The following is a 72089-nucleotide window of genomic DNA, read 5'->3' as shown; positions in this document are numbered from 1 at the left end:
AGCGCTAACCCTAACCCTAACCCTAAACCTAACTATAGCCTTAACCCTAACCCTAGGCCTAGACCTAACCCTACCCCTACCCCTAAACCAAACTGTAACCCTAAACTGAAACTGAACCCTAACCCTAACCCTAGCCCTAGCTCTAGTTCTAAACCTAGCCCTAAACCTTACCCTAGCCCTAGCCCTAACCCTAGACCTTACCCTAACCCAAAGCCTACCACTAACCCTAATACAAACCCTCGCCCTAACCGTAGCCCTCACCCTATACCTAACCCTAACCCTAACCCTAACCCTTGCCCTAGCCCAAGCCCTAGCCATAGCCCTAACCCTAACACTAGCCCTAGCCTTAGCCCTAACCCTTGTCCGAGCCCTAACCCTAACCATAGCCGTAACCCTAACCCTACCCTAATCCTACCCCTACCCCTTCCCATAACCCTAACCGTAGCCCTGACCCTAATGCTAACCCTGGCCCTAACACTAACCCTAACCCTCACCCTAACCCTAGTCCTGACCCTCACCCTAACCCCAACCGTAACCCTAACACGATCTCTAACCCTAACCATAGCCCTTGCCCTAACCCTTGCCCTAGCCCTAGCCCTAGCCCGAGCCCTAACCCTCACCCTAACCCTAACCCTAACCCTAACCCTAACCATAGCCCTTGCCCTAACCCTTGCCCTAGCCCTAGCCCTAGCCCGAGCCCTAACCCTCACCCTAACCCTAACCCTAACCCTAACCCTAACCCTAACCCTAACCCTAACCCTAACCCTAACCATAGCCCTTGCCCTAACCCTTGCCCTAGCCCTAGCCCTAACCCTAACCCTAACCCAAGCCCTACCCCTAGCCCTAACCCTAGCCCTTACCGTAGCCCTAGCAGTAACCCTAGCCCTAGCCTGAACACTAACCCTAACCCAAACCCTAACCCTAACCCTAAACCTAACTCTAACCCTAACCCTAACCCTAACCCTAACCCTAACCCTAACCCTCGACCTAACCCTAGCCCTAATCCTAATCCTAACGCTAACCATAACCCTAACCCTAACAAAAAACCATATCCCTAAACCTAACTCTCACCCTAACACTAGCCTTAGCCCTAACCCTCTCACTAACTGTAACCCTAACCCTAATCCTAGCGTAAACTCTATCCCTAGCCCTAACCCTAACCCAACACCTACCACTAACCCTAACGCTAACCCAAACCCTAACCAGAACCAGAACCGTAACCCTAACCCGAGCCCTAAACCTAACCCTAGCCCTAACCCTAACCCTAAGCCTAACCCTAGCGCTAACCCTAACCCTAACCCTAAACCTAACTATAGCCTTAACCCAAACCCTAGGCCTAGACCTAACCCTACCCCTACCCCTACCCCTAAACCAAACTGTAACCCTAAACTAAAACTGAACCCTAACCCTAACCCTAGCCCTAGCTCTAGTTCTAAACCTAGCCCTAACCCTGACCCTAGCCCTAGCCCTAACCCTAGACCTTACCCTAACTCAAAGCCTACCACTAACCCTAACACAAACCCTAACCATAACTGTAGACCTAACCCTAATGCTAACCCTAACCCTAGCCCTAACACTAACCAGAACCCTCACCCTAACCCTAGCCCTCACCCTATACCTAACCCGAACCCTAAACCTTAACCCTAACCCTAACCCTAACCTAAGCCCTAACCCTAGCCCTAACGCTAGCCCTATACGTAGCCCTAGCCCTAGCCCTAGCCCTAACCCTAGCCCTAGCCTGAACCCGAACCCGAACCCTAACCCTAACCCTAACCCTAACCCTAACCCTAGCCCAAAGCGTCACCCTAACGATAACCCTAACCCTAGACCTAACCCTAACCCTAACCATAAACCTCACCCTAGCCCTAACCCTAACCCTAACCCTAACCCTAACTCTAACCCTAAGCATAGCCCTTGCCCTAACCCTTGCCCTAGCCCTAGCCCTAACCCTCACCCTAACCCTAACCCTAACCCTAACCCTAACCCTAACCATAGCCCTTGCCTAACCCTTGCCCTAGCCCTAGCCCTAGCCCTAACCCTAACCCAAGCCCTAACCCTAGCCCTAACCCTAGCCCTAACCTTAGCCCTAACTGTAGCCCTAGCAGTAACCCTAGCCCTAGCCCGAACACTAACCCTAACCCTAACACAAACCCTAACCCTAACCCTAACTCTAACCTTAACCCTAACCCTAACCTTAACCCTAACCCTAACCCTAACCCTCGACCTAACCCTAGCCCTAACCCTAATCCTAACGCTAACCATAACCCTAACCCTAACAAAAAACCGTATCCCTAAACCTAAATCTCACCCTAACACTAGCCTTAGCCCTAACCCTCTCACTAACTGTAACCTAACCCTAATCCTAGCCTAAACTCTATCCCTAGCCCTAACCCTAACCCAACACCTACCACTAACCGTAACGCTAACCCAAACCCTAAGCAGAACCAGAACCGTAACCCTAAACCTAACCCGAGCCCTAAACCTAACCCTAGCCCTAACCCTAACCCTAAGCCTAACCCTAGCGCTAACCCTAACCCTAACCCTAAACCTAACTATAGCCTTAACCCTAACCCTAGGCCTAGACCTAACCCTACCCCTACCCCTAAACCAAACTGTAACCCTAAACTGAAACTGAACCCTAACCCTAACCCTAGCCCTAGCTCTAGTTCTAAACCTAGCCCTAACCCTGACCCTAGCCCTAGCCCTAACCCTAGACCTTACCCTAACCCAAAGCCTACCACTAACCCTAATACAAACCCTCGCCCTAACCGTAGCCCTCACCCTATACCTAACCCTAACCCTAACCCTAACCCTTGCCCTAGCCCAAGCCCTAGCCATAGCCCTAACCCTAACACTAGCCCTAGCCTTAACCCTAACCCTTATCCGAGCCCTAACCCTAACCATAGCCATAACCCTAACCCTACCCTAATCCTACCCCGACCCCTTCCCATAACCCTAACCGTAGCCCTGACCCTAATGCTAACCCTGCCCCTAACACTAACCCTAACCCTCACCCTAACCCTAGTCCTGACCCTCACCCTAACCCCAACCGTAACCCTAACCCGATCTCTAACCCTAATCATAGCCCTAGCCCTAGCCCTAGCCCTAACCCTCACCCTAACCCTAACCCTAACCCTAACCCTAACCATAGCCCTTGCCCTAACCCTTGCCCTAGCCCTAGCCCTAGCCCTAAAACTAACCCTAACCCAAGCCCTAACCCTAGCCCTAACCCTAGCCCTAACCGTAGCCCTAGCAGTAACCCTAGCCCTAGCCCGAACACTAACCCTAACCCTAACCCAAACCCTAACGCTAACCCTAACTCTAACCTTAACCCTAACCCTAACCCTAACCCTAACCCTAACCCTAACCCTCGACCTAACCCTAGCCCTAACCCTAATCCTAACGCTAACCATAACCCTAACCCTAACAAAAAAACATATCCCTAAACCTAAATCTCACCCTAACACTAGGCTTAGCCCTAACCCTCTCACTAACTGTAACCCTAACCCTAATCCTAGCCTAAACTCTATCCCTAGCCCTAACCCTAACCCAACACCTACCACTAACCCTAACGCTAACCCAAACCCTAACCAGAACCGTAACCCTAACCCTAACCCGAGCCCTAAACCTAACCCTAGCCCTAACCCTAACCCTAAGCCTAACCCTAGCGCTAACCATAACCCTAACCCTAAACCTAACTTTAGCCTTAACCCTAACCCTAGGCCTAGACCGACCCCTACCCCTACCCCTACCCCTACCCCTACCCCTAAACCAAACTGTAACCCTAAACTAAAACTGAACCCTAACCCTAACCCTAGCCCTAGCTCTAGTTCTACCCCTAGCCCTAACCCTTACCTTAGCCCTAGCCCTAACCCTAGACCTTACCCTAACTCAAAGCCTACCACTAACCCTAACACAAATCCTAACCATAACCGTAGCCCTAACCTTAATGCTAACCCTAGCCCTAACACTAACCAGAACCCTCAACCTAACCCTAGCACTCACCCTATACCTAACCCGAACCCTAACCCTAACCCTAACCCTAACCTAAGCCGTAACCCTAGCCCTAACCCTAGCCCTATCCGTAGCCCTAGCCCTAGCCCTAACCCTAGCCCTAGCCCTAACCCTAGACCTTACCCTAACTCAAAGCCTACCACTAACCCTAACACAAACCCTAACCATAACCGTAGCCCTAACCCTAATGCTAACCCTAGCCCTAACACTAACCAGAACCCTCACCCTAGCCCTAGCCCTAGCCCTAACCCTAGCCCTAGCCCGAACCCTAAGCCTAAGCCTAACCCTAACCCTAACCCTAACCCTAACCCTAGCCCAAAGCGTCACCCTAACGATAACCCTAACCCTAGAGCTAACCCTAACCCTAACCCTAAACATCACCCTAGCCCTAACCCTAACCCTAACCCTTACCCTAACCCTAACCCTAACCCAAACAGTATCCCTAACCCTAAGCATAACCCTAGGCTTAGCCCTAACCCTCTCACTTACAATAACCCTAACCCTAACCCTAGCCCCAACCCTGACCCTAGCCCTAACCCTAACCCAACCCCTACCACTAACCCTAACCCTAACCCAAACCCTAACCCTAACCGTAACCCTAACCATAACCCGAGCCCTAAACCTAACCCTATCCCTAACCCTAAACGTAACCCTAGCGCTAACCCTAACGCTAACCCTAACCCTAAACCTAACCTTAGCCCTAATTCTAACCCTAGGCCTAGCCCTAACCCTAGCCCTAGCCCTACCCTAGCCCTACCCCTAACTCAAACTGTAACCCTAAACTGAACCTGAACCCTAACGCTAGCCCTAACTCTAGCTCTAACGCATGTCCTAACCGTTACCCTAGCCCTAGCCCTAGCGCTAACACGAGCCCTAGCCCTAATCCTAACCCTAACCCTAACCCAAACCCTAACCCAAACCCTAGCCCTAACCCTAACCCAAAGCCTACCACTAAACCTAACCAAAACCCTAACCATAATCATAAACCTAACCCTAACCCTAGCCCTCACCCTAATGATAACCCTAGCCCTAACCCTAACCCTAAAACTAACCCTCACCCCTAACCTAGCCCTCACCCTCACCCTAACTCTACTCCTAACCCTAAACCTCACCGAACCCTAACCCTAGCCATAACGCTAGCCCTAACCGTAGCCCTAGCCCTAGCCCTAACCCTAACCCTAACCCTAAACCTAAACCTAACTCTAACGCTAACGCTAACGCCAGCCCTAACCCTAATGCTAACCCTAGCCGTAACCCTCACCCTCACCCTCACCCTAACCATAGCCCTCACACTGACCCTAACCCTAACCGTAACAATAGCCCTTGACCTAACCCTTGCCCTAGCCCTATCCCTATCCCTAGTCCTAGCCCTAGCCCTATCCCTATCCCTGTCCCTATCCCTAGTCCTAGCCCTAGCCCTAGCCCTAACCCTAGCCCTAGCCCTAACCCTAACCCTAACCCTAACCCTAAACATAACCCAAGCCCTAACCCTAGCCGTAGCCCTAACCCCACCCTAACCCTAACCCGAACTCTAGCCCTAACCCGAACCATAGCCCTAACCCTAACCCTAACCCTAGCCCTAGCCCTAGCCCTAGCCCTAGCCCTATACCTAGCCCTAGCCCGAGCCTTAACCCTAAACCTAACCCTAGCCCAGACCCTATCCCTAAACCTATCCCTAACCCTAACCCAAACCCTAACCCAAACCCTAGCCCTAACCCTAACCCAAAGCCTACCACTAAACCTAACCAAAACCCTAACCATAATCATAAACCTAACCCTAACCCTAGCCGTAACCCTAATGATAACCCTAGCCGTAACCCTCACCCTCACCCTAACCATAGCCCTCACACTGACCCTAAACTTAACCGTAACAATAGCCCTTGACCTAACCCTTGCCCTAGCCCTATCCCTATCCCTAGCCCTAGTCCTATCCCTATCCCTATCCCTATCCCTAGTCCTATCCCTAGCCCTAACCCTAACCCAAGCCCAAACCCTAGCCGTAGCCCTAACCCCACCCTAACCCTAACCCGAACCCTAGCCCTAACCCTAACACTAACCCTAGCCCTAGCCCTAGCCCTAGCCCTATCCCTATCCCTATCCCTATCCCTAGCCCTAGCCCTAGCCCGAGCCTTAACCCTAAACCTAACCCTAGCCCAGACCCTATCCCTAAACCTATCCCTACCCCTAAACCTAACCCTAGCCCTAGCCCTAACCCCAACCCTAACCCTAGTCCTAGCGCTAACCCTAACGCTAACCCTAACCCTAGCCCTAGCCCTAGCTTTAACCCTAGCCCTAGCCCTAAACCTAACCCCAACCCCAACCCTAACCCTAACCCAAACCATAAACCTACCCCAAACCCTAACCCTAACCCTAACCCGAACCGAACCCGAACTCAAACCCTAACCCCAACCCCAACCACAACACAACACCAACCGCAACCACAACCGTAAACCTAATCCTAACCCTAACCCTAACCCTAACCTCTACCCCAACCCTAGCCCTAACTCTAACCCTAACCCTAACCCTAACCGTAACCCTAACCGTAACCCCAAACCTAACCCTAGCCCTAGCCCTAACATTAACCCTAACCCTAGCCCTAACCCTAGACCTTACCCTAACCCAAAGCCTACCACTAACACTAATACAAACCCTAACCATAACCGTTGCCCTAACCCTAATGCTTACCCTAGCCCTAACACTAACCAGAACCCTCACCCTAACCCTAGCCCTCACCCTATACCTAACCTTAACCCTAACCCTTGCCCTAGCCCAAGACCTAGCCATAGCCCTAACCCTAACACTAGCCCTAGCCTTAGACCTAACCCTTGTCCGAACTCTAACCCTAACCATAGCCCTTGCCCTAACCCTTGCCCTAGCCCTAGCCCTAGCCCTAACCCTAACCCTAACCCTAACCCAAGCCCTACCCCTAGCCCTAACCCTAGCCCTAACCGTAGCCCTAGCAGTAACCCTAGCCCTAGCCCGAACACTAACCCTAACCCAAACCCTAACCCTAACCCTAACTCTAACCTTAACCCTAACCCTAACCCTAACCCTAACCCTCGACCTCACCCTAGCCCTAACCCTAATCCTAACGCTAACCATAACCCTAACCCTAACAAAAAAACATATCCCTAAACCTAAATCTCACCCTAACACTAGCCTTAGCCCTAACCCTCTCACTAACTGTAACCCTAACCCTAATCCTAGCCTAAACTCTATACCTAGCACTAACCCTAACCCAACACCTACCACTAACCCTAACCCTAACGCTAACCCAAACCCTAACCAGAACCAGAACCGTAACCCTAACCCTAACCCGAGCCCTAAACCTAACCCTACCCCTAACCCTAACCCTAAGGCTAACCCTAGCGCTAACCCTAACCCTAACCCTAAACCTAACTATAGCCTTAACCCAAACCCTAGGCCTAGACCTACCCCTACCCCTACCCCTACCCCTAAACCAAACTGTAACCCAAAACTAAAACTGAACCCTAACCCTGACCCTAGCCCTAGCCCTAACCCTAGACCTTACCCTAACTCAAAGCCTACCACTAACCCTAACACAAACCCTAACCATAACCGTAGCCCTAACCCTAATGCTAACCCTAGCCCTAACACTAACCAGAACCCTCACCCTAACCCTAGCCCTCAACCTATACCTAACCCGAACCCTAACCCTAACCCTAACCCTAACCCTAACCTAAGCCCTAACCCTAGCCCTAACCCTAGCCCTATCCGTAGCCCTAGCCCTAGCCCTAACCCTAACCCTAGCCCTAGCCCTAACCCTAACCCTAACACTAATTCTAACCCTATCCGGAACCCGAACCCAAACTCAAACCCTAACCCCAACCCCAACCACAACACGACACCAACCACAACCCCAACCGTAACCCTCACCCTAAACTCAACCCCAACCCCAGCCCTAACCCTAACCCTAACCCTAAACCTAACCCTAGCCCTAACCCTAACTCTAACCCAAATCCTAAACCTAACCCAAACCCTAACCCTAGCCATAACCCTAACCCTAACCTTAGCCCAAACCCTAACCCTAGACCTAACCCTAACCCAAACCCTACCACAAACCCTAACCCAAACCCTAACCATAACCATAGCCCTAACCCTGACCCTAACCGTAGCCCTAACCCTAATGCTAACCCTAGCCCTAACACTAACCCTAACCCTCACCCTAACCCTAGCCCTCACCCTAACCCTGACCCTAACCCTAACCCTAACCATAACCCTAACCATAGCCCTTGCAGTAACCCTTGCCGTAGCCCTAACCCTAGCCCTAACCCTAGTCGTAACCATAGCCCTAGCCCTAACCCTAGCCCTAGCCCGAACCCTAACCCTAACCCTAACACTAACCCTAACCCTAACCCTAACCCTAACCTCTACCCCAACCCTAGCCCTAACTCTAACCCTAACCCTAACCCTAACCGTAACCCTAACCGTAACCCCAAACCTAACCCTAGCCCTAGCCCTAACATTAACCCTAACCCTAGCCCTAACCCTAGACCTTACCCTAACCCAAAGCCTACCACTAACACTAATACAAACCCTAACCATAACCGTTGCCCTAACCCTAATGCTTACCCTAGCCCTAACACTAACCAGAACCCTCACCCTAACCCTAGCCCTCACCCTATACCTAACCTTAACCCTAACCCTTGCCCTAGCCCAAGACCTAGCCATAGCCCTAACCCTAACACTAGCCCTAGCCTTAGACCTAACCCTTGTCCGAACTCTAACCCTAACCATAGCCCTTGCCCTAACCCTTGCCCTAGCCCTAGCCCTAGCCCTAACCCTAACCCTAACCCTAACCCAAGCCCTACCCCTAGCCCTAACCCTAGCCCTAACCGTAGCCCTAGCAGTAACCCTAGCCCTAGCCCGAACACTAACCCTAACCCAAACCCTAACCCTAACCCTAACTCTAACCTTAACCCTAACCCTAACCCTAACCCTAACCCTCGACCTCACCCTAGCCCTAACCCTAATCCTAACGCTAACCATAACCCTAACCCTAACAAAAAAACATATCCCTAAACCTAAATCTCACCCTAACACTAGCCTTAGCCCTAACCCTCTCACTAACTGTAACCCTAACCCTAATCCTAGCCTAAACTCTATACCTAGCACTAACCCTAACCCAACACCTACCACTAACCCTAACCCTAACGCTAACCCAAACCCTAACCAGAACCAGAACCGTAACCCTAACCCTAACCCGAGCCCTAAACCTAACCCTACCCCTAACCCTAACCCTAAGGCTAACCCTAGCGCTAACCCTAACCCTAACCCTAAACCTAACTATAGCCTTAACCCAAACCCTAGGCCTAGACCTACCCCTACCCCTACCCCTACCCCTAAACCAAACTGTAACCCAAAACTAAAACTGAACCCTAACCCTGACCCTAGCCCTAGCCCTAACCCTAGACCTTACCCTAACTCAAAGCCTACCACTAACCCTAACACAAACCCTAACCATAACCGTAGCCCTAACCCTAATGCTAACCCTAGCCCTAACACTAACCAGAACCCTCACCCTAACCCTAGCCCTCAACCTATACCTAACCCGAACCCTAACCCTAACCCTAACCCTAACCCTAACCTAAGCCCTAACCCTAGCCCTAACCCTAGCCCTATCCGTAGCCCTAGCCCTAGCCCTAACCCTAACCCTAGCCCTAGCCCTAGCCCTAACCCTAACCCTAACACTAATTCTAACCCTATCCGGAACCCGAACCCAAACTCAAACCCTAACCCCAACCCCAACCACAACACGACACCAACCACAACCCCAACCGTAACCCTCACCCTAAACTCAACCCCAACCCCAGCCCTAACCCTAACCCTAACCCTAAACCTAACCCTAGCCCTAACCCTAACTCTAACCCAAATCCTAAACCTAACCCAAACCCTAACCCTAGCCATAACCCTAACCCTAACCTTAGCCCAAACCCTAACCCTAGACCTAACCCTAACCCAAACCCTACCACAAACCCTAACCCAAACCCTAACCATAACCATAGCCCTAACCCTGACCCTAACCGTAGCCCTAACCCTAATGCTAACCCTAGCCCTAACACTAACCCTAACCCTCACCCTAACCCTAGCCCTCACCCTAACCCTAACCCTGACCCTAACCCTAACCCTAACCATAACCCTAACCATAGCCCTTGCAGTAACCCTTGCCGTAGCCCTAACCCTAGCCCTAACCCTAGTCGTAACCATAGCCCTAGCCCTAACCCTAGCCCTAGCCCGAACCCTAACCCTAACCCTAACACTAACCCTAACCCTAACCCTAACCCTAACCCTAACCATAACCCTAACCCTAACCCTAGACCTAACCCTAACCCTAACCCTAACCCTAACCCTAGCCCTAACCCTAAGCCTAACCCAAACCATATCCCTAAACCTAAGCCTAACCCTAACACTAGCCTTAGCCCTAACCCTCTCACTAACTGTAACCTAACCCTAATCATAGCCTAAACTCTATCCCTATCCCTAACCCTAACCCAACACCTACCACTAACCGTAACGCTAACCCAAACCCTAACCAGAACCAGAACCGTAACCCAAAACCTAACCCGAGCCCTAAACCTAACCCTAGCCCTAACCCTAACCCTAAGCCTAACCCTAGCGCTAACCCTAACCCTAACCCTAAACCTAACTATAGCCTTAACCCTAACCCTAGGCCTAGACCTAACCCTACCCCTATGCCTACCCCTAAACCAAACTGTAACCCTAAACTGAAACTGAACCCTAACCCTAACCCTAGCCCTAGCTCAAGTTCTAAACCTAGCCCTAACCCTTACCCTAGCCCTAGCCCTAACCCTAGACCTTACCCTAACCCAAAGCCTACCACTAACCCTAATACCAACCCTAACCATAACCGTAGCCCTAACCCTAATGCTTACCCTAGCCCTAACACTAACCAGAACCCTCACCCTAACCCTAGCCCTCACCCTATACCTAACCCTAACCCTAACCTTAACCCTTGCCCTAGCCATAGCCCTAACCCTAACACTAGCCCTAGCCTTAGCCCTAACCCTTGTCCGAGCCCTAACCCTAACCATAGCCGTAACCCTAACACTACCCTAATCCTACCCCTACCCCTACCCCTACCCCTAACCGTAGCCCTGACCCTAATGCTAACCCTGGCCCTAACACTAACCCTAACCCTCACGCTAACCCTAGTCCTGACCCTCACCCTAACCCCAACCATAACCCTAACCCGAACTCTAACCCTAATCATAGTCCTTGCCCTAACCCTTGCCCTAGCCCTAGCCCTAGCCCTAGCCCTAACCCTCACCCTAACCCTAACCCTAACCCTAACCCTAACCCTAAACCTAAACATAGCCCTTGCCCTAACCCTTGCCCTAGCCCTAGCCCTAGCCCTAACCCTAACCCCAACCCAAGCCCTAACCCTAGCCCTAACCCTAGCCCTAACCGTAGCCCTAGCATTAACCCTAGCCCTAGCCCGAACACTAACCCTAACCCTAACCCAAACCCTAACCCCAACCCTAACCCTAACCTTAACCCTAACCCTAACCCTAACCCTAACCCTAACCCTCGACCTAACCCTAGCCCTAACCCTAATCCTAACGCTAACCATAACCCTAACCCTAACAAAAAACCATATTCCTAAACCTAAATCTCACCCTAACACTAGCCTTAGCCCTAACCCTCTCACTAACTGTAACCCTAACCCTAATCCTAGCCCTAGCTCTAGTTCTAACCCTAGCCCTAACCCTTTCCCTAGCCCTAGCCCTAACCCTAGACCTTACCCTAGCCCTATCCGTAGCCCTAGCCCTAGCCCTAACCCTAGCCCTAGCCCGAACCCTAACCCTAACCCTAAACCTAACCCTAACCCTAGCCCAAAGCGTCACCCTAACGATAACCCTAACCCTAGACCTAACCCTAACCCTAACCCTAACCCTAAACCTCACCCTAGCCCTAACCCTAACCCAAACCCTTACCCTAACCCTAACCCTAACCCAAACAGTATCCCTAACCCTAAGCATAACCCTAGGCTTAGCCCTAACCCTCTCACTTACAATAACCCTAACCCTAACCCTAGCCCCAACCCTGACCCTAGCCCTAACCCTAACCCAACCCCTACCACTAACCCTAACCCTAACCCTAACCATAACCGTAACCCTAACCCTAACCCGAGCCCTAAACTTAACCCTATCCCTAACCCTAAACGTAACCCTAGCGCTAACCCTAACGCTAAGCCTAAGCCTAAACCTAACCTTAGCCCTAATTCTAACCCTAGGCCTAGCCCTAACCCTAGCCCTAGCCCTACCCTACCCCTACCCCTAACTCAAACTGTAACCCTAAACTGAACCTGAACCCTAACGCTAGCCCTAAATCTAGCTCTAACGCATGTCCTAACCATTAACCTAGCCCTAGCCCTAGCCCTAACACTAGCCCTAGCCCTAATCCTAACCCTAACCCTAACCCAAACCCTAACCCAAACCCTAGCCCTAACCCTAACCCAAAGCCTACCACTAAACCTAACCAAAACCCTAACCATAATCATAAACCTAACCCTAACCCTAGCCCTAACCCTAATGATAACCCTAGCCCTAACCCAAACCCTAAAACTAACCCTCACCCTAAACCTAGCCCTCACCCTAACCCTAACTCTACTCCTAACCCTAAACCTCACCGAACCCTAACCCTAGCCATAACGCTAGCCCTAACCGTAGCTCTAGCCCTAGCCCTAACCCTAACCCTAACCCTAACCCTAACCCTAAACCTAAACCTAACTCTAACGCTAACGCCAGCCCTAACCCTAATGCTAACCCTAGCCGTAACCCTCATCCTCACCCTCACCCTAACCATAGCCCTCACACTGACCCTAACCCTAACTGTAACAATAGCCCTCGACCTAACCCTAGCCCTAACCCTAATCCTAACGCTAACCATAACCCTAACCCTAACAAAAAAACATATCCCTAAACCTAAATCTCACCCTAACACTAGCCTTAGCCCTAACCCTCTCACTAACTGTAACCCTAACCCTAATCCTAGCCTAAACTCTATCCCTAGCCCTAACCCTAACCCAACACCTACCACTAACCCTAACCCTAACGCTAACCCAAACCCTAACCAGAACCAGAACCGTAACCCTAACCCTAACCCGAGTCCTAAACTTAACCCTAGCCCTAACCCTAACCCTAAGCCTAACCCTAGCGCTAACCCTAACCCTAACCCTAAACCTAACTATAGCCTTAACCCAAACCCTAGGCCTAGACCTACCCCTACCCCTACCCCTACTCCTAAACCAAACTGTAACCCGAAACTAAAACTGAACCCTAACCCTAACCCTAAACCTAACTCTAACGCTAACGCTAACGCCAGCCCTAACCCTAATGCTAACCCTAGCCGTAACCCTCACCCTCACCCACACCCTAACCATAGCCCTCACACTGACCCTAACCCTAACCGTAACAATAGCCCTTGACCTAACCCTTGCCCTAGCCCTATCCCTATCCCTAGTCCTAGCCCTAGCCCTATCCCTATCCCTGTCCCTATCCCTAGTCCTAGCCCTAGCCCTAACCCTAGCCCTAGCCCTAACCCTAACCCTAACCCTAACCCTAAACATAACCCAAGCCCTAACCCTAGCCGTAGCCCTAACCCCACCCTAACCCTAACCCGAACTCTAGCCCTAACCCGAACCATAGCCCTAACCCTAAACCTAACTATAGCCTTAACCCAAGCCCTAGCCCTAGCCCTAGCCCTAGCCCCATACCTAGCCCTAGCCCGAGCCTTAACCCTAAACCTAACCCTAGCCCAGACCCTATCCCTAAACCTATCCCTACCCCTACACCTAACCCTATCCCTAACCCTAAACGTAACCCTAGCGCTAACCCTAGCGCTAACCCTAACCCTAAACCTAACCTTAGCCCTAATTGTAACCCTAGGCCTAGCCCTAACCCTAGCCCTAGCCCTACCCTACCCCTACCCCTAACTCAAACTGTAACCCTAAACTGAACCTAAACCCTAACGCTAGCCCTAACTCTAGCTCTAACGCATGTCCTAACCGTTACCCTAGCCCTAGTCCTAACACTAGCCCTAGCCCTAATCCTAACCCTAACCCTAACCCAAACCCTAACCCAAACCCTAGCCCTAACCCTAACCCAAAGCCTACCACTAAACCTAACCAAAACCCTAACCATAATCATAAACCTAACCCTAACCCTAGCCCTAACCCTAATGATAACCCTAGCCCTAACCCTAACCCTAAAACTAACCCTCACCCTAAACCTAGCCCTCACCCTAACCCTAACTCTACTCCTAACCCTAAACCTCACCAAACCCTAACCCTAGCCATAACGCAAGCCCTAACCGTAGGCCTAGCCCTAGCCCTAACCCTAACCCTAACCCTAACCCTAAACCTAAACCTAACTCTAATGCTAACGCTAACGCCAGCCCTATCCCTAATGCTAACCCTAGCCGTAACCCTCACCCTCACCCTAACCATAGCCCTCACACTGACCCTAAACTTAACCGTAACAATAGACCTTGACCTAACCCTTGCCCTAGCCCTAGCCCTATCCCTAGCCCTAGCCCTAGTCCTATCCCTATCCCTATCCCTATCCCTATCCCTATCCCTATCCCTATCCCTATCCCTAGTCCTATCCCTAGCCCTAACCCTAACCCAAGCCCAAACCCTAGCCGTAGCCCTAACCCCACCCTAACCCTAACCCGAACTCTAGCCCTAACCCGAACCCTAGCCCTAACCCTAACACTAACCCTAGCCCTATCCCTATCCCTATCCCTATCCCTATCCCTATCCCTATCCCTAGCCCTAGCCCTAGCCCTAGCCCGAGCCTTAACCCTAAACCTAACCCTAGCCCAGACCCTATCCCTAAACCTATCCCTACCCCTAAACCTAACCCTAGCCCTAGCCCTAACCCCAACCCTAACCCTAGTCCTAGCGCTAACCCTAACGCTAACCCTAACCCTAGCCCTAGCCCTAGCTTTAACCCTAGCCCTAGCCCTAAACCTAACCCCAACCCCAACCCTAACCCTAACCCAAACCATAAACCTACCCCAAACCCTAACCCTAACCCTAACCCGAACCGAACCCGAACTCAAACCCTAACCCCAACCCCAACCACAACACAACACCAACCGCAACCACAACCGTAAACCTAATCCTAACCCTAACCCTAACCCTAACCTCTACCCCAACCCTAGCCCTAACTCTAACCCTAACCCTAACCCTAACCGTAACTCTAACCGTAACCCCAAACCTAACCCTAGCCCTAGCCCTAACATTAACCCTAACCCTAGCCCTAACCCTAGACCTTACCCTAACCCAAAGCCTACCACTAACACTAATACAAACCCTAACCATAACCGTTGCCCTAACCCTAATGCTTACCCTAGCCCTAACACTAACCAGAACCCTCACCCTAACCCTAGCCCTCACCCTATACCTAACCTTAACCCTAACCCTTGCCCTAGCCCAAGACCTAGCCATAGCCCTAACCCTAAAACTAGCCCTAGCCTTAGACCTAACCCTTGTCCGAACTCTAACCCTAACCATAGCCCTTGCCCTAACCCTTGCCCTAGCCCTAGCCCTAGCCCTAGCCCTAACCCTAACCCTAACCCAAGCCCTACCCCTAGCCCTAACCCTAGCCCTAACCGTAGCCCTAGCAGTAACCCTAGCCCTAGCCCGAACACTAACCCTAACCCAAACCCTAACCCTAACCCTAACTCTAACCTTAACCCTAACCCTAACCCTAACCCTAACCCTAACCCTAACCCTCGACCTAACCCTAGCCCTAACCCTAATCCTAACGCTAACCATAACCCTAACCCTAACAAAAAAACATATCCCTAAACCTAAATCTCACCCTAACACTAGCCTTAGCCCTAACCCTCTCACTAACTGTAACCCTAACCCTAATCCGAGCCTAAACTCTATACCTAGCACTAACCCTAACCCAACACCTACCACTAACCCTAACCCTAACGCTAACCCAAACCCTAACCAGAACCAGAACCGTAACCCTAACCCTAACCCGAGCCCTAAACCTAACCCTAGCCCTAACCCTAACCCTAAGCCTAACCCTAGCGCTAACCCTAACCCTAACCCTAAACCTAACTATAGCCTTAACCCAAACCCTAGGCCTAGACCTAACCCTACCCCTACCCCTACCCCTAAACCAAACTGTAACCCTAAACTAAAACTGAACCCTAACCCTAACCCTAGCCCTAGCTCTAGTTCTAAACCTAGCCCTAACCCTGACCCTAGCCCTAGCCCTAACCCTAGACCTTACCCTAACTCAAAGCCTACCACTAACCCTAACACAAACCCTAACCATAACCGTAGCCCTAACCCTAATGCTAACCCTAGCCCTAACACTAACCAGAACCCTCACCCTAACCCTAGCCCTCAACCTATACCTAACCCGAACCTTAACCCTAGCCCTAACCCTAGCCCTATCCGTAGCCCTAGCCCTAGCCCTAACCCTAACCCTAGCCCTAGCCCTAACCCTAACCCTAACACTAATTCTAACCCTATCCGGAACCCGAACCCAAACTCAAACCCTAACCCCAACCCCAACCACAACACGACACCAACCACAACCCCAACCGTAACCCTCACCCTAACCTCAACCCCAACCCCAGCCCTAACCCTAACCCTAACCCTAAACCTAACCCTAGCCCTAACCCTAACTCTAACCCAAATCCTAAACCTAACCCAAACCCTAACCCTAGCCATAACCCTAACCCTAACCTTAGCCCAAACCCTAACCCTAGACCTAACCCTAACCCAAAGCCTACCACAAACCCTAACCCAAACCCTAACCATAACCATAGCCCTAACCCTGACCCTAACCGTAGCCCTAACCCTAATGCTAACCCTAGCCCTAACACTAACCCTAACCCTCACCCTAACCCTAGCCCTCACCCTAACCCTGACCCTAACCCTAACCCTAACCATAACCCTAACCATAGCCCTTGCCGTAACCCTTGCCGTAGCCCTAACCCTAGCCCTAACCCTAGTCGTAACCATAGCCCTAGCCCTAACCCTAGCCCTAGCCCGAACCCTAACCCTAACCCTAACACTAACCCTAACCCTAACCCTAACCCTAACCCTAAACCTAACCATAACCCTAACCCTAACCCTAGACCTAACCCTAACCCTAACCCTAACCCTAACCCTAGCCCTAACCCTAAGCCTAACCCAAACCATATCCCTAAACCTAAGCCTAACCCTAACACTAGCCTTAGCCCTAACCCTCTCACTAACTGTAACCTAACCCTAATCATAGCCTAAACTCTATCCCTATCCCTAACCCTAACCCAACACCTACCACTAACCGTAACGCTAACCCAAACCCTAACCAGAAACAGAACCGTAACCCAAAACCTAACCCGAGCCCTAAACCTAACCTTAGCCCTAACCCTAACCCTAAGCCTAACCCTAGCGCTAACCCTAACCCTAACCCTAAACCTAACTATAGCCTTAACCCTAACCCTAGGCCTAGACCTAACCCTACCCCTATGCCTACCCCTAAACCAAACTGTAACCCTAAACTGAAACTGAACCCTAACCCTAACCCTAGCCCTAGCTCTAGTTCTAAACCTAGCCCTAACCCTTACCCTAGCCCTAGCCCTAACCCTAGACCTTACCCTAACCCAAAGCCTACCACTAACCCTAATACCAACCCTAACCATAACCGTAGCCCTAACCCTAATGCTTACCCTAGCCCTAACACTAACCAGAACCCTCACCCTAACCCTAGCCCTCACCCTATACCTAACCCTAACCTTAACCCTTGCCCTAGCCATAGCCCTAACCCTAACACTAGCCCTAGCCTTAGCCCTAACCCTTGTCCGAGCCCTAACCCTAACCATAGCCGTAACCCTAACCCTACCCTAATCCTACCCCTACCCCTACCCCTAACTCTAACCGTAGCCCTGACCCTAATGCTAACCCTGGCCCTAACACTAACCCTAACCCTCACGCTAACCCTAGTCCTGACCCTCACCCTAACCCCAACCATAACCCTAACCCGAACTCTAACCCTAATCATAGCCCTTGCCCTAACCCTTGCCCTAGCCCTAGCCCTAGCCCGAGCCCTAACCCTCACCCTAACCCTAACCCTAACCCTAACCCTAACCATAGCCCTTGCCCTAACCCTTGCCCTAGCCCTAGCCCTAGCCCTAACCCTAACCCTAACCCAAGCCCTACCTCTAGCCCTAACCCTAGCCCTTACCGTAGCCCTAGCAGTAACCCTAGCCCTAGCCTGAACACTAACCCTAACCCAAACCCTAACCCTAACCCTAAACCTAACTCTAACCCTAACCCTAACCCTAACCCTAACCCTAACCCTCGACCTAACCCTAGCCCTAATCCTAATCCTAACGCTAACCATAACCCTAACCCTAACAAAAAACCATATCCCTAAACCTAACTCTCACCCTAACACTAGCCTTAGCCCTAACCCTCTCACTAACTGTAACCCTAACCCTAATCCTAGCGTAAACTCTATCCCTAGCCCTAACCCTAACCCAACACCTACCACTAACCCTAACGCTAACCCAAACCCTAACCAGAACCAGAACCGTAACCCTAACCCGAGCCCTAAACCTAACCCTAGCCCTAACCCTAACCCTAAGCCTAACCCTAGCGCTAACCCTAACCCTAACCCTAAACCTAACTATAGCCTTAACCCAAACCCTAGGCCTAGACCTAACCCTACCCCTACCCCTACCCCTAAACCAAACTGTAACCCTAAACTAAAACTGAACCCTAACCCTAACCCTAGCCCTAGCTCTAGTTCTAAACCTAGCCCTAACCCTGACCCTAGCCCTAGCCCTAACCCTAGACCTTACCCTAACTCAAAGCCTACCACTAACCCTAACACAAACCCTAACCATAACTGTAGACCTAACCCTAATGCTAACCCTAACCCTAGCCCTAACACTAACCAGAACCCTCACCCTAACCCTAGCCCTCACCCTATACCTAACCCGAACCCTAAACCTTAACCCTAACCCTAACCCTAACCTAAGCCCTAACCCTAGCCCTAACGCTAGCCCTATACGTAGCCCTAGCCCTAGCCCTAGCCCTAGCCCTAACCCTAGCCCTAGCCCGAACCCGAACCCGAACCCTAACCCTAACCCTAACCCTAACCCTAGCCCAAAGCGTCACCCTAACGATAACCCTAACCCTAGACCTAACCCTAACCCTAACCCTAAACCTCACCCTAGCCCTAACCCTAACCCTAACCCTAACCCTAACTCTAACCCTAAGCATAGCCCTTGCCCTAACCCTTGCCCTAGCCCTAGCCCTAACCCTCACCCTAACCCTAACCCTAACCCTAACCCTAACCCTAACCATAGCCCTTGCCTAACCCTTGCCCTAGCCCTAGCCCTAGCCCTAACCCTAACCCAAGCCCTAACCCTAGCCCTAACCCTAGCCCTAACCTTAGCCCTAACTGTAGCCCTAGCAGTAACCCTAGCCCTAGCCCGAACACTAACCCTAACCCTAACACAAACCCTAACCCTAACCCTAACTCTAACCTTAACCCTAACCCTAACCTTAACCCTAACCCTAACCCTCGACCTAACCCTAGCCCTAACCCTAATCCTAACGCTAACCATAACCCTAACCCTAACAAAAAACCGTATCCCTAAACCTAAATCTCACCCTAACACTAGCCTTAGCCCTAACCCTCTCACTAACTGTAACCTAACCCTAATCCTAGCCTAAACTCTATCCCTAGCCCTAACCCTAACCCAACACCTACCACTAACCGTAACGCTAACCCAAACCCTAACCAGAACCAGAACCGTAACCCTAAACCTAACCCGAGCCCTAAACCTAACCCTAGCCCTAACCCTAACCCTAAGCCTAACCCTAGCGCTAACCCTAACCCTAACCCTAAACCTAACTATAGCCTTAACCCTAACCCTAGGCCTAGACCTAACCCTACCCCTACCCCTAAACCAAACTGTAACCCTAAACTGAAACTGAACCCTAACCCTAACCCTAGCCCTAGCTCTAGTTCTAAACCTAGCCCTAAACCTTACCCTAGCCCTAGCCCTAACCCTAGACCTTACCCTAACCCAAAGCCTACCACTAACCCTAATACAAACCCTCGCCCTAACCGTAGCCCTCACCCTATACCTAACCCTAACCCTAACCCTAACCCTTGCCCTAGCCCAAGCCCTAGCCATAGCCCTAACCCTAACACTAGCCCTAGCCTTAGCCCTAACCCTTGTCCGAGCCCTAATCCTAACCATAGCCGTAACCCTAACCCTACCCTAATCCTACCCCTACCCCTTCCCATAACCCTAACCGTAGCCCTGACCCTAATGCTAACCCTGCCCCTAACACTAACCCTAACCCTCACCCTTAACCCTAGTCCTGACCCTCACCCTAACCCCAACCGTAACCCTAACCCGATCTCTAACCCTAATCATAGCCCTTGCCCTAACCCTTGCCCTAACCCGTGCCCTAGCCCTAGCCCTAGCCCTAGCCCTAACCCTCACCCTAACCCTAACCCTAACCCTAACCCTAACCATAGCCCTTGCCCTAACCCTTGCCCTAGCCCTAGCCCTAGCCCTAAAACTAACCCTAACCCAAGCCCTAACCCTAGCCCTAACCCTAGCCCTAACCGTAGCCCTAGCAGTAACCCTAGCCCTAGCCCGAACACTAACCCTAACCCTAACCCAAAACCTAACGCTAACCCTAACTCTAACCTTAACCCTAACCCTAACCCTAACCCTAACCCTAACCCTAACCCTAACCCTCGACCTAACCCTAGCCCTAACCCTAATCCTAACGCTAACCATAACCCTAACCCTAACAAAAAAACATATCCCTAAACCTAAATCTCACCCTAACACTAGGCTTAGCCCTAACCCTCTCACTAACTGTAACCCTAACCCTAATCCTAGCCTAAACTCTATCCCTAGCCCTAACCCTAACCCAACACCTACCACTAACCCAAACGCTAACCCAAACCCTAACCAGAACCGTAACCCTAACCCTAACCCGAGCCCTAAACCTAACCCTAGCCCTAACCCTAACCCTAAGCCTAACCCTAGCGCTAACCCTAACCCTAACCCTAAACCTAACTTTAGCCTTAACCCTAACCCTAGGCCTAGACCGACCCCTACCCCTACCCCTACCCCTACCCCTAAACCAAACTGTAACCCTAAACTAAAACTGAACCCTAACCCTAACCCTAGCCCTAGCTCTAGTTCTACCCCTAGCCCTAACCCTTACCTTAGCCCTAGCCCTAACCCTAGACCTTACCCTAACTCAAAGCCTACCACTAACCCTAACACAAATCCTAACCATAACCGTAGCCCTAACCTTAATGCTAACCCTAGCCCTAACACTAACCAGAACCCTCAACCTAACCCTAGCACTCACCCTATACCTAACCCGAACCCTAACCCTAACCCTAACCCTAACCTAAGCCGTAACCCTAGCCCTAACCCTAGCCCTATCCGTAGCCCTAGCCCTAGCCCTAACCCTAGCCCTAGCCCTAACCCTAGACCTTACCCTAACTCAAAGCCTACCACTAACCCTAACACAAACCCTAACCATAACCGTAGCCCTAACCCTAATGCTAACCCTAGCCCTAACACTAACCAGAACCCTCACCCTAGCCCTAGCCCTAGCCCTAACCCTAGCCCTAGCCCGAACCCTAAGCCTAAGCCTAACCCTAACCCTAACCCTAACCCTAACCCTAGCCCAAAGCGTCACCCTAACGATAACCCTAACCCTAGAGCTAACCCTAACCCTAACCCTAACCCTAAACATCACCCTAGCCCTAACCCTAACCCTAACCCTTACCCTAACCCTAACCCTAACCCAAACAGTATCCCTAACCCTAAGCATAACCCTAGGCTTAGCCCTAACCCTCTCACTTACAATAACCCTAACCCTAACCCTAGCCCCAACCCTGACCCTAGCCCTAACCCTAACCCAACCCCTACCACTAACCCTAACCCTAACCCAAACCCTAACCCTAACCGTAACCCTAACCATAACCCGAGCCCTAAACTTAACCCTATCCCTAACCCTAAACGTAACCCTAGCGCTAACCCTAACGCTAACCCTAACCCTAAACCTAACCTTAGCCCTAATTCTAACCCTAGGCCTAGCCCTAACCCTAGCCCTAGCCCTACCCTAGCCCTACCCCTAACTCAAACTGTAACCCTAAACTGAACCTGAACCCTAACGCTAGCCCTAACTCTAGCTCTAACGCATGTCCTAACCGTTACCCTAGCCCTAGCCCTAGCGCTAACACGAGCCCTAGCCCTAATCCTAACCCTAACCCTAACCCAAACCCTAACCCAAACCCTAGCCCTAACCCTAACCCAAAGCCTACCACTAAACCTAACCAAAACCCTAACCATAATCATAAACCTAACCCTAACCCTAGCCCACCCTAATGATAACCCTAGCCCTAACCCTAACCCTAAAACTAACCCTCAACCCTAACCTAGCCCTCACCCTCACCCTAACTCTACTCCTAACCCTAAACCTCACCGAACCCTAACCCTAGCCATAACGCTAGCCCTAACCGTAGCCCTAGCCCTAGCCCTAGCCCTAACCCTAACCCTAAACCTAAACCTAACTCTAACGCTAATGCTAACGCTAACGCCAGCCCTAACCCTAGCCGTAACCCTAATGATAACCCTAGCCGTAACCCTCACCCTCACCCTAACCATAGCCCTCACACTGACCCTAAACTTAACCGTAACAATAGCCCTTGACCTAACCCTTGCCCTAGCCCTATCCCTATCCCTAGCCCTAGTCCTATCCCTATCCCTATCCCTATCCCTAGTCCTATCCCTAGCCCTAACCCTAACCCAAGCCCAAACCCTAGCCGTAGCCCTAACCCCACCCTAACCCTAACCCGAACCCTAGCCCTAACCCTAACACTAACCCTAGCCCTAGCCCTAGCCCTATCCCTATCCCTATCCCTATCCCTATCCCTAGCCCTAGCCCTAGCCCGAGCCTTAACCCTAAACCTAACCCTAGCCCAGACCCTATCCCTAAACCTATCCCTACCCCTAAACCTAACCCTAGCCCTAGCCCTAACCCCAACCCTAACCCTAGTCCTAGCGCTAACCCTAACGCTAACCCTAACCCTAGCCCTAGCCCTAGCTTTAACCCTAGCCCTAGCCCTAAACCTAACCCCAACCCCAACCCTAACCCTAACCCAAACCATAAACCTACCCCAAACCCTAACCCTAACCCTAACCCGAACCGAACCCGAACTCAAACCCTAACCCCAACCCCAACCACAACACAACACCAACCGCAACCACAACCGTAAACCTAATCCTAACCCTAACCCTAACCCTAACCTCTACCCCAACCCTAGCCCTAACTCTAACCCTAACCCTAACCCTAACCGTAACCCTAACCGTAACCCCAAACCTAACCCTAGCCCTAGCCCTAACATTAACCCTAACCCTAGCCCTAACCCTAGACCTTACCCTAACCCAAAGCCTACCACTAACACTAATACAAACCCTAACCATAACCGTTGCCCTAACCCTAATGCTTACCCTAGCCCTAACACTAACCAGAACCCTCACCCTAACCCTAGCCCTCACCCTATACCTAACCTTAACCCTAACCCTTGCCCTAGCCCAAGACCTAGCCATAGCCCTAACCCTAACACTAGCCCTAGCCTTAGACCTAACCCTTGTCCGAACTCTAACCCTAACCATAGCCCTTGCCCTAACCCTTGCCCTAGCCCTAGCCCTAGCCCTAACCCTAACCCTAACCCAAGCCCTACCCCTAGCCCTAACCCTAGCCCTAACCGTAGCCCTAGCAGTAACCCTAGCCCTAGCCCGAACACTAACCCTAACCCAAACCCTAACCCTAACCCTAACTCTAACCTTAACCCTAACCCTAACCCTAACCCTAACCCTAACCCTCGACCTCACCCTAGCCCTAACCCTAATCCTAACGCTAACCATAACCCTAACCCTAACAAAAAAACATATCCCTAAACCTAAATCTCACCCTAACACTAGCCTTAGCCCTAACCCTCTCACTAACTGTAACCCTAACCCTAATCCTAGCCTAAACTCTATACCTAGCACTAACCCTAACCCAACACCTACCACTAACCCTAACCCTAACGCTAACCCAAACCCTAACCAGAACCAGAACCGTAACCCTAACCCTAACCCGAGCCCTAAACCTAACCCTACCCCTAACCCTAACCCTAAGGCTAACCCTAGCGCTAACCCTAACCCTAACCCTAAACCTAACTATAGCCTTAACCCAAACCCTAGGCCTAGACCTACCCCTACCCCTACCCCTACCCCTAAACCAAACTGTAACCCTAAACTAAAACTGAACCCTAACCCTAACCCTAGCCCTAGCTCTAGTTCTAAACCTAGCCCTAACCCTGACCCTAGCCCTAGCCCTAACCCTAGACCTTACCCTAACTCAAAGCCTACCACTAACCCTAACACAAACCCTAACCATAACCGTAGCCCTAACCCTAATGCTAACCCTAGCCCTAACACTAACCAGAACCCTCACCCTAACCCTAGCCCTCAACCTATACCTAACCCGAACCCTAACCCTAACCCTAACCCTAACCCTAACCTAAGCCCTAACCCTAGCCCTAACCCTAGCCCTATCCGTAGCCCTAGCCCTAGCCCTAACCCTAACCCTAGCCCTAGCCCTAACCCTAACCCTAACACTAATTCTAACCCTATCCGGAACCCGAACCCAAACTCAAACCCTAACCCCAACCCCAACCACAACACGACACCAACCACAACCCCAACCGTAACCCTCACCCTAAACTCAACCCCAACCCCAGCCCTAACCCTAACCCTAACCCTAAACCTAACCCTAGCCCTAACCCTAACTCTAACCCAAATCCTAAACCTAACCCAAACCCTAACCCTAGCCATAACCCTAACCCTAACCTTAGCCCAAACCCTAACCCTAGACCTAACCCTAACCCAAACCCTACCACAAACCCTAACCCAAACCCTAACCATAACCATAGCCCTAACCCTGACCCTAACCGTAGCCCTAACCCTAATGCTAACCCTAGCCCTAACACTAACCCTAACCCTCACCCTAACCCTAGCCCTCACCCTAACCCTGACCCTAACCCTAACCCTAACCATAACCCTAACCATAGCCCTTGCAGTAACCCTTGCCGTAGCCCTAACCCTAGCCCTAACCCTAGTCGTAACCATAGCCCTAGCCCTAACCCTAGCCCTAGCCCGAACCCTAACCCTAACCCTAACACTAACCCTAACCCTAACCCTAACCCTAACCTCTACCCCAACCCTAGCCCTAACTCTAACCCTAACCCTAACCCTAACCGTAACCCTAACCGTAACCCCAAACCTAACCCTAGCCCTAGCCCTAACATTAACCCTAACCCTAGCCCTAACCCTAGACCTTACCCTAACCCAAAGCCTACCACTAACACTAATACAAACCCTAACCATAACCGTTGCCCTAACCCTAATGCTTACCCTAGCCCTAACACTAACCAGAACCCTCACCCTAACCCTAGCCCTCACCCTATACCTAACCTTAACCCTAACCCTTGCCCTAGCCCAAGACCTAGCCATAGCCCTAACCCTAACACTAGCCCTAGCCTTAGACCTAACCCTTGTCCGAACTCTAACCCTAACCATAGCCCTTGCCCTAACCCTTGCCCTAGCCCTAGCCCTAGCCCTAACCCTAACCCTAACCCTAACCCAAGCCCTACCCCTAGCCCTAACCCTAGCCCTAACCGTAGCCCTAGCAGTAACCCTAGCCCTAGCCCGAACACTAACCCTAACCCAAACCCTAACCCTAACCCTAACTCTAACCTTAACCCTAACCCTAACCCTAACCCTAACCCTAACCCTCGACCTCACCCTAGCCCTAACCCTAATCCTAACGCTAACCATAACCCTAACCCTAACAAAAAAACATATCCCTAAACCTAAATCTCACCCTAACACTAGCCTTAGCCCTAACCCTCTCACTAACTGTAACCCTAACCCTAATCCTAGCCTAAACTCTATACCTAGCACTAACCCTAACCCAACACCTACCACTAACCCTAACCCTAACGCTAACCCAAACCCTAACCAGAACCAGAACCGTAACCCTAACCCTAACCCGAGCCCTAAACCTAACCCTACCCCTAACCCTAACCCTAAGGCTAACCCTAGCGCTAACCCTAACCCTAACCCTAAACCTAACTATAGCCTTAACCCAAACCCTAGGCCTAGACCTACCCCTACCCCTACCCCTACCCCTAAACCAAACTGTAACCCAAAACTAAAACTGAACCCTAACCCTGACCCTAGCCCTAGCCCTAACCCTAGACCTTACCCTAACTCAAAGCCTACCACTAACCCTAACACAAACCCTAACCATAACCGTAGCCCTAACCCTAATGCTAACCCTAGCCCTAACACTAACCAGAACCCTCACCCTAACCCTAGCCCTCAACCTATACCTAACCCGAACCCTAACCCTAACCCTAACCCTAACCCTAACCTAAGCCCTAACCCTAGCCCTAACCCTAGCCCTATCCGTAGCCCTAGCCCTAGCCCTAACCCTAACCCTAGCCCTAGCCCTAGCCCTAACCCTAACCCTAACACTAATTCTAACCCTATCCGGAACCCGAACCCAAACTCAAACCCTAACCCCAACCCCAACCACAACACGACACCAACCACAACCCCAACCGTAACCCTCACCCTAAACTCAACCCCAACCCCAGCCCTAACCCTAACCCTAACCCTAAACCTAACCCTAGCCCTAACCCTAACTCTAACCCAAATCCTAAACCTAACCCAAACCCTAACCCTAGCCATAACCCTAACCCTAACCTTAGCCCAAACCCTAACCCTAGACCTAACCCTAACCCAAACCCTACCACAAACCCTAACCCAAACCCTAACCATAACCATAGCCCTAACCCTGACCCTAACCGTAGCCCTAACCCTAATGCTAACCCTAGCCCTAACACTAACCCTAACCCTCACCCTAACCCTAGCCCTCACCCTAACCCTGACCCTAACCCTAACCCTAACCATAACCCTAACCATAGCCCTTGCAGTAACCCTTGCCGTAGCCCTAACCCTAGCCCTAACCCTAGTCGTAACCATAGCCCTAGCCCTAACCCTAGCCCTAGCCCGAACCCTAACCCTAACCCTAACACTAACCCTAACCCTAACCCTAACCCTAACCATAACCCTAACCCTAACCCTAGACCTAACCCTAACCCTAACCCTAACCCTAACCCTAGCCCTAACCCTAAGCCTAACCCAAACCATATCCCTAAACCTAAGCCTAACCCTAACACTAGCCTTAGCCCTAACCCTCTCACTAACTGTAACCTAACCCTAATCATAGCCTAAACTCTATCCCTATCCCTAACCCTAACCCAACACCTACCACTAACCGTAACGCTAACCCAAACCCTAACCAGAACCAGAACCGTAACCCAAAACCTAACCCGAGCCCTAAACCTAACCCTAGCCCTAACCCTAACCCTAAGCCTAACCCTAGCGCTAACCCTAACCCTAACCCTAAACCTAACTATAGCCTTAACCCTAACCCTAGGCCTAGACCTAACCCTACCCCTATGCCTACCCCTAAACCAAACTGTAACCCTAAACTGAAACTGAACCCTAACCCTAACCCTAGCCCTAGCTCAAGTTCTAAACCTAGCCCTAACCCTTACCCTAGCCCTAGCCCTAACCCTAGACCTTACCCTAACCCAAAGCCTACCACTAACCCTAATACCAACCCTAACCATAACCGTAGCCCTAACCCTAATGCTTACCCTAGCCCTAACACTAACCAGAACCCTCACCCTAACCCTAGCCCTCACCCTATACCTAACCCTAACCCTAACCTTAACCCTTGCCCTAGCCATAGCCCTAACCCTAACACTAGCCCTAGCCTTAGCCCTAACCCTTGTCCGAGCCCTAACCCTAACCATAGCCGTAACCCTAACCCTACCCTAATCCTACCCCTACCCCTACCCCTACCCCTAACCGTAGCCCTGACCCTAATGCTAACCCTGGCCCTAACACTAACCCTAACCCTCACGCTAACCCTAGTCCTGACCCTCACCCTAACCCCAACCATAACCCTAACCCGAACTCTAACCCTAATCATAGTCCTTGCCCTAACCCTTGCCCTAGCCCTAGCCCTAGCCCTAGCCCTAACCCTCACCCTAACCCTAACCCTAACCCTAACCCTAACCCTAACCCTAAACCTAAACATAGCCCTTGCCCTAACCCTTGCCCTAGCCCTAGCCCTAGCCCTAACCCTAACCCCAACCCAAGCCCTAACCCTAGCCCTAACCCTAGCCCTAACCGTAGCCCTAGCATTAACCCTAGCCCTAGCCCGAACACTAACCCTAACCCTAACCCAAACCCTAACCCCAACCCTAACCCTAACCTTAACCCTAACCCTAACCCTAACCCTAACCCTAACCCTCGACCTAACCCTAGCCCTAACCCTAATCCTAACGCTAACCATAACCCTAACCCTAACAAAAAACCATATTCCTAAACCTAAATCTCACCCTAACACTAGCCTTAGCCCTAACCCTCTCACTAACTGTAACCCTAACCCTAATCCTAGCCCTAGCTCTAGTTCTAACCCTAGCCCTAACCCTTTCCCTAGCCCTAGCCCTAACCCTAGACCTTACCCTAGCCCTATCCGTAGCCCTAGCCCTAGCCCTAACCCTAGCCCTAGCCCGAACCCTAACCCTAACCCTAAACCTAACCCTAACCCTAGCCCAAAGCGTCACCCTAACGATAACCCTAACCCTAGACCTAACCCTAACCCTAACCCTAACCCTAAACCTCACCCTAGCCCTAACCCTAACCCAAACCCTTACCCTAACCCTAACCCTAACCCAAACAGTATCCCTAACCCTAAGCATAACCCTAGGCTTAGCCCTAACCCTCTCACTTACAATAACCCTAACCCTAACCCTAGCCCCAACCCTGACCCTAGCCCTAACCCTAACCCAACCCCTACCACTAACCCTAACCCTAACCCTAACCATAACCGTAACCCTAACCCTAACCCGAGCCCTAAACTTAACCCTATCCCTAACCCTAAACGTAACCCTAGCGCTAACCCTAACGCTAAGCCTAAGCCTAAACCTAACCTTAGCCCTAATTCTAACCCTAGGCCTAGCCCTAACCCTAGCCCTAGCCCTACCCTACCCCTACCCCTAACTCAAACTGTAACCCTAAACTGAACCTGAACCCTAACGCTAGCCCTAAATCTAGCTCTAACGCATGTCCTAACCATTAACCTAGCCCTAGCCCTAGCCCTAACACTAGCCCTAGCCCTAATCCTAACCCTAACCCTAACCCAAACCCTAACCCAAACCCTAGCCCTAACCCTAACCCAAAGCCTACCACTAAACCTAACCAAAACCCTAACCATAATCATAAACCTAACCCTAACCCTAGCCCTAACCCTAATGATAACCCTAGCCCTAACCCAAACCCTAAAACTAACCCTCACCCTAAACCTAGCCCTCACCCTAACCCTAACTCTACTCCTAACCCTAAACCTCACCGAACCCTAACCCTAGCCATAACGCTAGCCCTAACCGTAGCTCTAGCCCTAGCCCTAACCCTAACCCTAACCCTAACCCTAAACCTAAACCTAACTCTAACGCTAACGCCAGCCCTAACCCTAATGCTAACCCTAGCCGTAACCCTCATCCTCACCCTCACCCTAACCATAGCCCTCACACTGACCCTAACCCTAACTGTAACAATAGCCCTCGACCTAACCCTAGCCCTAACCCTAATCCTAACGCTAACCATAACCCTAACCCTAACAAAAAAACATATCCCTAAACCTAAATCTCACCCTAACACTAGCCTTAGCCCTAACCCTCTCACTAACTGTAACCCTAACCCTAATCCTAGCCTAAACTCTATCCCTAGCCCTAACCCTAACCCAACACCTACCACTAACCCTAACCCTAACGCTAACCCAAACCCTAACCAGAACCAGAACCGTAACCCTAACCCTAACCCGAGTCCTAAACTTAACCCTAGCCCTAACCCTAACCCTAAGCCTAACCCTAGCGCTAACCCTAACCCTAACCCTAAACCTAACTATAGCCTTAACCCAAACCCTAGGCCTAGACCTACCCCTACCCCTACCCCTACTCCTAAACCAAACTGTAACCCGAAACTAAAACTGAACCCTAACCCTAACCCTAAACCTAACTCTAACGCTAACGCTAACGCCAGCCCTAACCCTAATGCTAACCCTAGCCGTAACCCTCACCCTCACCCACACCCTAACCATAGCCCTCACACTGACCCTAACCCTAACCGTAACAATAGCCCTTGACCTAACCCTTGCCCTAGCCCTATCCCTATCCCTAGTCCTAGCCCTAGCCCTATCCCTATCCCTGTCCCTATCCCTAGTCCTAGCCCTAGCCCTAACCCTAGCCCTAGCCCTAACCCTAACCCTAACCCTAACCCTAAACATAACCCAAGCCCTAACCCTAGCCGTAGCCCTAACCCCACCCTAACCCTAACCCGAACTCTAGCCCTAACCCGAACCATAGCCCTAACCCTAAACCTAACTATAGCCTTAACCCAAGCCCTAGCCCTAGCCCTAGCCCTAGCCCCATACCTAGCCCTAGCCCGAGCCTTAACCCTAAACCTAACCCTAGCCCAGACCCTATCCCTAAACCTATCCCTACCCCTACACCTAACCCTATCCCTAACCCTAAACGTAACCCTAGCGCTAACCCTAGCGCTAACCCTAACCCTAAACCTAACCTTAGCCCTAATTGTAACCCTAGGCCTAGCCCTAACCCTAGCCCTAGCCCTACCCTACCCCTACCCCTAACTCAAACTGTAACCCTAAACTGAACCTAAACCCTAACGCTAGCCCTAACTCTAGCTCTAACGCATGTCCTAACCGTTACCCTAGCCCTAGTCCTAACACTAGCCCTAGCCCTAATCCTAACCCTAACCCTAACCCAAACCCTAACCCAAACCCTAGCCCTAACCCTAACCCAAAGCCTACCACTAAACCTAACCAAAACCCTAACCATAATCATAAACCTAACCCTAACCCTAGCCCTAACCCTAATGATAACCCTAGCCCTAACCCTAACCCTAAAACTAACCCTCACCCTAAACCTAGCCCTCACCCTAACCCTAACTCTACTCCTAACCCTAAACCTCACCAAACCCTAACCCTAGCCATAACGCAAGCCCTAACCGTAGGCCTAGCCCTAGCCCTAACCCTAACCCTAACCCTAACCCTAAACCTAAACCTAACTCTAATGCTAACGCTAACGCCAGCCCTATCCCTAATGCTAACCCTAGCCGTAACCCTCACCCTCACCCTAACCATAGCCCTCACACTGACCCTAAACTTAACCGTAACAATAGACCTTGACCTAACCCTTGCCCTAGCCCTAGCCCTATCCCTAGCCCTAGCCCTAGTCCTATCCCTATCCCTATCCCTATCCCTATCCCTATCCCTATCCCTATCCCTATCCCTAGTCCTATCCCTAGCCCTAACCCTAACCCAAGCCCAAACCCTAGCCGTAGCCCTAACCCCACCCTAACCCTAACCCGAACTCTAGCCCTAACCCGAACCCTAGCCCTAACCCTAACACTAACCCTAGCCCTATCCCTATCCCTATCCCTATCCCTATCCCTATCCCTATCCCTAGCCCTAGCCCTAGCCCTAGCCCGAGCCTTAACCCTAAACCTAACCCTAGCCCAGACCCTATCCCTAAACCTATCCCTACCCCTAAACCTAACCCTAGCCCTAGCCCTAACCCCAACCCTAACCCTAGTCCTAGCGCTAACCCTAACGCTAACCCTAACCCTAGCCCTAGCCCTAGCTTTAACCCTAGCCCTAGCCCTAAACCTAACCCCAACCCCAACCCTAACCCTAACCCAAACCATAAACCTACCCCAAACCCTAACCCTAACCCTAACCCGAACCGAACCCGAACTCAAACCCTAACCCCAACCCCAACCACAACACAACACCAACCGCAACCACAACCGTAAACCTAATCCTAACCCTAACCCTAACCCTAACCTCTACCCCAACCCTAGCCCTAACTCTAACCCTAACCCTAACCCTAACCGTAACTCTAACCGTAACCCCAAACCTAACCCTAGCCCTAGCCCTAACATTAACCCTAACCCTAGCCCTAACCCTAGACCTTACCCTAACCCAAAGCCTACCACTAACACTAATACAAACCCTAACCATAACCGTTGCCCTAACCCTAATGCTTACCCTAGCCCTAACACTAACCAGAACCCTCACCCTAACCCTAGCCCTCACCCTATACCTAACCTTAACCCTAACCCTTGCCCTAGCCCAAGACCTAGCCATAGCCCTAACCCTAAAACTAGCCCTAGCCTTAGACCTAACCCTTGTCCGAACTCTAACCCTAACCATAGCCCTTGCCCTAACCCTTGCCCTAGCCCTAGCCCTAGCCCTAGCCCTAACCCTAACCCTAACCCAAGCCCTACCCCTAGCCCTAACCCTAGCCCTAACCGTAGCCCTAGCAGTAACCCTAGCCCTAGCCCGAACACTAACCCTAACCCAAACCCTAACCCTAACCCTAACTCTAACCTTAACCCTAACCCTAACCCTAACCCTAACCCTAACCCTAACCCTCGACCTAACCCTAGCCCTAACCCTAATCCTAACGCTAACCATAACCCTAACCCTAACAAAAAAACATATCCCTAAACCTAAATCTCACCCTAACACTAGCCTTAGCCCTAACCCTCTCACTAACTGTAACCCTAACCCTAATCCGAGCCTAAACTCTATACCTAGCACTAACCCTAACCCAACACCTACCACTAACCCTAACCCTAACGCTAACCCAAACCCTAACCAGAACCAGAACCGTAACCCTAACCCTAACCCGAGCCCTAAACCTAACCCTAGCCCTAACCCTAACCCTAAGCCTAACCCTAGCGCTAACCCTAACCCTAACCCTAAACCTAACTATAGCCTTAACCCAAACCCTAGGCCTAGACCTAACCCTACCCCTACCCCTACCCCTAAACCAAACTGTAACCCTAAACTAAAACTGAACCCTAACCCTAACCCTAGCCCTAGCTCTAGTTCTAAACCTAGCCCTAACCCTGACCCTAGCCCTAGCCCTAACCCTAGACCTTACCCTAACTCAAAGCCTACCACTAACCCTAACACAAACCCTAACCATAACCGTAGCCCTAACCCTAATGCTAACCCTAGCCCTAACACTAACCAGAACCCTCACCCTAACCCTAGCCCTCAACCTATACCTAACCCGAACCTTAACCCTAGCCCTAACCCTAGCCCTATCCGTAGCCCTAGCCCTAGCCCTAGCCCTAACCCTAACCCTAGCCCTAGCCCTAACCCTAACCCTAACACTAATTCTAACCCTATCCGGAACCCGAACCCAAACTCAAACCCTAACCCCAACCCCAACCACAACACGACACCAACCACAACCCCAACCGTAACCCTCACCCTAACCTCAACCCCAACCCCAGCCCTAACCCTAACCCTAACCCTAAACCTAACCCTAGCCCTAACCCTAACTCTAACCCAAATCCTAAACCTAACCCAAACCCTAACCCTAGCCATAACCCTAACCCTAACCTTAGCCCAAACCCTAACCCTAGACCTAACCCTAACCCAAAGCCTACCACAAACCCTAACCCAAACCCTAACCATAACCATAGCCCTAACCCTGACCCTAACCGTAGCCCTAACCCTAATGCTAACCCTAGCCCTAACACTAACCCTAACCCTCACCCTAACCCTAGCCCTCACCCTAACCCTGACCCTAACCCTAACCCTAACCATAACCCTAACCATAGCCCTTGCCGTAACCCTTGCCGTAGCCCTAACCCTAGCCCTAACCCTAGTCGTAACCATAGCCCTAGCCCTAACCCTAGCCCTAGCCCGAACCCTAACCCTAACCCTAACACTAACCCTAACCCTAACCCTAACCCTAACCCTAAACCTAACCATAACCCTAACCCTAACCCTAGACCTAACCCTAACCCTAACCCTAACCCTAACCCTAGCCCTAACCCTAAGCCTAACCCAAACCATATCCCTAAACCTAAGCCTAACCCTAACACTAGCCTTAGCCCTAACCCTCTCACTAACTGTAACCTAACCCTAATCATAGCCTAAACTCTATCCCTATCCCTAACCCTAACCCAACACCTACCACTAACCGTAACGCTAACCCAAACCCTAACCAGAAACAGAACCGTAACCCAAAACCTAACCCGAGCCCTAAACCTAACCCTAGCCCTAACCCTAACCCTAAGCCTAACCCTAGCGCTAACCCTAACCCTAACCCTAAACCTAACTATAGCCTTAACCCTAACCCTAGGCCTAGACCTAACCCTACCCCTATGCCTACCGCTAAACCAAACTGTAACCCTAAACTGAAACTGAACCCTAACCCTAACCCTAGCCCTAGCTCTAGTTCTAAACCTAGCCCTAACCCTTACCCTAGCCCTAGCCCTAACCCTAGACCTTACCCTAACCCAAAGCCTACCACTAACCCTAATACCAACCCTAACCATAACCGTAGCCCTAACCCTAATGCTTACCCTAGCCCTAACACTAACCAGAACCCTCACCCTAACCCTAGCCCTCACCCTATACCTAACCCTAACCTTAACCCTTGCCCTAGCCATAGCCCTAACCCTAACACTAGCCCTAGCCTTAGCCCTAACCCTTGTCCGAGCCCTAACCCTAACCATAGCCGTAACCCTAACCCTACCCTAATCCTACCCCTACCCCTACCCCTAACTCTAACCGTAGCCCTGACCCTAATGCTAACCCTGGCCCTAACACTAACCCTAACCCTCACGCTAACCCTAGTCCTGACCCTCACCCTAACCCCAACCATAACCCTAACCCGAACTCTAACCCTAATCATAGCCCTTGCCCTAACCCTTGCCCTAGCCCTAGCCCTAGCCCGAGCCCTAACCCTCACCCTAACCCTAACCCTAACCCTAACCCTAACCATAGCCCTTGCCCTAACCCTTGCCCTAGCCCTAGCCCTAGCCCTAACCCTAACCCTAACCCAAGCCCTACCTCTAGCCCTAACCCTAGCCCTTACCGTAGCCCTAGCAGTAACCCTAGCCCTAGCCTGAACACTAACCCTAACCCAAACCCTAACCCTAACCCTAAACCTAACTCTAACCCTAACCCTAACCCTAACCCTAACCCTAACCCTCGACCTAACCCTAGCCCTAATCCTAATCCTAACGCTAACCATAACCCTAACCCTAACAAAAAACCATATCCCTAAACCTAACTCTCACCCTAACACTAGCCTTAGCCCTAACCCTCTCACTAACTGTAACCCTAACCCTAATCCTAGCGTAAACTCTATCCCTAGCCCTAACCCTAACCCAACACCTACCACTAACCCTAACGCTAACCCAAACCCTAACCAGAACCAGAACCGTAACCCTAACCCGAGCCCTAAACCTAACCCTAGCCCTAACCCTAACCCTAAGCCTAACCCTAGCGCTAACCCTAACCCTAACCCTAAACCTAACTATAGCCTTAACCCAAACCCTAGGCCTAGACCTAACCCTACCCCTACCCCTACCCCTAAACCAAACTGTAACCCTAAACTAAAACTGAACCCTAACCCTAACCCTAGCCCTAGCTCTAGTTCTAAACCTAGCCCTAACCCTGACCCTAGCCCTAGCCCTAACCCTAGACCTTACCCTAACTCAAAGCCTACCACTAACCCTAACACAAACCCTAACCATAACTGTAGACCTAACCCTAATGCTAACCCTAACCCTAGCCCTAACACTAACCAGAACCCTCACCCTAACCCTAGCCCTCACCCTATACCTAACCCGAACCCTAAACCTTAACCCTAACCCTAACCCTAACCTAAGCCCTAACCCTAGCCCTAACGCTAGCCCTATACGTAGCCCTAGCCCTAGCCCTAGCCCTAGCCCTAACCCTAGCCCTAGCCCGAACCCGAACCCGAACCCTAACCCTAACCCTAACCCTAACCCTAGCCCAAAGCGTCACCCTAACGATAACCCTAACCCTAGACCTAACCCTAACCCTAACCCTAAACCTCACCCTAGCCCTAACCCTAACCCTAACCCTAACCCTAACTCTAACCCTAAGCATAGCCCTTGCCCTAACCCTTGCCCTAGCCCTAGCCCTAACCCTCACCCTAACCCTAACCCTAACCCTAACCCTAACCCTAACCCTAACCATAGCCCTTGCCTAACCCTTGCCCTAGCCCTAGCCCTAGCCCTAACCCTAACCCAAGCCCTAACCCTAGCCCTAACCCTAGCCCTAACCTTAGCCCTAACTGTAGCCCTAGCAGTAACCCTAGCCCTAGCCCGAACACTAACCCTAACCCTAACACAAACCCTAACCCTAACCCTAACTCTAACCTTAACCCTAACCCTAACCTTAACCCTAACCCTAACCCTCGACCTAACCCTAGCCCTAACCCTAATCCTAACGCTAACCATAACCCTAACCCTAACAAAAAACCGTATCCCTAAACCTAAATCTCACCCTAACACTAGCCTTAGCCCTAACCCTCTCACTAACTGTAACCTAACCCTAATCCTAGCCTAAACTCTATCCCTAGCCCTAACCCTAACCCAACACCTACCACTAACCGTAACGCTAACCCAAACCCTAACCAGAACCAGAACCGTAACCCTAAACCTAACCCGAGCCCTAAACCTAACCCTAGCCCTAACCCTAACCCTAAGCCTAACCCTAGCGCTAACCCTAACCCTAACCCTAAACCTAACTATAGCCTTAACCCTAACCCTAGGCCTAGACCTAACCCTACCCCTACCCCTAAACCAAACTGTAACCCTAAACTGAAACTGAACCCTAACCCTAACCCTAGCCCTAGCTCTAGTTCTAAACCTAGCCCTAAACCTTACCCTAGCCCTAGCCCTAACCCTAGACCTTACCCTAACCCAAAGCCTACCACTAACCCTAATACAAACCCTCGCCCTAACCGTAGCCCTCACCCTATACCTAACCCTAACCCTAACCCTAACCCTTGCCCTAGCCCAAGCCCTAGCCATAGCCCTAACCCTAACACTAGCCCTAGCCTTAGCCCTAACCCTTGTCCGAGCCCTAATCCTAACCATAGCCGTAACCCTAACCCTACCCTAATCCTACCCCTACCCCTTCCCATAACCCTAACCGTAGCCCTGACCCTAATGCTAACCCTGGCCCTAACACTAACCCTAACCCTCACCCTAACCCTAGTCCTGACCCTCACCCTAACCCCAACCGTAACCCTAACCCGATCTCTAACCCTAACCATAGCCCTTGCCCTAACCCTTGCCCTAGCCCTAGCCCTAGCCCGAGCCCTAACCCTCACCCTAACCCTAACCCTAACCCTAACCCTAACCCTAACCATAGCCCTTGCCCTAACCCTTGCCCTAGCCCAAGCCCTAGCCCTAACCCTAACCCTAACCCAAGCCCTACCCGTAGCCCTAACCCTAGCCCTTACCATAGCCCTAGCAGTAACCCTAGCCCTAGCCTGAACACTAACCCTAACCCAAACCCTAACCCTAACCCTAACCCTAACTCTAACCTTAACCCTAACCCTAACCCTAACCCTAACCCTAACCCTAACCCTAACCCTAACCCTCGACCTAACCCTAGCCCTAACCCTAATCCTAACGCTAACCATAACCCTAACCCTAACAAAAAACCATATCCCTAAACCTAACTCTCACCCTAACACTAGCCTTAGCCCTAACCCTCTCACTAACTGTAACCCTAACCCTAATCCTAGCCTAAACTCTATCCCTAGCCCTAACCCTAACCCAACACCTACCACTAACCCTAACGCTAACCCAAACCCTAACCGGAACCAGAACCGTAACCCTAACCCTAACCCGAGCCCTAAAACTAACCCTAGCCCTAACCCTAACCCTAAGCCTAACCCTAGCGCTAACCCTAACCCTAACCCTAAACCTAAATATAGCCTTAACCCAAACCCTAGGCCTAGACCTACCCCTACCCCTACCCCTACCCCTAAACCAAACTGTAACCTTAAACTAAAACTGAACCCTAACCCTAACCCTAGCCCTAGCTCTAGTTCTAAACCTAGCCCTAACCCTGACCCTAGCCCTAGCCCTAACCCTAGACCTTACCCTAACTCAAAGCCTACCACTAACCCTAACACAAACCCTAACGATAACCGTAGACCTAACCCTAATGCTAACCCTAGCCCTAACACTAACCAGAACCCTCACCCTAACCCTAGCCCTCACCCTATACCTAACCCTAACCCTAAACCTAACCCTTGCCCTAGCCCAAGCCCTAGCCATAGCCCTAACCCTAACACTAGCCCTAGCCTTAACCCTAACCCTTATCCGAGCCCTAACCCTAACCATAGCCATAACCCTAACCCTACCCTAATCCTACCCCGACCCCTTCCCATAACCCTAACCGTAGCCCTGACCCTAATGCTAACCCTGCCCCTAACACTAACCCTAACCCTCACCCTAACCCTAGTCCTGACCCTCACCCTAACCCCAACCGTAACCCTAACCCGATCTCTAACCCTAATCATAGCCCTTGCCCTAACCCTTGCCCTAACCCTTGCCCTAGCCCTAGCCCTAGCCCTAGCCCTAACCCTCACCCTAACCCTAACCCTAACCCTAACCCTAACCCTAACCATAGCCCTTGCCCTAACCCTTGCCCTAGCCCTAGCCCTAGCCCTAAAACTAACCCTAACCCAAGCCCTAACCCTAGCCCTAACCCTAGCCCTAACCGTAGCCCTAGCAGTAACCCTAGCCCTAGCCCGAACACTAACCCTAACCCTAACCCAAAACCTAACGCTAACCCTAACTCTAACCTTAACCCTAACCCTAACCCTAACCCTAACCCTAACCCTAACCCTCGACCTAACCCTAGCCCTAACCCTAATCCTAACGCTAACCATAACCCTAACCCTAACAAAAAAACATATCCCTAAACCTAAATCTCACCCTAACACTAGGCTTAGCCCTAACCCTCTCACTAACTGTAACCCTAACCCTAATCCTAGCCTAAACTCTATCCCTAGCCCTAACCCTAACCCAACACCTACCACTAACCCAAACGCTAACCCAAACCCTAACCAGAACCGTAACCCTAACCCTAACCCGAGCCCTAAACCTAACCCTAGCCCTAACCCTAACCCTAAGCCTAACCCTAGCGCTAACCCTAACCCTAACCCTAAACCTAACTTTAGCCTTAACCCTAACCCTAGGCCTAGACCGACCCCTACCCCTACCCCTACCCCTACCCCTAAACCAAACTGTAACCCTAAACTAAAACTGAACCCTAACCCTAACCCTAGCCCTAGCTCTAGTTCTACCCCTAGCCCTAACCCTTACCTTAGCCCTAGCCCTAACCCTAGACCTTACCCTAACTCAAAGCCTACCACTAACCCTAACACAAATCCTAACCATAACCGTAGCCCTAACCTTAATGCTAACCCTAGCCCTAACACTAACCAGAACCCTCAACCTAACCCTAGCACTCACCCTATACCTAACCCGAACCCTAACCCTAACCCTAACCCTAACCTAAGCCGTAACCCTAGCCCTAACCCTAGCCCTATCCGTAGCCCTAGCCCTAGCCCTAACCCTAGCCCTAGCCCTAACCCTAGACCTTACCCTAACTCAAAGCCTACCACTAACCCTAACACAAACCCTAACCATAACCGTAGCCCTAACCCTAATGCTAACCCTAGCCCTAACACTAACCAGAACCCTCACCCTAGCCCTAGCCCTAGCCCTAACCCTAGCCCTAGCCCGAACCCTAAGCCTAAGCCTAACCCTAACCCTAACCCTAACCCTAACCCTAGCCCAAAGCGTCACCCTAACGATAACCCTAACCCTAGAGCTAACCCTAACCCTAACCCTAACCCTAAACATCACCCTAGCCCTAACCCTAACCCTAACCCTTACCCTAACCCTAACCCTAACCCAAACAGTATCCCTAACCCTAAGCATAACCCTAGGCTTAGCCCTAACCCTCTCACTTACAATAACCCTAACCCTAACCCTAGCCCCAACCCTGACCCTAGCCCTAACCCTAACCCAACCCCTACCACTAACCCTAACCCTAACCCAAACCCTAACCCTAACCGTAACCCTAACCATAACCCGAGCCCTAAACTTAACCCTATCCCTAACCCTAAACGTAACCCTAGCGCTAACCCTAACGCTAACCCTAACCCTAAACCTAACCTTAGCCCTAATTCTAACCCTAGGCCTAGCCCTAACCCTAGCCCTAGCCCTACCCTAGCCCTACCCCTAACTCAAACTGTAACCCTAAACTGAACCTGAACCCTAACGCTAGCCCTAACTCTAGCTCTAACGCATGTCCTAACCGTTACCCTAGCCCTAGCCCTAGCGCTAACACGAGCCCTAGCCCTAATCCTAACCCTAACCCTAACCCAAACCCTAACCCAAACCCTAGCCCTAACCCTAACCCAAAGCCTACCACTAAACCTAACCAAAACCCTAACCATAATCATAAACCTAACCCTAACCCTAGCCCTCACCCTAATGATAACCCTAGCCCTAACCCTAACCCTAAAACTAACCCTCAACCCTAACCTAGCCCTCACCCTCACCCTAACTCTACTCCTAACCCTAAACCTCACCGAACCCTAACCCTAGCCATAACGCTAGCCCTAACCGTAGCCCTAGCCCTAGCCCTAGCCCTAACCCTAACCCTAAACCTAAACCTAACTCTAACGCTAACGCTAACGCTAACGCCAGCCCTAACCCTAATGCTAACCCTAGCCGTAACCCTCACCCTCACCCTCACCCTAACCATTGCCCTCACACTGTCCCTAACCCTAACCGTAACAATAGCCCTTGACCTAACCCTTGCCCTAGCCCTATCCCTATCCCTAGTACTAGCCCTAGCCCTATCCCTATCCCTGTCCCTATCCCTAGTCCTAGCCCTAGCCCTAACCCTAGCCCTAGCCCTAACCCTAACCCTAACCCTAACCCTAAACATAACCCAAGCCCTAACCCTAGCCGAAGCCCTAACCCCACCCTAACCCTAACCCGAACTCTAGCCCTAACCCGAACCATAGCCCTAACCCTAACCCTAACCCTAGCCCTAGCCCTAGCCCTAGCCCTAGCCCTATACCTAGCCCTAGCCCGAGCCTTAACCCTAAACCTAACCCTAGCCCAGACCCTATCCCTAAACCTATCCCTAACCCTAACCCAAACCCTAACCCAAACCCTAGCCCTAACCCTAACCCAAAGCCTACCACTAAACCTAACCAAAACCCTAACCATAATCATAAACCTAACCCTAACCCTAGCCGTAACCCTAATGATAACCCTAGCCGTAACCCTCACCCTCACCCTAACCATAGCCCTCACACTGACCCTAAACTTAACCGTAACAATAGCCCTTGACCTAACCCTTGCCCTAGCCCTATCCCTATCCCTAGCCCTAGTCCTATCCCTATCCCTATCCCTATCCCTAGTCCTATCCCTAGCCCTAACCCTAACCCAAGCCCAAACCCTAGCCGTAGCCCTAACCCCACCCTAACCCTAACCCGAACCCTAGCCCTAACCCTAACACTAACCCTAGCCCTAGCCCTAGCCCTATCCCTATCCCTATCCCTATCCCTATCCCTAGCCCTAGCCCTAGCCCGAGCCTTAACCCTAAACCTAACCCTAGCCCAGACCCTATCCCTAAACCTATCCCTACCCCTAAACCTAACCCTAGCCCTAGCCCTAACCCCAACCCTAACCCTAGTCCTAGCGCTAACCCTAACGCTAACCCTAACCCTAGCCCTAGCCCTAGCTTTAACCCTAGCCCTAGCCCTAAACCTAACCCCAACCCCAACCCTAACCCTAACCCAAACCATAAACCTACCCCAAACCCTAACCCTAACCCTAACCCGAACCGAACCCGAACTCAAACCCTAACCCCAACCCCAACCACAACACAACACCAACCGCAACCACAACCGTAAACCTAATCCTAACCCTAACCCTAACCCTAACCTCTACCCCAACCCTAGCCCTAACTCTAACCCTAACCCTAACCCTAACCGTAACCCTAACCGTAACCCCAAACCTAACCCTAGCCCTAGCCCTAACATTAACCCTAACCCTAGCCCTAACCCTAGACCTTACCCTAACCCAAAGCCTACCACTAACACTAATACAAACCCTAACCATAACCGTTGCCCTAACCCTAATGCTTACCCTAGCCCTAACACTAACCAGAACCCTCACCCTAACCCTAGCCCTCACCCTATACCTAACCTTAACCCTAACCCTTGCCCTAGCCCAAGACCTAGCCATAGCCCTAACCCTAACACTAGCCCTAGCCTTAGACCTAACCCTTGTCCGAACTCTAACCCTAACCATAGCCCTTGCCCTAACCCTTGCCCTAGCCCTAGCCCTAGCCCTAACCCTAACCCTAACCCAAGCCCTACCCCTAGCCCTAACCCTAGCCCTAACCGTAGCCCTAGCAGTAACCCTAGCCCTAGCCCGAACACTAACCCTAACCCAAACCCTAACCCTAACCCTAACTCTAACCTTAACCCTAACCCTAACCCTAACCCTAACCCTAACCCTCGACCTCACCCTAGCCCTAACCCTAATCCTAACGCTAACCATAACCCTAACCCTAACAAAAAAACATATCCCTAAACCTAAATCTCACCCTAACACTAGCCTTAGCCCTAACCCTCTCACTAACTGTAACCCTAACCCTAATCCTAGCCTAAACTCTATACCTAGCACTAACCCTAACCCAACACCTACCACTAACCCTAACCCTAACGCTAACCCAAACCCTAACCAGAACCAGAACCGTAACCCTAACCCTAACCCGAGCCCTAAACCTAACCCTACCCCTAACCCTAACCCTAAGGCTAACCCTAGCGCTAACCCTAACCCTAACCCTAAACCTAACTATAGCCTTAACCCAAACCCTAGGCCTAGACCTACCCCTACCCCTACCCCTACCCCTAAACCAAACTGTAACCCTAAACTAAAACTGAACCCTAACCCTAACCCTAGCCCTAGCTCTAGTTCTAAACCTAGCCCTAACCCTGACCCTAGCCCTAGCCCTAACCCTAGACCTTACCCTAACTCAAAGCCTACCACTAACCCTAACACAAACCCTAACCATAACCGTAGCCCTAACCCTAATGCTAACCCTAGCCCTAACACTAACCAGAACCCTCACCCTAACCCTAGCCCTCAACCTATACCTAACCCGAACCCTAACCCTAACCCTAACCCTAACCCTAACCTAAGCCCTAACCCTAGCCCTAACCCTAGCCCTATCCGTAGCCCTAGCCCTAGCCCTAACCCTAACCCTAGCCCTAGCCCTAACCCTAACCCTAACACTAATTCTAACCCTATCCGGAACCCGAACCCAAACTCAAACCCTAACCCCAACCCCAACCACAACACGACACCAACCACAACCCCAACCGTAACCCTCACCCTAACCTCAACCCCAACCCCAGCCCTAACCCTAACCCTAAACCTAACCCTAGCCCTAACCCTAACTCTAACCCAAATCCTAAACCTAACCCAAACCCTAACCCTAGCCATAACCCTAACCCTAACCTTAGCCCAAACCCTAACCCTAGACCTAACCCTAACCCAAAGCCTACCACAAACCCTAACCCAAACCCTAACCATAACCATAGCCCTAACCCTGACCCTAACCGTAGCCCTAACCCTAATGCTAACCCTAGCCCTAACACTAACCCTAACCCTCACCCTAACCCTAGCCCTCACCCTAACCCTGACCCTAACCCTAACCCTAACCCTAACCATAACCCTAACCATAGCCCTTGCCGTAACCCTTGCCGTAGCCCTAACCCTAGCCCTAACCCTAGTCGTAACCATAGCCCTAGCCCTAACCCTAGCCCTAGCCCGAACCCTAACCCTAACCCTAACACTAACCCTAACCCTAACCCTAACCCTAACCCTAACCCTAACCCTAACCATAACCCTAACCCTAACCCTAGACCTAACCCTAACCCTAACCCTAACCCTAACCCTAGCCCTAACCCTAAGCCTAACCCAAACCATATCCCTAAACCTAAGCCTAACCCTTACACTAGCCTTAGCCCTAACCCTCTCACTAACTGTAACCTAACCCTAATCATAGCCTAAACTCTATCCCTATCCCTAACCCTAACCCAACACCTACCACTAACCGTAACGCTAACCCAAACCCTAACCAGAACCAGAACCGTAACCCAAAACCTAACCCGAGCCCTAAACCTAACCCTAGCCCTAACCCTAACCCTAAGCCTAACCCTAGCGCTAACCCTAACCCTAACCCTAAACCTAACTATAGCCTTAACCCTAACCCTAGGCCTAGACCTAACCCTACCCCTATGCCTACCCCTAAACCAAACTGTAACCCTAAACTGAAACTGAACCCTAACCCTAACCCTAGCCCTAGCTCAAGTTCTAAACCTAGCCCTAACCCTTACCCTAGCCCTAGCCCTAACCCTAGACCTTACCCTAACCCAAAGCCTACCACTAACCCTAATACCAACCCTAACCATAACCATAGCCCTAACCCTAATGCTTACCCTAGCCCTAACACTAACCAGAACCCTCACCCTAACCCTAGCCCTCACCCTATACCTAACCCTAACCCTAACCTTAACCCTTGCCCTAGCCATAGCCCTAACCCTAACACTAGCCCTAGCCTTAGCCCTAACCCTTGTCCGAGCCCTAACCCTAACCATAGCCGTAACCCTAACCCTACCCTAATCCTACCCCTACCCCTACCCCTACCCCTAACCGTAGCCCTGACCCTAATGCTAACCCTGGCCCTAACACTAACCCTAACCCTCACGCTAACCCTAGTCCTGACCCTCACCCTAACCCCAACCATAACCCTAACCCGAACTCTAACCCTAATCATAGTCCTTGCCCTAACCCTTGCCCTAGCCCTAGCCCTAGCCCTAGCCCTAACCCTCACCCTAACCCTAACCCTAACCCTAACCCTAACCCTAACCCTAAACCTAAACATAGCCCTTGCCCTAACCCTTGCCCTAGCCCTAGCCCTAGCCCTAACCCTAACCCCAACCCAAGCCCTAACCCTAGCCCTAACCCTAGCCCTAACCGTAGCCCTAGCATTAACCCTAGCCCTAGCCCGAACACTAACCCTAACCCTAACCCAAACCCTAACCCCAACCCTAACCCTAACCTTAACCCTAACCCTAACCCTAACCCTAACCCTAACCCTCGACCTAACCCTAGCCCTAACCCTAATCCTAACGCTAACCATAACCCTAACCCTAACAAAAAACCATATTCCTAAACCTAAATCTCACCCTAACACTAGCCTTAGCCCTAACCCTCTCACTAACTGTAACCCTAACCCTAATCCTAGCCCTAGCTCTAGTTCTAACCCTAGCCCTAACCCTTTCCCTAGCCCTAGCCCTAACCCTAGACCTTACCCTAGCCCTATCCGTAGCCCTAGCCCTAGCCCTAACCCTAGCCCTAGCCCGAACCCTAACCCTAACCCTAAACCTAACCCTAACCCTAGCCCAAAGCGTCACCCTAACGATAACCCTAACCCTAGACCTAACCCTAACCCTAACCCTAACCCTAAACCTCACCCTAGCCCTAACCCTAACCCAAACCCTTACCCTAACCCTAACCCTAACCCAAACAGTATCCCTAACCCTAAGCATAACCCTAGGCTTAGCCCTAACCCTCTCACTTACAATAACCCTAACCCTAACCCTAGCCCCAACCCTGACCCTAGCCCTAACCCTAACCCAACCCCTACCACTAACCCTAACCCTAACCCTAACCATAACCGTAACCCTAACCCTAACCCGAGCCCTAAACTTAACCCTATCCCTAACCCTAAACGTAACCCTAGCGCTAACCCTAACGCTAAGCCTAAGCCTAAACCTAACCTTAGCCCTAATTCTAACCCTAGGCCTAGCCCTAACCCTAGCCCTAGCCCTACCCTACCCCTACCCCTAACTCAAACTGTAACCCTAAACTGAACCTGAACCCTAACGCTAGCCCTAAATCTAGCTCTAACGCATGTCCTAACCATTAACCTAGCCCTAGCCCTAGCCCTAACACTAGCCCTAGCCCTAATCCTAACCCTAACCCTAACCCAAACCCTAACCCAAACCCTAGCCCTAACCCTAACCCAAAGCCTACCACTAAACCTAACCAAAACCCTAACCATAATCATAAACCTAACCCTAACCCTAGCCCTAACCCTAATGATAACCCTAGCCCTAACCCAAACCCTAAAACTAACCCTCACCCTAAACCTAGCCCTCACCCTAACCCTAACTCTACTCCTAACCCTAAACCTCACCGAACCCTAACCCTAGCCATAACGCTAGCCCTAACCGTAGCTCTAGCCCTAGCCCTAACCCTAACCCTAACCCTAACCCTAACCCTAACCCTAAACCTAAACCTAACTCTAACGCTAACGCCAGCCCTAACCCTAATGCTAACCCTAGCCGTAACCCTCATCCTCACCCTCACCCTAACCATAGCCCTCACACTGACCCTAACCCTAACTGTAACAATAGCCCTCGACCTAACCCTAGCCCTAACCCTAATCCTAACGCTAACCATAACCCTAACCCTAACAAAAAAACATATCCCTAAACCTAAATCTCACCCTAACACTAGCCTTAGCCCTAACCCTCTCACTAACTGTAACCCTAACCCTAATCCTAGCCTAAACTCTATCCCTAGCCCTAACCCTAACCCAACACCTACCACTAACCCTAACCCTAACGCTAACCCAAACCCTAACCAGAACCAGAACCGTAACCCTAACCCTAACCCGAGTCCTAAACTTAACCCTAGCCCTAACCCTAACCCTAAGCCTAACCCTAGCGCTAACCCTAACCCTAACCCTAACCCTAAACCTAACTATAGCCTTAACCCAAACCCTAGGCCTAGACCTACCCCTACCCCTACCCCTACTCCTAAACCAAACTGTAACCCGAAACTAAAACTGAACCCTAACCCTAACCCTAAACCTAACTCTAACGCTAACGCTAACGCCAGCCCTAACCCTAATGCTAACCCTAGCCGTAACCCTCACCCTCACCCACACCCTAACCATAGCCCTCACACTGACCCTAACCCTAACCGTAACAATAGCCCTTGACCTAACCCTTGCCCTAGCCCTATCCCTATCCCTAGTCCTAGCCCTAGCCCTATCCCTATCCCTGTCCCTATCCCTAGTCCTAGCCCTAGCCCTAACCCTAGCCCTAGCCCTAGCCCTAACCCTAACCCTAACCCTAACCCTAAACATAACCCAAGCCCTAACCCTAGCCGTAGCCCTAACCCCACCCTAACCCTAACCCGAACTCTAGCCCTAACCCGAACCATAGCCCTAACCCTAACCCTAACCCTAGCCCTAGCCCTAGCCCTAGCCCTAGCCCTATACCTAGCCCTAGCCCGAGCCTTAACCCTAAACCTAACCCTAGCCCAGACCCTATCCCTAAACCTATCCCTACCCCTACACCTAACCCTATCCCTAACCCTAAACGTAACCCTAGCGCTAACCCTAGCGCTAACCCTAACCCTAAACCTAACCTTAGCCCTAATTGTAACCCTAGGCCTAGCCCTAACCCTAGCCCTAGCCCTACCCTACCCCTACCCCTAACTCAAACTGTAACCCTAAACTGAACCTAAACCCTAACGCTAGCCCTAACTCTAGCTCTAACGCATGTCCTAACCGTTACCCTAGCCCTAGTCCTAACACTAGCCCTAGCCCTAATCCTAACCCTAACCCTAACCCAAACCCTAACCCAAACCCTAGCCCTAACCCTAACCCAAAGCCTACCACTAAACCTAACCAAAACCCTAACCATAATCATAAACCTAACCCTAACCCTAGCCCTAACCCTAATGATAACCCTAGCCCTAACCCTAACCCTAAAACTAACCCTCACCCTAAACCTAGCCCTCACCCTAACCCTAACTCTACTCCTAACCCTAAACCTCACCAAACCCTAACCCTAGCCATAACGCAAGCCTTAACCGTAGGCCTAGCCCTAGCCCTAACCCTAACCCTAACCCTAACCCTAACCCTAAACCTAAACCTAACTCTAATGCTAACGCTAACGCCAGCCCTATCCCTAATGCTAACCCTAGCCGTAACCCTCACCCTCACCCTAACCATAGCCCTCACACTGACCCTAAACTTAACCGTAACAATAGACCTTGACCTAACCCTTGCCCTAGCCCTAGCCCTATCCCTAGCCCTAGTCCTATCCCTATCCCTATCCCTATCCCTATCCCTAGTCCTATCCCTAGCCCTAACCCTAACCCAAGCCCAAACCCTAGCCGTAGCCCTAACCCCACCCTAACCCTAACCCGAACTCTAGCCCTAACCCGAACCCTAGCCCTAACCCTAACACTAACCCTAGCCCTAGCCCTATCCCTATCCCTATCCCTATCCCTATCCCTATCCCTAGCCCTAGCCCTAGCCCTAGCCCTAGCCCGAGCCTTAACCCTAAACCTAACCCTAGCCCAGACCCTATCCCTAAACCTATCCCTACCCCTAAACCTAACCCTAGCCCTAGCCCTAACCCCAACCCTAACCCTAGTCCTAGCGCTAACCCTAACGCTAACCCTAACCCTAGCCCTAGCCCTAGCTTTAACCCTAGCCCTAGCCCTAAACCTAACCCCAACCCCAACCCTAACCCTAACCCAAACCATAAACCTACCCCAAACCCTAACCCTAACCCTAACCCGAACCGAACCCGAACTCAAACCCTAACCCCAACCCCAACCACAACACAACACCAACCGCAACCACAACCGTAAACCTAATCCTAACCCTAACCCTAACCCTAACCTCTACCCCAACCCTAGCCCTAACTCTAACCCTAACCCTAACCCTAACCGTAACCCTAACCGTAACCCCAAACCTAACCCTAGCCCTAGCCCTAACATTAACCCTAACCCTAGCCCTAACCCTAGACCTTACCCTAACCCAAAGCCTACCACTAACACTAATACAAACCCTAACCATAACCGTTGCCCTAACCCTAATGCTTACCCTAGCCCTAACACTAACCAGAACCCTCACCCTAACCCTAGCCCTCACCCTATACCTAACCTTAACCCTAACCCTTGCCCTAGCCCAAGACCTAGCCATAGCCCTAACCCTAACACTAGCCCTAGCCTTAGACCTAACCCTTGTCCGAACTCTAACCCTAACCATAGCCCTTGCCCTAACCCTTGCCCTAGCCCTAGCCCTAGCCCTAACCCTAACCCTAACCCAAGCCCTACCCCTAGCCCTAACCCTAGCCCTAACCGTAGCCCTAGCAGTAACCCTAGCCCTAGCCCGAACACTAACCCTAACCCAAACCCTAACCCTAACCCTAACTCTAACCTTAACCCTAACCCTAACCCTAACCCTAACCCTAACCCTCGACCTCACCCTAGCCCTAACCCTAATCCTAACGCTAACCATAACCCTAACCCTAACAAAAAAACATATCCCTAAACCTAAATCTCACCCTAACACTAGCCTTAGCCCTAACCCTCTCACTAACTGTAACCCTAACCCTAATCCTAGCCTAAACTCTATACCTAGCACTAACCCTAACCCAACACCTACCACTAACCCTAACCCTAACGCTAACCCAAACCCTAACCAGAACCAGAACCGTAACCCTAACCCTAACCCGAGCCCTAAACCTAACCCTACCCCTAACCCTAACCCTAAGGCTAACCCTAGCGCTAACCCTAACCCTAACCCTAAACCTAACTATAGCCTTAACCCAAACCCTAGGCCTAGACCTACCCCTACCCCTACCCCTACCCCTAAACCAAACTGTAACCCTAAACTAAAACTGAACCCTAACCCTAACCCTAGCCCTAGCTCTAGTTCTAAACCTAGCCCTAACCCTGACCCTAGCCCTAGCCCTAACCCTAGACCTTACCCTAACTCAAAGCCTACCACTAACCCTAACACAAACCCTAACCATAACCGTAGCCCTAACCCTAATGCTAACCCTAGCCCTAACACTAACCAGAACCCTCACCCTAACCCTAGCCCTCAACCTATACCTAACCCGAACCCTAACCCTAACCCTAACCCTAACCCTAACCTAAGCCCTAACCCTAGCCCTAACCCTAGCCCTATCCGTAGCCCTAGCCCTAGCCCTAACCCTAACCCTAGCCCTAGCCCTAACCCTAACCCTAACACTAATTCTAACCCTATCCGGAACCCGAACCCAAACTCAAACCCTAACCCCAACCCCAACCACAACACGACACCAACCACAACCCCAACCGTAACCCTCACCCTAAACTCAACCCCAACCCCAGCCCTAACCCTAACCCTAACCCTAAACCTAACCCTAGCCCTAACCCTAACTCTAACCCAAATCCTAAACCTAACCCAAACCCTAACCCTAGCCATAACCCTAACCCTAACCTTAGCCCAAACCCTAACCCTAGACCTAACCCTAACCCAAACCCTACCACAAACCCTAACCCAAACCCTAACCATAACCATAGCCCTAACCCTGACCCTAACCGTAGCCCTAACCCTAATGCTAACCCTAGCCCTAACACTAACCCTAACCCTCACCCTAACCCTAGCCCTCACCCTAACCCTGACCCTAACCCTAACCCTAACCATAACCCTAACCATAGCCCTTGCAGTAACCCTTGCCGTAGCCCTAACCCTAGCCCTAACCCTAGTCGTAACCATAGCCCTAGCCCTAACCCTAGCCCTAGCCCGAACCCTAACCCTAACCCTAACACTAACCCTAACCCTAACCCTAACCCTAACCTCTACCCCAACCCTAGCCCTAACTCTAACCCTAACCCTAACCCTAACCGTAACCCTAACCGTAACCCCAAACCTAACCCTAGCCCTAGCCCTAACATTAACCCTAACCCTAGCCCTAACCCTAGACCTTACCCTAACCCAAAGCCTACCACTAACACTAATACAAACCCTAACCATAACCGTTGCCCTAACCCTAATGCTTACCCTAGCCCTAACACTAACCAGAACCCTCACCCTAACCCTAGCCCTCACCCTATACCTAACCTTAACCCTAACCCTTGCCCTAGCCCAAGACCTAGCCATAGCCCTAACCCTAACACTAGCCCTAGCCTTAGACCTAACCCTTGTCCGAACTCTAACCCTAACCATAGCCCTTGCCCTAACCCTTGCCCTAGCCCTAGCCCTAGCCCTAACCCTAACCCTAACCCTAACCCAAGCCCTACCCCTAGCCCTAACCCTAGCCCTAACCGTAGCCCTAGCAGTAACCCTAGCCCTAGCCCGAACACTAACCCTAACCCAAACCCTAACCCTAACCCTAACTCTAACCTTAACCCTAACCCTAACCCTAACCCTAACCCTAACCCTCGACCTCACCCTAGCCCTAACCCTAATCCTAACGCTAACCATAACCCTAACCCTAACAAAAAAACATATCCCTAAACCTAAATCTCACCCTAACACTAGCCTTAGCCCTAACCCTCTCACTAACTGTAACCCTAACCCTAATCCTAGCCTAAACTCTATACCTAGCACTAACCCTAACCCAACACCTACCACTAACCCTAACCCTAACGCTAACCCAAACCCTAACCAGAACCAGAACCGTAACCCTAACCCTAACCCGAGCCCTAAACCTAACCCTACCCCTAACCCTAACCCTAAGGCTAACCCTAGCGCTAACCCTAACCCTAACCCTAAACCTAACTATAGCCTTAACCCAAACCCTAGGCCTAGACCTACCCCTACCCCTACCCCTACCCCTAAACCAAACTGTAACCCAAAACTAAAACTGAACCCTAACCCTGACCCTAGCCCTAGCCCTAACCCTAGACCTTACCCTAACTCAAAGCCTACCACTAACCCTAACACAAACCCTAACCATAACCGTAGCCCTAACCCTAATGCTAACCCTAGCCCTAACACTAACCAGAACCCTCACCCTAACCCTAGCCCTCAACCTATACCTAACCCGAACCCTAACCCTAACCCTAACCCTAACCCTAACCTAAGCCCTAACCCTAGCCCTAACCCTAGCCCTATCCGTAGCCCTAGCCCTAGCCCTAACCCTAACCCTAGCCCTAGCCCTAGCCCTAACCCTAACCCTAACACTAATTCTAACCCTATCCGGAACCCGAACCCAAACTCAAACCCTAACCCCAACCCCAACCACAACACGACACCAACCACAACCCCAACCGTAACCCTCACCCTAAACTCAACCCCAACCCCAGCCCTAACCCTAACCCTAACCCTAAACCTAACCCTAGCCCTAACCCTAACTCTAACCCAAATCCTAAACCTAACCCAAACCCTAACCCTAGCCATAACCCTAACCCTAACCTTAGCCCAAACCCTAACCCTAGACCTAACCCTAACCCAAACCCTACCACAAACCCTAACCCAAACCCTAACCATAACCATAGCCCTAACCCTGACCCTAACCGTAGCCCTAACCCTAATGCTAACCCTAGCCCTAACACTAACCCTAACCCTCACCCTAACCCTAGCCCTCACCCTAACCCTGACCCTAACCCTAACCCTAACCATAACCCTAACCATAGCCCTTGCAGTAACCCTTGCCGTAGCCCTAACCCTAGCCCTAACCCTAGTCGTAACCATAGCCCTAGCCCTAACCCTAGCCCTAGCCCGAACCCTAACCCTAACCCTAACACTAACCCTAACCCTAACCCTAACCCTAACCATAACCCTAACCCTAACCCTAGACCTAACCCTAACCCTAACCCTAACCCTAACCCTAACCCTAGCCCTAACCCTAAGCCTAACCCAAACCATATCCCTAAACCTAAGCCTAACCCTAACACTAGCCTTAGCCCTAACCCTCTCACTAACTGTAACCTAACCCTAATCATAGCCTAAACTCTATCCCTATCCCTAACCCTAACCCAACACCTACCACTAACCGTAACGCTAACCCAAACCCTAACCAGAACCAGAACCGTAACCCAAAACCTAACCCGAGCCCTAAACCTAACCCTAGCCCTAACCCTAACCCTAAGCCTAACCCTAGCGCTAACCCTAACCCTAACCCTAAACCTAACTATAGCCTTAACCCTAACCCTAGGCCTAGACCTAACCCTACCCCTATGCCTACCCCTAAACCAAACTGTAACCCTAAACTGAAACTGAACCCTAACCCTAACCCTAGCCCTAGCTCAAGTTCTAAACCTAGCCCTAACCCTTACCCTAGCCCTAGCCCTAACCCTAGACCTTACCCTAACCCAAAGCCTACCACTAACCCTAATACCAACCCTAACCATAACCGTAGCCCTAACCCTAATGCTTACCCTAGCCCTAACACTAACCAGAACCCTCACCCTAACCCTAGCCCTCACCCTATACCTAACCCTAACCCTAACCTTAACCCTTGCCCTAGCCATAGCCCTAACCCTAACACTAGCCCTAGCCTTAGCCCTAACCCTTGTCCGAGCCCTAACCCTAACCATAGCCGTAACCCTAACCCTACCCTAATCCTACCCCTACCCCTACCCCTACCCCTAACCGTAGCCCTGACCCTAATGCTAACCCTGGCCCTAACACTAACCCTAACCCTCACGCTAACCCTAGTCCTGACCCTCACCCTAACCCCAACCATAACCCTAACCCGAACTCTAACCCTAATCATAGTCCTTGCCCTAACCCTTGCCCTAGCCCTAGCCCTAGCCCTAGCCCTAACCCTCACCCTAACCCTAACCCTAACCCTAACCCTAACCCTAACCCTAAACCTAAACATAGCCCTTGCCCTAACCCTTGCCCTAGCCCTAGCCCTAGCCCTAACCCTAACCCCAACCCAAGCCCTAACCCTAGCCCTAACCCTAGCCCTAACCGTAGCCCTAGCATTAACCCTAGCCCTAGCCCGAACACTAACCCTAACCCTAACCCAAACCCTAACCCCAACCCTAACCCTAACCTTAACCCTAACCCTAACCCTAACCCTAACCCTAACCCTCGACCTAACCCTAGCCCTAACCCTAATCCTAACGCTAACCATAACCCTAACCCTAACAAAAAACCATATTCCTAAACCTAAATCTCACCCTAACACTAGCCTTAGCCCTAACCCTCTCACTAACTGTAACCCTAACCCTAATCCTAGCCCTAGCTCTAGTTCTAACCCTAGCCCTAACCCTTTCCCTAGCCCTAGCCCTAACCCTAGACCTTACCCTAGCCCTATCCGTAGCCCTAGCCCTAGCCCTAACCCTAGCCCTAGCCCGAACCCTAACCCTAACCCTAAACCTAACCCTAACCCTAGCCCAAAGCGTCACCCTAACGATAACCCTAACCCTAGACCTAACCCTAACCCTAACCCTAACCCTAAACCTCACCCTAGCCCTAACCCTAACCCAAACCCTTACCCTAACCCTAACCCTAACCCAAACAGTATCCCTAACCCTAAGCATAACCCTAGGCTTAGCCCTAACCCTCTCACTTACAATAACCCTAACCCTAACCCTAGCCCCAACCCTGACCCTAGCCCTAACCCTAACCCAACCCCTACCACTAACCCTAACCCTAACCCTAACCATAACCGTAACCCTAACCCTAACCCGAGCCCTAAACTTAACCCTATCCCTAACCCTAAACGTAACCCTAGCGCTAACCCTAACGCTAAGCCTAAGCCTAAACCTAACCTTAGCCCTAATTCTAACCCTAGGCCTAGCCCTAACCCTAGCCCTAGCCCTACCCTACCCCTACCCCTAACTCAAACTGTAACCCTAAACTGAACCTGAACCCTAACGCTAGCCCTAAATCTAGCTCTAACGCATGTCCTAACCATTAACCTAGCCCTAGCCCTAGCCCTAACACTAGCCCTAGCCCTAATCCTAACCCTAACCCTAACCCAAACCCTAACCCAAACCCTAGCCCTAACCCTAACCCAAAGCCTACCACTAAACCTAACCAAAACCCTAACCATAATCATAAACCTAACCCTAACCCTAGCCCTAACCCTAATGATAACCCTAGCCCTAACCCAAACCCTAAAACTAACCCTCACCCTAAACCTAGCCCTCACCCTAACCCTAACTCTACTCCTAACCCTAAACCTCACCGAACCCTAACCCTAGCCATAACGCTAGCCCTAACCGTAGCTCTAGCCCTAGCCCTAACCCTAACCCTAACCCTAACCCTAAACCTAAACCTAACTCTAACGCTAACGCCAGCCCTAACCCTAATGCTAACCCTAGCCGTAACCCTCATCCTCACCCTCACCCTAACCATAGCCCTCACACTGACCCTAACCCTAACTGTAACAATAGCCCTCGACCTAACCCTAGCCCTAACCCTAATCCTAACGCTAACCATAACCCTAACCCTAACAAAAAAACATATCCCTAAACCTAAATCTCACCCTAACACTAGCCTTAGCCCTAACCCTCTCACTAACTGTAACCCTAACCCTAATCCTAGCCTAAACTCTATCCCTAGCCCTAACCCTAACCCAACACCTACCACTAACCCTAACCCTAACGCTAACCCAAACCCTAACCAGAACCAGAACCGTAACCCTAACCCTAACCCGAGTCCTAAACTTAACCCTAGCCCTAACCCTAACCCTAAGCCTAACCCTAGCGCTAACCCTAACCCTAACCCTAAACCTAACTATAGCCTTAACCCAAACCCTAGGCCTAGACCTACCCCTACCCCTACCCCTACTCCTAAACCAAACTGTAACCCGAAACTAAAACTGAACCCTAACCCTAACCCTAAACCTAACTCTAACGCTAACGCTAACGCCAGCCCTAACCCTAATGCTAACCCTAGCCGTAACCCTCACCCTCACCCACACCCTAACCATAGCCCTCACACTGACCCTAACCCTAACCGTAACAATAGCCCTTGACCTAACCCTTGCCCTAGCCCTATCCCTATCCCTAGTCCTAGCCCTAGCCCTATCCCTATCCCTGTCCCTATCCCTAGTCCTAGCCCTAGCCCTAACCCTAGCCCTAGCCCTAACCCTAACCCTAACCCTAACCCTAAACATAACCCAAGCCCTAACCCTAGCCGTAGCCCTAACCCCACCCTAACCCTAACCCGAACTCTAGCCCTAACCCGAACCATAGCCCTAACCCTAAACCTAACTATAGCCTTAACCCAAGCCCTAGCCCTAGCCCTAGCCCTAGCCCCATACCTAGCCCTAGCCCGAGCCTTAACCCTAAACCTAACCCTAGCCCAGACCCTATCCCTAAACCTATCCCTACCCCTACACCTAACCCTATCCCTAACCCTAAACGTAACCCTAGCGCTAACCCTAGCGCTAACCCTAACCCTAAACCTAACCTTAGCCCTAATTGTAACCCTAGGCCTAGCCCTAACCCTAGCCCTAGCCCTACCCTACCCCTACCCCTAACTCAAACTGTAACCCTAAACTGAACCTAAACCCTAACGCTAGCCCTAACTCTAGCTCTAACGCATGTCCTAACCGTTACCCTAGCCCTAGTCCTAACACTAGCCCTAGCCCTAATCCTAACCCTAACCCTAACCCAAACCCTAACCCAAACCCTAGCCCTAACCCTAACCCAAAGCCTACCACTAAACCTAACCAAAACCCTAACCATAATCATAAACCTAACCCTAACCCTAGCCCTAACCCTAATGATAACCCTAGCCCTAACCCTAACCCTAAAACTAACCCTCACCCTAAACCTAGCCCTCACCCTAACCCTAACTCTACTCCTAACCCTAAACCTCACCAAACCCTAACCCTAGCCATAACGCAAGCCCTAACCGTAGGCCTAGCCCTAGCCCTAACCCTAACCCTAACCCTAACCCTAAACCTAAACCTAACTCTAATGCTAACGCTAACGCCAGCCCTATCCCTAATGCTAACCCTAGCCGTAACCCTCACCCTCACCCTAACCATAGCCCTCACACTGACCCTAAACTTAACCGTAACAATAGACCTTGACCTAACCCTTGCCCTAGCCCTAGCCCTATCCCTAGCCCTAGCCCTAGTCCTATCCCTATCCCTATCCCTATCCCTATCCCTATCCCTATCCCTATCCCTATCCCTAGTCCTATCCCTAGCCCTAACCCTAACCCAAGCCCAAACCCTAGCCGTAGCCCTAACCCCACCCTAACCCTAACCCGAACTCTAGCCCTAACCCGAACCCTAGCCCTAACCCTAACACTAACCCTAGCCCTATCCCTATCCCTATCCCTATCCCTATCCCTATCCCTAGCCCTAGCCCTAGCCCGAGCCTTAACCCTAAACCTAACCCTAGCCCAGACCCTATCCCTAAACCTATCCCTACCCCTAAACCTAACCCTAGCCCTAGCCCTAACCCCAACCCTAACCCTAGTCCTAGCGCTAACCCTAACGCTAACCCTAACCCTAGCCCTAGCCCTAGCTTTAACCCTAGCCCTAGCCCTAAACCTAACCCCAACCCCAACCCTAACCCTAACCCAAACCATAAACCTACCCCAAACCCTAACCCTAACCCTAACCCGAACCGAACCCGAACTCAAACCCTAACCCCAACCCCAACCACAACACAACACCAACCGCAACCACAACCGTAAACCTAATCCTAACCCTAACCCTAACCCTAACCTCTACCCCAACCCTAGCCCTAACTCTAACCCTAACCCTAACCCTAACCGTAACTCTAACCGTAACCCCAAACCTAACCCTAGCCCTAGCCCTAACATTAACCCTAACCCTAGCCCTAACCCTAGACCTTACCCTAACCCAAAGCCTACCACTAACACTAATACAAACCCTAACCATAACCGTTGCCCTAACCCTAATGCTTACCCTAGCCCTAACACTAACCAGAACCCTCACCCTAACCCTAGCCCTCACCCTATACCTAACCTTAACCCTAACCCTTGCCCTAGCCCAAGACCTAGCCATAGCCCTAACCCTAAAACTAGCCCTAGCCTTAGACCTAACCCTTGTCCGAACTCTAACCCTAACCATAGCCCTTGCCCTAACCCTTGCCCTAGCCCTAGCCCTAGCCCTAGCCCTAACCCTAACCCTAACCCAAGCCCTACCCCTAGCCCTAACCCTAGCCCTAACCGTAGCCCTAGCAGTAACCCTAGCCCTAGCCCGAACACTAACCCTAACCCAAACCCTAACCCTAACCCTAACTCTAACCTTAACCCTAACCCTAACCCTAACCCTAACCCTAACCCTAACCCTCGACCTAACCCTAGCCCTAACCCTAATCCTAACGCTAACCATAACCCTAACCCTAACAAAAAAACATATCCCTAAACCTAAATCTCACCCTAACACTAGCCTTAGCCCTAACCCTCTCACTAACTGTAACCCTAACCCTAATCCGAGCCTAAACTCTATACCTAGCACTAACCCTAACCCAACACCTACCACTAACCCTAACCCTAACGCTAACCCAAACCCTAACCAGAACCAGAACCGTAACCCTAACCCTAACCCGAGCCCTAAACCTAACCCTAGCCCTAACCCTAACCCTAAGCCTAACCCTAGCGCTAACCCTAACCCTAACCCTAAACCTAACTATAGCCTTAACCCAAACCCTAGGCCTAGACCTAACCCTACCCCTACCCCTACCCCTAAACCAAACTGTAACCCTAAACTAAAACTGAACCCTAACCCTAACCCTAGCCCTAGCTCTAGTTCTAAACCTAGCCCTAACCCTGACCCTAGCCCTAGCCCTAACCCTAGACCTTACCCTAACTCAAAGCCTACCACTAACCCTAACACAAACCCTAACCATAACCGTAGCCCTAACCCTAATGCTAACCCTAGCCCTAACACTAACCAGAACCCTCACCCTAACCCTAGCCCTCAACCTATACCTAACCCGAACCTTAACCCTAGCCCTAACCCTAGCCCTATCCGTAGCCCTAGCCCTAGCCCTAGCCCTAACCCTAACCCTAGCCCTAGCCCTAACCCTAACCCTAACACTAATTCTAACCCTATCCGGAACCCGAACCCAAACTCAAACCCTAACCCCAACCCCAACCACAACACGACACCAACCACAACCCCAACCGTAACCCTCACCCTAACCTCAACCCCAACCCCAGCCCTAACCCTAACCCTAACCCTAAACCTAACCCTAGCCCTAACCCTAACTCTAACCCAAATCCTAAACCTAACCCAAACCCTAACCCTAGCCATAACCCTAACCCTAACCTTAGCCCAAACCCTAACCCTAGACCTAACCCTAACCCAAAGCCTACCACAAACCCTAACCCAAACCCTAACCATAACCATAGCCCTAACCCTGACCCTAACCGTAGCCCTAACCCTAATGCTAACCCTAGCCCTAACACTAACCCTAACCCTCACCCTAACCCTAGCCCTCACCCTAACCCTGACCCTAACCCTAACCCTAACCATAACCCTAACCATAGCCCTTGCCGTAACCCTTGCCGTAGCCCTAACCCTAGCCCTAACCCTAGTCGTAACCATAGCCCTAGCCCTAACCCTAGCCCTAGCCCGAACCCTAACCCTAACCCTAACACTAACCCTAACCCTAACCCTAACCCTAACCCTAAACCTAACCATAACCCTAACCCTAACCCTAGACCTAACCCTAACCCTAACCCTAACCCTAACCCTAGCCCTAACCCTAAGCCTAACCCAAACCATATCCCTAAACCTAAGCCTAACCCTAACACTAGCCTTAGCCCTAACCCTCTCACTAACTGTAACCTAACCCTAATCATAGCCTAAACTCTATCCCTATCCCTAACCCTAACCCAACACCTACCACTAACCGTAACGCTAACCCAAACCCTAACCAGAAACAGAACCGTAACCCAAAACCTAACCCGAGCCCTAAACCTAACCCTAGCCCTAACCCTAACCCTAAGCCTAACCCTAGCGCTAACCCTAACCCTAACCCTAAACCTAACTATAGCCTTAACCCTAACCCTAGGCCTAGACCTAACCCTACCCCTATGCCTACCCCTAAACCAAACTGTAACCCTAAACTGAAACTGAACCCTAACCCTAACCCTAGCCCTAGCTCTAGTTCTAAACCTAGCCCTAACCCTTACCCTAGCCCTAGCCCTAACCCTAGACCTTACCCTAACCCAAAGCCTACCACTAACCCTAATACCAACCCTAACCATAACCGTAGCCCTAACCCTAATGCTTACCCTAGCCCTAACACTAACCAGAACCCTCACCCTAACCCTAGCCCTCACCCTATACCTAACCCTAACCTTAACCCTTGCCCTAGCCATAGCCCTAACCCTAACACTAGCCCTAGCCTTAGCCCTAACCCTTGTCCGAGCCCTAACCCTAACCATAGCCGTAACCCTAACCCTACCCTAATCCTACCCCTACCCCTACCCCTAACTCTAACCGTAGCCCTGACCCTAATGCTAACCCTGGCCCTAACACTAACCCTAACCCTCACGCTAACCCTAGTCCTGACCCTCACCCTAACCCCAACCATAACCCTAACCCGAACTCTAACCCTAATCATAGCCCTTGCCCTAACCCTTGCCCTAGCCCTAGCCCTAGCCCGAGCCCTAACCCTCACCCTAACCCTAACCCTAACCCTAACCCTAACCATAGCCCTTGCCCTAACCCTTGCCCTAGCCCTAGCCCTAGCCCTAACCCTAACCCTAACCCAAGCCCTACCTCTAGCCCTAACCCTAGCCCTTACCGTAGCCCTAGCAGTAACCCTAGCCCTAGCCTGAACACTAACCCTAACCCAAACCCTAACCCTAACCCTAAACCTAACTCTAACCCTAACCCTAACCCTAACCCTAACCCTAACCCTCGACCTAACCCTAGCCCTAATCCTAATCCTAACGCTAACCATAACCCTAACCCTAACAAAAAACCATATCCCTAAACCTAACTCTCACCCTAACACTAGCCTTAGCCCTAACCCTCTCACTAACTGTAACCCTAACCCTAATCCTAGCGTAAACTCTATCCCTAGCCCTAACCCTAACCCAACACCTACCACTAACCCTAACGCTAACCCAAACCCTAACCAGAACCAGAACCGTAACCCTAACCCGAGCCCTAAACCTAACCCTAGCCCTAACCCTAACCCTAAGCCTAACCCTAGCGCTAACCCTAACCCTAACCCTAAACCTAACTATAGCCTTAACCCAAACCCTAGGCCTAGACCTAACCCTACCCCTACCCCTACCCCTAAACCAAACTGTAACCCTAAACTAAAACTGAACCCTAACCCTAACCCTAGCCCTAGCTCTAGTTCTAAACCTAGCCCTAACCCTGACCCTAGCCCTAGCCCTAACCCTAGACCTTACCCTAACTCAAAGCCTACCACTAACCCTAACACAAACCCTAACCATAACTGTAGACCTAACCCTAATGCTAACCCTAACCCTAGCCCTAACACTAACCAGAACCCTCACCCTAACCCTAGCCCTCACCCTATACCTAACCCGAACCCTAAACCTTAACCCTAACCCTAACCCTAACCTAAGCCCTAACCCTAGCCCTAACGCTAGCCCTATACGTAGCCCTAGCCCTAGCCCTAGCCCTAGCCCTAACCCTAGCCCTAGCCCGAACCCGAACCCGAACCCTAACCCTAACCCTAACCCTAACCCTAGCCCAAAGCGTCACCCTAACGATAACCCTAACCCTAGACCTAACCCTAACCCTAACCCTAAACCTCACCCTAGCCCTAACCCTAACCCTAACCCTAACCCTAACTCTAACCCTAAGCATAGCCCTTGCCCTAACCCTTGCCCTAGCCCTAGCCCTAACCCTCACCCTAACCCTAACCCTAACCCTAACCCTAACCCTAACCCTAACCATAGCCCTTGCCTAACCCTTGCCCTAGCCCTAGCCCTAGCCCTAACCCTAACCCAAGCCCTAACCCTAGCCCTAACCCTAGCCCTAACCTTAGCCCTAACTGTAGCCCTAGCAGTAACCCTAGCCCTAGCCCGAACACTAACCCTAACCCTAACACAAACCCTAACCCTAACCCTAACTCTAACCTTAACCCTAACCCTAACCTTAACCCTAACCCTAACCCTCGACCTAACCCTAGCCCTAACCCTAATCCTAACGCTAACCATAACCCTAACCCTAACAAAAAACCGTATCCCTAAACCTAAATCTCACCCTAACACTAGCCTTAGCCCTAACCCTCTCACTAACTGTAACCTAACCCTAATCCTAGCCTAAACTCTATCCCTAGCCCTAACCCTAACCCAACACCTACCACTAACCGTAACGCTAACCCAAACCCTAACCAGAACCAGAACCGTAACCCTAAACCTAACCCGAGCCCTAAACCTAACCCTAGCCCTAACCCTAACCCTAAGCCTAACCCTAGCGCTAACCCTAACCCTAACCCTAAACCTAACTATAGCCTTAACCCTAACCCTAGGCCTAGACCTAACCCTACCCCTACCCCTAAACCAAACTGTAACCCTAAACTGAAACTGAACCCTAACCCTAACCCTAGCCCTAGCTCTAGTTCTAAACCTAGCCCTAAACCTTACCCTAGCCCTAGCCCTAACCCTAGACCTTACCCTAACCCAAAGCCTACCACTAACCCTAATACAAACCCTCGCCCTAACCGTAGCCCTCACCCTATACCTAACCCTAACCCTAACCCTAACCCTTGCCCTAGCCCAAGCCCTAGCCATAGCCCTAACCCTAACACTAGCCCTAGCCTTAGCCCTAACCCTTGTCCGAGCCCTAATCCTAACCATAGCCGTAACCCTAACCCTACCCTAATCCTACCCCTACCCCTTCCCATAACCCTAACCGTAGCCCTGACCCTAATGCTAACCCTGGGCCTAACACTAACCCTAACCCTCACCCTAACCCTAGTCCTGACCCTCACCCTAACCCCAACCGTAACCCTAACCCGATCTCTAACCCTAACCATAGCCCTTGCCCTAACCCTTGCCCTAGCCCTAGCCCTAGCCCGAGCCCTAACCCTCACCCTAACCCTAACCCTAACCCTAACCCTAACCCTAACCATAGCCCTTGCCCTAACCCTTGCCCTAGCCCAAGCCCTAGCCCTAACCCTAACCCTAACCCAAGCCCTACCCGTAGCCCTAACCCTAGCCCTTACCATAGCCCTAGCAGTAACCCTAGCCCTAGCCTGAACACTAACCCTAACCCAAACCCTAACCCTAACCCTAACCCTAACTCTAACCTTAACCCTAACCCTAACCCTAACCCTAACCCTAACCCTAACCCTAACCCTCGACCTAACCCTAGCCCTAACCCTAATCCTAACGCTAACCATAACCCTAACCCTAACAAAAAACCATATCCCTAAACCTAACTCTCACCCTAACACTAGCCTTAGCCCTAACCCTCTCACTAACTGTAACCCTAACCCTAATCCTAGCCTAAACTCTATCCCTAGCCCTAACCCTAACCCAACACCTACCACTAACCCTAACGCTAACCCAAACCCTAACCGGAACCAGAACCGTAACCCTAACCCTAACCCGAGCCCTAAAACTAACCCTAGCCCTAACCCTAACCCTAAGCCTAACCCTAGCGCTAACCCTAACCCTAACCCTAAACCTAAATATAGCCTTAACCCAAACCCTAGGCCTAGACCTACCCCTACCCCTACCCCTACCCCTAAACCAAACTGTAACCTTAAACTAAAACTGAACCCTAACCCTAACCCTAGCCCTAGCTCTAGTTCTAAACCTAGCCCTAACCCTGACCCTAGCCCTAGCCCTAACCCTAGACCTTACCCTAACTCAAAGCCTACCACTAACCCTAACACAAACCCTAACGATAACCGTAGACCTAACCCTAATGCTAACCCTAGCCCTAACACTAACCAGAACCCTCACCCTAACCCTAGCCCTCACCCTATACCTAACCCTAACCCTAAACCTAACCCTTGCCCTAGCCCAAGCCCTAGCCATAGCCCTAACCCTAACACTAGCCCTAGCCTTAACCCTAACCCTTATCCGAGCCCTAACCCTAACCATAGCCATAACCCTAACCCTACCCTAATCCTACCCCGACCCCTTCCCATAACCCTAACCGTAGCCCTGACCCTAATGCTAACCCTGCCCCTAACACTAACCCTAACCCTCACCCTAACCCTAGTCCTGACCCTCACCCTAACCCCAACCGTAACCCTAACCCGATCTCTAACCCTAATCATAGCCCTTGCCCTAACCCTTGCCCTAACCCTTGCCCTAGCCCTAGCCCTAGCCCTAGCCCTAACCCTCACCCTAACCCTAACCCTAACCCTAACCCTAACCATAGCCCTTGCCCTAACCCTTGCCCTAGCCCTAGCCCTAGCCCTAAAACTAACCCTAACCCAAGCCCTAACCCTAGCCCTAACCCTAGCCCTAACCGTAGCCCTAGCAGTAACCCTAGCCCTAGCCCGAACACTAACCCTAACCCTAACCCAAAACCTAACGCTAACCCTAACTCTAACCTTAACCCTAACCCTAACCCTAACCCTAACCCTAACCCTAACCCTCGACCTAACCCTAGCCCTAACCCTAATCCTAACGCTAACCATAACCCTAACCCTAACAAAAAAACATATCCCTAAACCTAAATCTCACCCTAACACTAGGCTTAGCCCTAACCCTCTCACTAACTGTAACCCTAACCCTAATCCTAGCCTAAACTCTATCCCTAGCCCTAACCCTAACCCAACACCTACCACTAACCCAAACGCTAACCCAAACCCTAACCAGAACCGTAACCCTAACCCTAACCCGAGCCCTAAACCTAACCCTAGCCCTAACCCTAACCCTAAGCCTAACCCTAGCGCTAACCCTAACCCTAACCCTAAACCTAACTTTAGCCTTAACCCTAACCCTAGGCCTAGACCGACCCCTACCCCTACCCCTACCCCTACCCCTAAACCAAACTGTAACCCTAAACTAAAACTGAACCCTAACCCTAACCCTAGCCCTAGCTCTAGTTCTACCCCTAGCCCTAACCCTTACCTTAGCCCTAGCCCTAACCCTAGACCTTACCCTAACTCAAAGCCTACCACTAACCCTAACACAAATCCTAACCATAACCGTAGCCCTAACCTTAATGCTAACCCTAGCCCTAACACTAACCAGAACCCTCAACCTAACCCTAGCACTCACCCTATACCTAACCCGAACCCTAACCCTAACCCTAACCCTAACCTAAGCCGTAACCCTAGCCCTAACCCTAGCCCTATCCGTAGCCCTAGCCCTAGCCCTAACCCTAGCCCTAGCCCTAACCCTAGACCTTACCCTAACTCAAAGCCTACCACTAACCCTAACACAAACCCTAACCATAACCGTAGCCCTAACCCTAATGCTAACCCTAGCCCTAACACTAACCAGAACCCTCACCCTAGCCCTAGCCCTAGCCCTAACCCTAGCCCTAGCCCGAACCCTAAGCCTAAGCCTAACCCTAACCCTAACCCTAACCCTAACCCTAGCCCAAAGCGTCACCCTAACGATAACCCTAACCCTAGAGCTAACCCTAACCCTAACCCTAACCCTAAACATCACCCTAGCCCTAACCCTAACCCTAACCCTTACCCTAACCCTAACCCTAACCCAAACAGTATCCCTAACCCTAAGCATAACCCTAGGCTTAGCCCTAACCCTCTCACTTACAATAACCCTAACCCTAACCCTAGCCCCAACCCTGACCCTAGCCCTAACCCTAACCCAACCCCTACCACTAACCCTAACCCTAACCCAAACCCTAACCCTAACCGTAACCCTAACCATAACCCGAGCCCTAAACTTAACCCTATCCCTAACCCTAAACGTAACCCTAGCGCTAACCCTAACGCTAACCCTAACCCTAAACCTAACCTTAGCCCTAATTCTAACCCTAGGCCTAGCCCTAACCCTAGCCCTAGCCCTACCCTAGCCCTACCCCTAACTCAAACTGTAACCCTAAACTGAACCTGAACCCTAACGCTAGCCCTAACTCTAGCTCTAACGCATGTCCTAACCGTTACCCTAGCCCTAGCCCTAGCGCTAACACGAGCCCTAGCCCTAATCCTAACCCTAACCCTAACCCAAACCCTAACCCAAACCCTAGCCCTAACCCTAACCCAAAGCCTACCACTAAACCTAACCAAAACCCTAACCATAATCATAAACCTAACCCTAACCCTAGCCCTCACCCTAATGATAACCCTAGCCCTAACCCTAACCCTAAAACTAACCCTCAACCCTAACCTAGCCCTCACCCTCACCCTAACTCTACTCCTAACCCTAAACCTCACCGAACCCTAACCCTAGCCATAACGCTAGCCCTAACCGTAGCCCTAGCCCTAGCCCTAGCCCTAACCCTAACCCTAAACCTAAACCTAACTCTAACGCTAACGCTAACGCTAACGCCAGCCCTAACCCTAATGCTAACCCTAGCCGTAACCCTCACCCTCACCCTCACCCTAACCATTGCCCTCACACTGTCCCTAACCCTAACCGTAACAATAGCCCTTGACCTAACCCTTGCCCTAGCCCTATCCCTATCCCTAGTACTAGCCCTAGCCCTATCCCTATCCCTGTCCCTATCCCTAGTCCTAGCCCTAGCCCTAACCCTAGCCCTAGCCCTAACCCTAACCCTAACCCTAACCCTAAACATAACCCAAGCCCTAACCCTAGCCGAAGCCCTAACCCCACCCTAACCCTAACCCGAACTCTAGCCCTAACCCGAACCATAGCCCTAACCCTAACCCTAACCCTAGCCCTAGCCCTAGCCCTAGCCCTAGCCCTATACCTAGCCCTAGCCCGAGCCTTAACCCTAAACCTAACCCTAGCCCAGACCCTATCCCTAAACCTATCCCTAACCCTAACCCAAACCCTAACCCAAACCCTAGCCCTAACCCTAACCCAAAGCCTACCACTAAACCTAACCAAAACCCTAACCATAATCATAAACCTAACCCTAACCCTAGCCGTAACCCTAATGATAACCCTAGCCGTAACCCTCACCCTCACCCTAACCATAGCCCTCACACTGACCCTAAACTTAACCGTAACAATAGCCCTTGACCTAACCCTTGCCCTAGCCCTATCCCTATCCCTAGCCCTAGTCCTATCCCTATCCCTATCCCTATCCCTAGTCCTATCCCTAGCCCTAACCCTAACCCAAGCCCAAACCCTAGCCGTAGCCCTAACCCCACCCTAACCCTAACCCGAACCCTAGCCCTAACCCTAACACTAACCCTAGCCCTAGCCCTAGCCCTATCCCTATCCCTATCCCTATCCCTATCCCTAGCCCTAGCCCTAGCCCGAGCCTTAACCCTAAACCTAACCCTAGCCCAGACCCTATCCCTAAACCTATCCCTACCCCTAAACCTAACCCTAGCCCTAGCCCTAACCCCAACCCTAACCCTAGTCCTAGCGCTAACCCTAACGCTAACCCTAACCCTAGCCCTAGCCCTAGCTTTAACCCTAGCCCTAGCCCTAAACCTAACCCCAACCCCAACCCTAACCCTAACCCAAACCATAAACCTACCCCAAACCCTAACCCTAACCCTAACCCGAACCGAACCCGAACTCAAACCCTAACCCCAACCCCAACCACAACACAACACCAACCGCAACCACAACCGTAAACCTAATCCTAACCCTAACCCTAACCCTAACCTCTACCCCAACCCTAGCCCTAACTCTAACCCTAACCCTAACCCTAACCGTAACCCTAACCGTAACCCCAAACCTAACCCTAGCCCTAGCCCTAACATTAACCCTAACCCTAGCCCTAACCCTAGACCTTACCCTAACCCAAAGCCTACCACTAACACTAATACAAACCCTAACCATAACCGTTGCCCTAACCCTAATGCTTACCCTAGCCCTAACACTAACCAGAACCCTCACCCTAACCCTAGCCCTCACCCTATACCTAACCTTAACCCTAACCCTTGCCCTAGCCCAAGACCTAGCCATAGCCCTAACCCTAACACTAGCCCTAGCCTTAGACCTAACCCTTGTCCGAACTCTAACCCTAACCATAGCCCTTGCCCTAACCCTTGCCCTAGCCCTAGCCCTAGCCCTAACCCTAACCCTAACCCAAGCCCTACCCCTAGCCCTAACCCTAGCCCTAACCGTAGCCCTAGCAGTAACCCTAGCCCTAGCCCGAACACTAACCCTAACCCAAACCCTAACCCTAACCCTAACTCTAACCTTAACCCTAACCCTAACCCTAACCCTAACCCTAACCCTCGACCTCACCCTAGCCCTAACCCTAATCCTAACGCTAACCATAACCCTAACCCTAACAAAAAAACATATCCCTAAACCTAAATCTCACCCTAACACTAGCCTTAGCCCTAACCCTCTCACTAACTGTAACCCTAACCCTAATCCTAGCCTAAACTCTATACCTAGCACTAACCCTAACCCAACACCTACCACTAACCCTAACCCTAACGCTAACCCAAACCCTAACCAGAACCAGAACCGTAACCCTAACCCTAACCCGAGCCCTAAACCTAACCCTACCCCTAACCCTAACCCTAAGGCTAACCCTAGCGCTAACCCTAACCCTAACCCTAAACCTAACTATAGCCTTAACCCAAACCCTAGGCCTAGACCTACCCCTACCCCTACCCCTACCCCTAAACCAAACTGTAACCCTAAACTAAAACTGAACCCTAACCCTAACCCTAGCCCTAGCTCTAGTTCTAAACCTAGCCCTAACCCTGACCCTAGCCCTAGCCCTAACCCTAGACCTTACCCTAACTCAAAGCCTACCACTAACCCTAACACAAACCCTAACCATAACCGTAGCCCTAACCCTAATGCTAACCCTAGCCCTAACACTAACCAGAACCCTCACCCTAACCCTAGCCCTCAACCTATACCTAACCCGAACCCTAACCCTAACCCTAACCCTAACCCTAACCTAAGCCCTAACCCTAGCCCTAACCCTAGCCCTATCCGTAGCCCTAGCCCTAGCCCTAACCCTAACCCTAGCCCTAGCCCTAACCCTAACCCTAACACTAATTCTAACCCTATCCGGAACCCGAACCCAAACTCAAACCCTAACCCCAACCCCAACCACAACACGACACCAACCACAACCCCAACCGTAACCCTCACCCTAACCTCAACCCCAACCCCAGCCCTAACCCTAACCCTAAACCTAACCCTAGCCCTAACCCTAACTCTAACCCAAATCCTAAACCTAACCCAAACCCTAACCCTAGCCATAACCCTAACCCTAACCTTAGCCCAAACCCTAACCCTAGACCTAACCCTAACCCAAAGCCTACCACAAACCCTAACCCAAACCCTAACCATAACCATAGCCCTAACCCTGACCCTAACCGTAGCCCTAACCCTAATGCTAACCCTAGCCCTAACACTAACCCTAACCCTCACCCTAACCCTAGCCCTCACCCTAACCCTGACCCTAACCCTAACCCTAACCCTAACCATAACCCTAACCATAGCCCTTGCCGTAACCCTTGCCGTAGCCCTAACCCTAGCCCTAACCCTAGTCGTAACCATAGCCCTAGCCCTAACCCTAGCCCTAGCCCGAACCCTAACCCTAACCCTAACACTAACCCTAACCCTAACCCTAACCCTAACCCTAACCCTAACCCTAACCATAACCCTAACCCTAACCCTAGACCTAACCCTAACCCTAACCCTAACCCTAACCCTAGCCCTAACCCTAAGCCTAACCCAAACCATATCCCTAAACCTAAGCCTAACCCTTACACTAGCCTTAGCCCTAACCCTCTCACTAACTGTAACCTAACCCTAATCATAGCCTAAACTCTATCCCTATCCCTAACCCTAACCCAACACCTACCACTAACCGTAACGCTAACCCAAACCCTAACCAGAACCAGAACCGTAACCCAAAACCTAACCCGAGCCCTAAACCTAACCCTAGCCCTAACCCTAACCCTAAGCCTAACCCTAGCGCTAACCCTAACCCTAACCCTAAACCTAACTATAGCCTTAACCCTAACCCTAGGCCTAGACCTAACCCTACCCCTATGCCTACCCCTAAACCAAACTGTAACCCTAAACTGAAACTGAACCCTAACCCTAACCCTAGCCCTAGCTCAAGTTCTAAACCTAGCCCTAACCCTTACCCTAGCCCTAGCCCTAACCCTAGACCTTACCCTAACCCAAAGCCTACCACTAACCCTAATACCAACCCTAACCATAACCATAGCCCTAACCCTAATGCTTACCCTAGCCCTAACACTAACCAGAACCCTCACCCTAACCCTAGCCCTCACCCTATACCTAACCCTAACCCTAACCTTAACCCTTGCCCTAGCCATAGCCCTAACCCTAACACTAGCCCTAGCCTTAGCCCTAACCCTTGTCCGAGCCCTAACCCTAACCATAGCCGTAACCCTAACCCTACCCTAATCCTACCCCTACCCCTACCCCTACCCCTAACCGTAGCCCTGACCCTAATGCTAACCCTGGCCCTAACACTAACCCTAACCCTCACGCTAACCCTAGTCCTGACCCTCACCCTAACCCCAACCATAACCCTAACCCGAACTCTAACCCTAATCATAGTCCTTGCCCTAACCCTTGCCCTAGCCCTAGCCCTAGCCCTAGCCCTAACCCTCACCCTAACCCTAACCCTAACCCTAACCCTAACCCTAACCCTAACCCTAAACCTAAACATAGCCCTTGCCCTAACCCTTGCCCTAGCCCTAGCCCTAGCCCTAACCCTAACCCCAACCCAAGCCCTAACCCTAGCCCTAACCCTAGCCCTAACCGTAGCCCTAGCATTAACCCTAGCCCTAGCCCGAACACTAACCCTAACCCTAACCCAAACCCTAACCCCAACCCTAACCCTAACCTTAACCCTAACCCTAACCCTAACCCTAACCCTAACCCTCGACCTAACCCTAGCCCTAACCCTAATCCTAACGCTAACCATAACCCTAACCCTAACAAAAAACCATATTCCTAAACCTAAATCTCACCCTAACACTAGCCTTAGCCCTAACCCTCTCACTAACTGTAACCCTAACCCTAATCCTAGCCCTAGCTCTAGTTCTAACCCTAGCCCTAACCCTTTCCCTAGCCCTAGCCCTAACCCTAGACCTTACCCTAGCCCTATCCGTAGCCCTAGCCCTAGCCCTAACCCTAGCCCTAGCCCGAACCCTAACCCTAACCCTAAACCTAACCCTAACCCTAGCCCAAAGCGTCACCCTAACGATAACCCTAACCCTAGACCTAACCCTAACCCTAACCCTAACCCTAAACCTCACCCTAGCCCTAACCCTAACCCAAACCCTTACCCTAACCCTAACCCTAACCCAAACAGTATCCCTAACCCTAAGCATAACCCTAGGCTTAGCCCTAACCCTCTCACTTACAATAACCCTAACCCTAACCCTAGCCCCAACCCTGACCCTAGCCCTAACCCTAACCCAACCCCTACCACTAACCCTAACCCTAACCCTAACCATAACCGTAACCCTAACCCTAACCCGAGCCCTAAACTTAACCCTATCCCTAACCCTAAACGTAACCCTAGCGCTAACCCTAACGCTAAGCCTAAGCCTAAACCTAACCTTAGCCCTAATTCTAACCCTAGGCCTAGCCCTAACCCTAGCCCTAGCCCTACCCTACCCCTACCCCTAACTCAAACTGTAACCCTAAACTGAACCTGAACCCTAACGCTAGCCCTAAATCTAGCTCTAACGCATGTCCTAACCATTAACCTAGCCCTAGCCCTAGCCCTAACACTAGCCCTAGCCCTAATCCTAACCCTAACCCTAACCCAAACCCTAACCCAAACCCTAGCCCTAACCCTAACCCAAAGCCTACCACTAAACCTAACCAAAACCCTAACCATAATCATAAACCTAACCCTAACCCTAGCCCTAACCCTAATGATAACCCTAGCCCTAACCCAAACCCTAAAACTAACCCTCACCCTAAACCTAGCCCTCACCCTAACCCTAACTCTACTCCTAACCCTAAACCTCACCGAACCCTAACCCTAGCCATAACGCTAGCCCTAACCGTAGCTCTAGCCCTAGCCCTAACCCTAACCCTAACCCTAACCCTAACCCTA

The sequence above is a fragment of the Heloderma suspectum genome, chromosome W, assembly GCF_057233095.1.
Source record: "Heloderma suspectum isolate Gila_16-S chromosome W, 16-S_ref, whole genome shotgun sequence".
Taxonomy (NCBI): Eukaryota; Metazoa; Chordata; class Lepidosauria; order Squamata; family Helodermatidae; genus Heloderma; species Heloderma suspectum.
Note: the sequence above shows the minus strand (reverse complement) of the source record.